Here is a 66,151-nt window from a genome sequence, read left to right on the forward strand (position 1 = left end):
AATGCAGGGCTTGAACTCACCAACCACGAGATCATGACCTGAGCCAAAGCTGGACACTTAACCAACTGAGCCACCCAGGTGCCCGTTTCTGGGTTCTTAAACTCTCCTACTGACCTTTATTTGTTGTTAAAAAAAAAATTCCTATAGCAATATCCTACTTTAAAAAACGTAGGGGCTCTTGGGTGGCTCAGTCAGCTAAGCGGCCAACTTCAGCTCAGGTCATGATCTCACAGTTTGTGGGTTCAAGCCCCATGTTGGGCTCTGTGCTGACAGCTCAGAACCTGGAGCCTGTTTCGGATTCTGTGTCTCCCTCTCTCTCTGACCTTCCCCTGCTCATACTCTGTGTGTGTGTCTCTCTCTCAAAAATAAACATTAAAAAAAAAAGTTGTAGAAAATTTCAAACACAGGAGTGCCTGGGTGGCTCAGTTGGTTAAGCATCTAACTCTTGATTTGGGCTCAGGTTATGATCTCACAGTTCGTGAGATCAAACCCCACATCAGGCTCTGCCCACTGACAGCACAGAGCCTGCTTAAGAGTCTCTCTCTGTCCCTCTTCTGCTTGCACACTGTCTCTTTCAAAATAAATAAACTTAAAAAACCCTTCAAACACATATATTTATATGAACATATGTATGTACACGATCCTGTCATTCAGCTTCAACGCTCATCAATTTGTGGCTAATCTTTCTTTTTAAAAATTTTTAACATTTTATTTACTTCTAGGAGAGAGAGAGAGAGAGAGAGAGAGAGACAGCGTGAGCAGGGGAGGGTCAGAGAGAGAGGGAGTCACAGACTCCGAAACAGGCTCCAGGCTCTGAGCTGGCAGTCAGCACAGAGCCCGACCCGGGGCTCGAACCCACGAACCGCGCAATCATGACCTAAGCGAAAGTCGGACGCTTAACCGACTGAGCCGCCCAGGTGCCCCAATTTGTGGCTAATCTTGTTTAATCTATACTCCTACCTACATTCCTCCCTTGCATGCTCCCAATGATTTTGAAGCAAAATAATCGGGTCATTTCACCCTTACCCTTTCTATATGTATCCCTAAAAATAAGGAGTACAAAAACAAAACCACCCTTGCAATTTATGTTTTGAAGAAAGGACATTTTTGTCCAGTAGAGTTTTCCTGCCTGGATTCTGCCAATTGTAACCCCATGGAGTCAAACAACCATACTTTAAAAATTACTATAATTTAAAAATACGTTAATATTCATGAGAGCTAGTATGGCAATCCCCCTCCCATTAATTTTCAAAATTCAGATGCCACTTCCTGTGCTTTCCTATTCTACATGAATTTTAGAATCAACTTGACAAGTTCCGTGACAGAAATGTTTTATATTGGGAATTTCATTGGAATTGGCTTGAACCCTTCATAAGGAAAATTAGCAGCTTTACAATATTGGATCTCCCCATCCACTAACAAAGCATATAACTTTTACCTATTTTTATAGTAATTCAACCAAGTTTTAGAGGTTGTAATTTTCAGATAAAGATCTTAGGCTTATTTTCTTAAGTGTTGTAGGTTTTTAAAAAAATTTTTTTTAATGTTTTATTTATTTCTGAGAGAGAGAAGCAGCGTGAGCAAGGACGGTCAGAGCAAGAGGGAGACACAGAATCCGAGGCAGGCTCCAGGCTCTGAACTAGCTGTCAGCACAGAGCCCGATGTGGCGCTCGAACCCACGAACCGTGAGATCATGACCTGAGCTGAAGTCGGACGCTTAACCGACTAAGCCACCCAAGCGCCTCATTAAATGCTGTAGTTTTTATTACAGCGATCTTTCCTCCCTCGCCGCTGCTATTATTTTCTAACGGATGATTGATGATGTTTAGGACCAGACTTCCTTAATTCAAATTCCACCTCCTCCATTTATTGATTTTAGACACATTCAACTTCTCCGAGCCTTTGTCTTCTCTTTTGTAATAACAGGATGACAAAGCAAGGGACGTAAATGGAATTAAAAGGGAAGGACCAAGCAATCATCAACCGCGGGTTTAAGCCAGTAACATCAGGTCACCAGTTTAATAAAGACTTTGAAAGACTCCTTCTCTCCTTGTCAGAGAAGCTGAGGGAGAGCCTATGTGGTATACAGGGGACTCTATGTTAGAACCAAGAGAATTTCTATGAACATTCAAGGCACCATGCGCTACTATAGGGAGAATATTAAATAGTTTTCTTCGGTTAAAGTTTTGGGGAGGTCCAGGTGAGCGCTGTTCCGTTACCTGAAGCGACTCCTCCTCTCCTCAGTTGGTACCACCTCTCCCGAACAATTTGGAGTCGAGCATTCTGGGCTTTGTAGTAATTCCCTTTTTAGAGTTGTTCCACAGGACTCACGCAATTGCTCGAGACTACATTTCCCAGGAGCCTCCCGGGCCGGTTGTTTGCTTGTTCCTCATAGTGACTTCCGGCGTCCCTGCGCTCCTCTGGGCCAATCGGGAGGCTAGGACTGCCCATTCCTGGCGCTCTGATTGGTGCATTCGACTAGAGAGCCTGGGTTCAAATTTTCAACGGTACTGAATGAGTCCCGCGGCGGGTGTTCCGGGCGCTCGGTTGTCAGAGCCGAGGTGAGGTGAGCTTTGGGGAGAAATGGGGAGCGGCTGTGGGTGCGGAGAGGCTTTCTCCCCGATTCTCGAACGGCTGGAGCTCGCTTCTAAGCCCGTAGTGCGGCCCGCGCCTCTTGGCTCGGGCTTTTGAGGCGGTGGTGGTGTGTGTGGACGCCGCCTTGGCCAGGCCGAGAGGGAGCTGGTCCTCGGACCACCACTCTTTTGGGGTCAGGATTTTCCCGTGAAGTGTGTCCGGACCGAGGCCGGCGGGCTATGTCTGGAGGTAGAGACGGAGGCCGGCCGTGGGAAATAGGAGGGTTGGTAGGCTAATAACGGTAACGACCATTGTTACCACGAAGGGATGAAATAAGCATTCACTGGGCTAAGCACTCTGCGTGTGTTTTCTCACTTAATTTTCGCACCAAGCCAATGAAGCAGCTGTTCTTAACCCCACTTTATAGAGGAGGAAACTGAGGCCCACAGTGTAGATTTCAAGAAATGGGTGAAACAATAGCCCCGCCCTCGAGAGTGTGGCTTTGGTGGAGGGAAACAGATGGCGTCGCAGGCAACTACATTTAAAATCTATTGTGTAAGAAGGAAAGGAAGGAAAGGTAATCATATGATGTGAAGATATAATTGCGGGGCAGTTTAATTCCAATTGGAGTTGTCTTTCTGTTTGAGATTTAAAATTACTCCTGTTTTATCTGTATCTCCTTAGCCCTCCCCCTATGTAACGAACAACTAGGTATTCTTTCTAATGCTCTGTCCTAGAACATTTATAGATTGGAGGGAAAAGTGCGAGCCAGACTATAATATGGAAGGATTGTTTTGCCCCCTCTCCGGGTTTTTTTTGATGTATGGTTTCTTTGTCTCTCACACAGTTTTCCAGTAGTTAAGTACCCAGGACTTTCCACTATCAGTACTGCTTAGGACCAGACAGCGCCCAGGGCTCTGCTGATTTTGCCCTGAGGGCATGGCTTTATGTACTCCTGGGTTCATTCCGTTTTACCTTGTCTTGACATCCTGTGGCCTTGCTTTGTATTTTCTCACTCATCGGATGTCGGAATTTGAACTATTTACTGTAATAAGGATATTCTTCTGTTGTGTCTCAGTGTGTCATATCCCCTGTCCAGCTACCCCTAGATCAGCCTCTGTTGTTTGGAGGAGCCCTGTTGGGTGTGGTGTATTAGCTCAGTATTAATTGACTTTTGAGGGTGAACTGTGTGCTGAGATCTGCGTTGGGTACTGTGAGTATTCAGATGTATGATGTTCTCATGGGTTTTCTGGGATGCGTGAAGACAAAAGACTTCTTCAGACCAACAAGTGACAATCTGAACGAGACATGACCGAATGGGAGTCCTCTAGCGTCATGTAGGCGCCCTGGCTGTGTAGAGGTGAGGGAGATTAGCGAGGTTTAAGACAGGCCAGGTGTGTCTTTGTGGAGCAGGGGGGACACAGACTGGCTCTTCATACACCAAATGTGGTTAGTCAAGAACTAGAACGGCCGTGGTGCACAGAAGTTGACCACTTAGTATCTGTTGTGTTGGATCGGCAGGAAGGCATTAATTACCTAAATTGACTACAAAACTGCAGGTATGAAAAACTGGATGACTTCAACTAGGTTGGTCAATTTGTTTAAACTTTAAAATTATTTAAATAATGCTTAAGTCTTCGTATTCCAAGCTTAATTGCAAATGCAGGATAAATTAACTTTATTAAGCTTTCTCCAGGAGACAAGATTATGTGGGAAAGTCCTTTGGTTTTTGTTGTGGTGCCAGGAGATGTTGAATTCTTCTGTGTCCCCTAATGTATTTTTATCCTTCAGCCTTTCCTGGGTCTTTCCCCTAATCCTTTTTGAGTTGCTGGGGAAGGAGGAAGAGGAGAGACCTAAATTCCCTATGGCAAACTGAATTGTCTTTGCGATGAGTAAAGTTAGGAAACAGAATTGACTACTGGGAGACTGAACAGCCCCTACAATTCTGTGAATAGATCTATATTTGAGACAGAGACATAGAGATCAAAGGTTTAAGGTACTTGATGCAAAAAGTATAGATAACTGGGAGGGGTTCTGCGCTTGCTTGTTTGCTTAGAGAAACTTGATTGGGGAGCAATTAAAGATTAGTGAGAAAGGAGCTTACTTTGGAAGTGCATAAAAATATAATTTCCACTTTTTTAAAGAGAAAAAGGTAGTAAAAGTTTTTTTATTTCCCATATTATAAGTGTGCCTACTATTTGTCCTGACGTTTGAATAGAATGGCAGCGCACCCTATGACCCCTTGGTGTCAGTGTTCCTAAATTGCAAGATATGGAAAGGTAGTTTTAAATGTCAAAGACACCATGAGATAGCAAATGTATACTAAAAAAATTTAAGCTGAAGTGACAGGTAAGAAGTTTGGCATTTGGGGGCGCCTGGATGGCCCAGTCGGTTGAGCATCCGACTTCAGTTCAGGTCATCATCTCACAGTTCGTGAGTTCGAGCCCCACATTGGGCTCTGTGCTGACAGCTCAGAGTCTGGAGCCTGTTTCAGATTCTGTGTCTCCCTCTTTCTCTACCCCTCCCCTGCTCACACTCTGTCGCTCTCTCTCAAAAATAAACAAACATTAAAAAATTTTTTTAAGTAGAAAGAAAGAAAGAAAGAAAGAAAGAAAGAAAAGAAAGTAAGTTTGTCATTTGGGGTAGATTTATGCTATTTAGACCTTAGCTCTCAGAAGCACTCTTTGGTTTGAGAGTGGCTGGTTATCCCTAGTGTTACGCAGTCCTTTCCTATTCTCTGTTAACCATCTTTACTATAGAGAACATGAAACTGTTATGTCACCTTTGTTTCTTCCAGGTTCTCAATAACAAGGACTTGCTAGACTTCAGGATTTCAGAGGAGAGGTGAAAGAGTGTATTGCAACTCAAGTCTGTAGGCAGGTGGACTGACTGATGGATTAAACCACAAGTAAAGCTGAGTCTACAAGTGAGTTAAATTTAAAATAAACGAGTAAGAAGAACATTAATATATTAGCATCAAAAGTGTTTACCTTTGGGGGTGTCTGGGTGGCTCAGTGTTTAAGCATCTGACTTCAGCTCAGGTCATGATCTCATAGTTCTTGCCCCGCGTTAGGCTCTGTGTTGACAGCTTAGAGCCTGGAGCCTGCTTCGGATTCTGTGTCTCCATCCCTCTCTGCCTCTCTCCCACTTATGTTCTGTCTCTCTACAAAAACAAATACTAAAAAAAATATTTTTTTAAAGTGTTTAACTTTAGGGGTGTCTGGGTGGCTTGGTTAAGTGTCTGATTTTGGCTGCACTCATGATCTCATGGTTCATGGCTTCGAGCCCTATGTCGAGCTCTGTGCTGACAGCTGAGAGCCTGGAGCCTGCTTCAGATTCTGTCTTCCCCTCTCTCTCTGCCCCTCCCTTGCTCAGTCTCTCTCTCAAAAATGAATAAACATTTAAAAAAAAATGTTTAATGTATCTTAAAAAGTAATATATTTTGGGAAAAATTGTTTTTTCTAAGTTTATAAGTTTATTTTGAGAGAACAAGTGCAAGTTAGGGAGGGGTAGAAAGAAGAAAGAGGGAGAGAGAGAATCCCAGGCAGGCTTCCACACTGTCAGTGCAGAGCCCCACCCAGGACTTGAGCCCACAAACCATGAGATCACGATCTGAGCTGAAATCTAAGAATCGGATGCTTAACTGACTGAGCCACCCAGGCACCCCAGAAAGTTTATTTAATATGGAAAAGCAAAAGAAGTAAATGTCATTCACTATCCTACCTCTCAGATAAACTATTGCTAACATTTTGATAGATTTCTTTACAGTTTTTTTTCTGTGCCTATATTTGGTTTTAAAAAATCATACATTAAAACTTTAATTATTTTTTTCTTTCTTTAAAAAAAAATTTTTTTTTAATGTTTTATTTATTTCTAGGAGAGAGAGAGGCAGTGTGAACAGGGGAGGATCAGAGAGAAGGGGAGTCACAGACTCTGAAACAGGCTCCAGGCTCTGAGCCGGCAGTCAGCACAGAGCCCGATGCGGGACTCGAACCCACGAACCGCGAGATCATGACCTAAGCGAAAGTCGGACGCTTAACCGACTAAGCCACCCAGGCGCCCCGATTATTTTTTTTTTTTCAATTTAATTAGGCTATGAACATTTTTTCATGTCAAAAATTTGCTACAACATAACTTTAATGGCTATGTGGTAGTCCATTAGATGGTTCTACCATTGTATTTTATACAGTGAAATCATTGGTCAAAAGAATGCATATTTTCAAGCCTTTGGTACATAATACCAAATTGCCTCATAGGAAAATTGTGCTGATATACTTTCTCACTTAGTGGTGTATATTCACACAGGCACAGATTTATATTTTTAAAATATGTAATAAAACATTCACATGGTACACAAATAAAAATAATATAATAAGATTTATAGTTAAAAATCTTCTGTCACCGTCTGCCTCACTTCCTGGCATCTAGTAGGTAATCACTTTTTGAGGTTCTTGGGTACATGTGCATCTGCATCCCAAGAAGGATACCCTTTGAAGGATGTAAATCTTTACAAGACTGAGTGATTGAGATTTGACTAGGATTGTAACCCCTTGCAGCCCCACTGTCAACCCTTACAAACTCTTTCAGCTTCTAGCTGTTGGAACAGCAGAATACTTGGATATTCTACAAAGATTTCCTTTTAGTATTCTATAGAGATCTGTGTTATTATTTGGCCTGAAGGTAAATGGCATCATTGATTTCTATCCAGGTCCTATTAGTTGTAGGAGAGTGGATTAGGGTTTATAGAGTTCAATGGATAAATGAAATAAAGCAGAACTGAGTTTGTAATCCATAACTCATAAGTTTGGGAGACAGATGATAAAAAAATATGTTTGCTTGAGGTTTCTGGACAGTGATGAATTACAACAAGTGTCCATGTGTCCTGTGCTGACTTCTGAGTGCTTGGACAGTGAGGGATTGTCATTGGATTTTAAATTGACCCAATTTTGGAAGCTTCGTGGATCTGTTTCTGTAAACAGATCCAATTTCAGCGTAGAAGTTAGCAAACATAAATGTGGAAACACAAAGTCCATTAACTTCCTTCAGACTTAGTGACTTTGATTAACAGTTAAAATTGCATGCTGGATTATGTTGCCATTTACTGACTCCTGCTAATCCCTTACGTACAAAAAAAAATGTAGGTAAGATGAAAATAACTCAACTCTATTTAACTTGCGGTACTGTAACAGGATCCCTTTTCCCTTGTGAAAGTAGGAGAGGGTGTCCCTGGAGGAATGGCACCATTTGGGATGGGACCATTTACTAATTTACTCACTACACTTCTAATGAAGTCTTGACTTACTATGTTTACTATGTTACCAGTTGTTTAAGTCATGATTTTTCTTCCAATAGCAAATGGTTAAGATGCAGCTCCCAAACTGGATAGTGAAGTGCTTGAGAGCATCTGTCACACCAAAGTCTTTGTTTTGTCTAGGAGCTGCTGGTCCACCGTTTCAGCTTTCCTTAGAACTTACCCTTTTGCAGTTTTCCCCCACCTCCCCTGAACCTGTGCTTTTTGGTTTATAGAGCTTGTCAAGGCTAGTTATTTTTGGTTTGAGTGAAGAGGGACAGGACATGATCGAGGTTAATTTCAGGCGAATGTGGAAACAAATGACTTTGCTTCTTTTGCCATCTTCCTCAGTTGTGTGCTTTCCGCTCATTTGTTTGCCTTTTCATTTATCTCTTCCCTTAAAAAGAGTCAGTGCTCGGGGTGCCTGGGTGGCTCAGTCGGTTAAGCATCTGACTTCAGCTCAGGTCACGATCTCACAGTTGGTAGGTTCGAGCCCTGCATCAGGCTCTGTGCTGAACGTGTGCTTGCAACCTGGAGCCTGCTTTGGATTCTATGTCTTCTCTCTCTGCCCCTCCCCTGCTCACGCTGTGTCTCACCCTGTCTCTCAAAAATAAATAAATGTAAAAAAAAAATTAAGAAAAAGTCAGTACTCATCCTTAACTTGTACAACTCTGTAGGTCTGTCTGTATTTTGTTATCTTGTTGTTGCTGTTGTTTGTGCATTTCTTCTTTTTTTTTAGTTTTGATTTGAGTATAGTTGACACAGCATGCTACATCAGTTTCAGGTGTACGACATAGTGATTCAGCATCTCTGTAGGTTATGCTGTGCTCATGACTTTCACCAGGGACCCTTCTCTGACCCTCCTGTTCCCCTTCTCTGCACTTCATAGTAGTGCCTTTGGTTTTTCCTCTGTTAGATCAAGGATCACTCTGTATCACAATTGGCTATATTCTCCACTCAGATGTGAGTTTCTTTCTCTCTCTCTTTTTTTTTTTTAATTTCTGAGAGAGAGAGAGACAGCGGGAGCAGGGGAGGGTCAGAGAGAGAGAGAGATACAGAATCTGAAACAGGCTCCAGGCTCTGAGCTAGCTGTCAGCACAGAGCCTGTTGTGGGCCCCAACCCATGAACCGTAAGATCATGACCTGAGCCGAAGTTGGACACTTAACCGACTGAGCCACCCAGGTGCCCCTTAAATGTGAGTTTCTTAAAGGAAGAGATTATATATATGCTTTTAGTCTTTGTTTTTTGGGGAAAAAAATGAGCTCTATGATATGATGATGGCACTTAATAGGCGGTTCTAAAAGGAAGCTAAGTAGTTTATAATATTGGAGAGGCGTTGTAGGATTATCGGTGTGAAAGAGCTGTTTCTTCACTCAGACTGTTTCTACTTTTGCAGGAGTATAGAGCTGTGGTGGATTCAGATGATTTTGAAATGTGAAGCTGACTCTCCTCTTCCTTGGCAGTCTGATTTGTTTGGGAGATTGTGGTTGACGCATGTGCCTTTTTTCTTCCTTTCTTTTTTTTTTTTTTCTTCAGTGAGACCTGTTGACAGAAATTCAATCTTGATAAAGGGGTGCAGGAAGGCATCCAGTTCCCATCATGCCTGGGTCTCTCTCATTTAAACAGTTGGCCCAGGCCTTGGCCCATTCCATTCCCCACTAGGCCTGTGCTTTTTAATTTTTGAAGGTTTCACATCTTAATTTAATTACTTGTGGGAGAAGCAGTGTGGTGAAACCGATATAACGGAGTAGTTACTCTTGGTTTTGTTCATGTATTTGTGCTATCACCTTTTATTGAAGGCTGTCAGACTTCTCAATGGATTTTTTTTTAAATTTATTTATCTTGACAGAGAGCGCGCATGCACAAATGGGAGGGGCAGAGAGAGAGGAAGAGAGGAAATCCTAAGCAGGCTTCCCCTGTTGTGGGATTCATGTGGGTCTCAGCTTGATCTGAAATGAGATCATGAGTTGGATGGTTAACCGATTGAGCCACCCAGGTACCCCAAAAAGCTTTTTAAAAAAGTGGTCATGTTAGGGGCGCCTGGGTGGCTTAGTCGGTTAAGCGTCCGACTTTCGCTTAGGTCATGATCTCGCGGTTCGTGGGTTCAAGCCCCGCGTCGGGCTCTGTGTTGACTGCCGGCTCGGAGCCTGGAGCCTGTTTCAGTCTGTGACTCCCTCTCACTCTGACCCTCCCCTGCTCACGCTGTCTCTCTCTCTCTCTCTCTCCTAGAAATAAATAAAACATAAAAAAAAAAAAAAATTTTANCTCTCTCTGACCCTCCCCTGCTCACGCTGTCTCTCTCTCTCTCTCTCTCCTAGAAATAAATAAAACATAAAAAAAAAAAAAAATTTTAAAAAAGTGGTCATGTTAGAAAACCAATATTTTGGTTTAAAAATTTCACCTAAATAAAGATTAGGCATATTTAGGTTTGAGCCCCTTGCCTTTTGACCCCCATCAATCAAATGCACTCCTAGACCTCAGAAAGCATTCTTCTGATGTTTAAATACTCTCTTCATGGTCTCTTTTACTCTATAATATCCGCTGAGAGGTTCAGACTAACTTCCATCTTATAAACAGAAAAAACTTTATATGCAAGAGTACAAACTAATAAAAGAGAAATTAAGAGGTGGTGATTTACTTTATGGGATGATTTAGCTCAGAGCTTTCCCAGTGTATGTATGTATGCATTTTATTTATTTATAATTTTTTTAATGTTTATTTTTGAGAGCGGGAGAGTGGACAAGCACACAGGCAGGGGAAGGGCAGAGAGAGGGAGAGACACAGGATCCAAAGCAGGCTTCAGGCTCTGAGTTGTCAGCATTGAGCCTGACATTGGCCATGAACCCATGAACGACAAGATCATGACCTGAGCCAAAGTCAGACAATTAACCAACTGAGCCACCCAGACCGCTGCCCCCCGCCCCCCAGTGTATTTAGGATAGGGTTATCAAGGATGCTTAGTTTTGTGGGAAGCAAAGTTAATTTTTACATTTGACTGCAGGTTAGTATGATTTGGTTATCTACCTCATCTTTGAAGGAATATTTATAGGAAACACTTGTACATGATAGTGACCTGAGATTTGGAATCCCACAGACCTGGTCTTAAAAATTAACACTGCTACGTACTAGTTGGTGATCTTGGAGCAGCTTAATTACTATGGACCTGTTTCCTTTTTTGTAAAATGGTGATGAGGATATCTACCTTGCACATTGTTAATGCACTTAAATGAGATGGCTTTTTAAATTTTAAAAATGTGTTTATTTTTAAAATTTTATTAAAAAGTTTTTTTTTAACGTTTTATTTATTTCTGAGAGAGAGGGACAGCGTGAGCAGGGGAGGGTCAGAGAGAGAGGGGGAGACACAGAATCTGAAGCAGGCTCCAGGCTCCGAGCAGTCAGCGCAGAGCCCGATGCAGGGCTCGAATTCACAAACCATGAGATCATGACCTGAGCCGAAGTCAGCCGCCCAACCGACTGAGCCACCCAAACGCCCCTAAAATTTTATTTATTTAAGTAATCTATACACCCCCTGTAGGGCTCGAATTCATGACCCTGAGATCAAAAGTCATGTGTTCCTCCTCCTAAGCCAGCCAGGTGCCCCAAATGAGATGATTTATGTAAAGTGCCTAGTGAAGTGGTTGGCCTGTAGTAAACAGTATTTGGAAGTTATTATCTATAACTGGTTTTATCCTTTGTTCCTTGACATTTCACACTGATCTACATAAATCTCTATTTTTTAAAATAAACATGAAAGGACATAAATAAATAAAAATATGTACTCACGCACACACACACACAAAGAGGCACCTGTCTGGCTCAATTGGTAGAGCACAAAACTCTTGATCTTGGGTTCGTGAGTTCAAGTCCCACATTGGGCATAGAGATTACTGGAAAAAAAATTAATAGGAGAGGTAGTGGATAAGGACACATCCTTTAGGGCCTACTTGAATTCATATGCTGGCTCTGCTATTTCTTAGCTGTGTGATCATGAACAAATAGTAAATCTTTCCTTGCCTCATCTATAAAATGAAGATAATAACAGTATCTACTTCACAGGATTTTTGTGAGGATTTACTGAGTTAATACATGTAAAACATTGCCAGGAGTATCTGGCATGTTATAAGTACTCAGTAATTAATAGCTATTATTATTTTAAGTTTATTTTGAGAGGGGGGGAGGCATGAGCAATAGAGGGAGAGAGAAAGAGAGAGAGACAGAATCAATCTTACTTAAGTAGGCTCCATTCTCAGTCCAGGGCCTAGACACGGCTTGATCCCATGACTGAGATCATGACCTGAGCTGAAATCAAGAGTCAGATGCTCAATGGACTGAGCTTCTCAGGTGCCCCATTAGCTATTATTTTTAACATTTTTTTTCAAGCTTGTATACTTAAAAAAAATTTTTTTAAACAGAGCACGAGCAGGGAGGGGCAGAGAGAGAGAGAGACAATCCGAAGCAGCTCCAGGCTCTGAGCTGTCAGCACAGTGCTCCTGACACTGGGCTTGAACTCGTGAACCTCAAGATAATGCATGACCTGAGTCGAAGTTGGAAGCTTAACCGACTGAGCCACCCAGGTGTCCCACAAGTTTATATATAATTTTTATTAAGTCAACACCCAAGAGCATTTTGTTTTTATAAAGAAACATTAAAAAAATAATGTGTAACATTTGGGTAAGTGAAGTTAGTGGCCAATTTCAAACTGTGTAAATGGGAAACTTCATTTCTAGAAATCAATAGATTTAACAATTATTGCTGGATTGCCAAAAGTACTTAAAAACACCAATTTGGGGGAAATAAATACTATGTATCCAGTTCTTTAAACTGAAAAGATACTCCTTTATATAATAAAACATTTAAAGAGTTCATGTAGTGAGAAGTCTTCCCCTGACCCAGAACTCCTAGCTCTCTTCCCAGACCCAAATGCTGTTAACACTTCTGTGTCTCCTTCTAGAATGGTCTATGTATGTATAAAAGTATACATGAGTATATATATTACCCCTTTCCTTCTTTTTAACATGAATGGGAGTATGCACTTCTACATTTTACTTTTCTCACCTAATGTAGGCCCTTGGAACTCATTGCGTACATATTATCACATATGCACAGTTACCTAATATTAAAGTTCCTTAATATGTTATTTTACGATTGTGCCATAGTTTATTCAACCAGTCTTCTATTGGTGGCATTTTTGTTTTTAGTTTTTTGGCTTTTATCAAAAATGCTATAGTGCGCTTTCTTATACTTAAACATGCATAAGTTCATATCTGTAAGATAAAGCTTTACATCTGGCAAGAGCTATCAAAAAGAAACATGCAGTTGCCCTCCAACGAGGGTAGGCATGTAGCTCCATAATTAATAAAAGAAAAAAGAATGTGAAGGGTTAAATTTGAATACTTTCCAGGTGGTTTTCAGTGGCATGCTTTGGTGGAATCATGATTTTTAGGAAGCTAAGTGGGGTTGTTGCATATTACATTCCTGCCTCTTCCCTCCCCCGGCTTTAGTTGTCTTCATTACATTCCTGCCTGGGAAGTGTTCCCAGTGACCTGGGTTAGGCATTAAGATCATGGGAATCCAAGATTTTCCCATGTCTTCCAGCATGTTTGTTCACAAGAACAGGAAAACTTCCTTGTAGCAGGGGAATTTTAACCACTGTCAGTCACTTGGGAATCATTCGGTGAGAGTCCTTTGAATACAGATGGTCAAGGAGAGGAGAGGCAGTGATAATATCTTAACAGTAGTGCATTTTATAGTACTCGAGATGCCTTTTCATGTTTATGGGAAGGAAGTAGACAGAAAGATACAGTGATTTGCCTGTTGTCCTATACATCTAGTAAATGCCAGAGACAGGTCTAGAATTCTGAACTTCTGGGTTTGTTGGGATTGTTTTGGGCTATAAGTGGCAGAAAAATGTGACTATAATGGCTTATTCAAAAAGAGTATCATCTGGAGGTTGATGGTTGCTGATATTTGCTCAATGGTCAGTAGCTCAGCAATGTCAGGGCCAGTGTTACTTTTTTGGCCGTCCCCTTGTGTGCGTGATAGCTGCTATATCTCAACCATTACATTTGCCTTTAAGGCAAGAAGAAGGGTTGAAGGGAAAGGGCGAGAACAAGGGCTGTGGCTGTATCAGGAAAGTAAGTTTTCCTGTGAATCCCCCAGCAGATGCCTACTTCCGTTCTCATTGGCCAGAACTGTTCATGGCTCCACTAAACTTAAAAGGTGGTGATCAGGGTGGTGACTTCTGTTACAGTGTACTTCCTACTATTTTGATGCTGTTCAGTGAAACATATTTAGTCAGTTTGACTTAAATGATATTAATTTCTAATTCTCTGTATATTTAGAGTTTATACTATATAATTTAAATATTGTATACTATCTTATTTTTTGAGTGTGCCAGAACCTTAGCTCCTATCTAGATTTTAAATTCCTTTGTGTTTAAGACTAGATCTTCTACCTTTTTAAAAAAAATATTTATATATATTTTTAGTGTTTACTTTTTAAATGTTTTTATTTATTTCTGAAAGAGAGAGAGAGACAGCGTGAGCAGGGAAGGGTCAGAGAGAGAGGGAGATACAGAATCTGAAACAGGCTCCAGGCTATGAGCTAGCTGTCAGCACAGAGCCCGACGCAGGGCTCGAACCCATGAACCAAGAGATCATGACCTGAGCCAAAGTCAGATGCTTAACTGACTGAGCCACCCATGCGCCCCAGTGTTTGTTTATTTTTGACAGAGAGACATAGTGCAGGCAGGGGAGGGGCAGAGAGAAGGAGACACAGAATCCAAAGCAGGCTCCAGGCTCCGAGCTGTCAGCACAGAGCCCAACGCGGGGCTCGAATGCACAGACTGTGAGATCACGACCTGTGGTGAAGTCCAACGCTCCACAACTGTGCCACCCACGTGCCCCTAGATCTTCTACTTTTTGTATGAGACATAGCCTCAATCTTGAGTATTAATGAGAAAGGAGCTCCAGTATCAGGAAGCCCACATCTTAAGGTCCCTAGTGAGTTCATAGTAAGAGTGGACTGCTAACAAGCAACTTATTGAGTTAAATTGAATAATTAAAGTAGAGAAAAGTAAAAACTTTAGAATGAGAATAATAAAGACTCCTCTATTGAGGGCAAGAGACTATGGAGAATGGATTTACTTGGAATGCAGTACTGTTTTCTACGCAAATAGAGGCCGTAACTATGTTAATATGTTTCTTTAATTCATAGGGTGAGAGGGCAGAACGATGTGGGAAGAACATTGTATTGAAGTTAGGAGCTCAGCTCTAGATCTAATTCTGACTTTACGTAACTGTGATATTAGGCAAGCCATTCTCCAGCTTCCTCTTCTAGAACAGGAATAATAATTGCTGCTTTACAGGATTGTTGGAGAGTATATGCAATAGTATGTATTTACTACTTCATGGTACCTGGCCATGAGTACCTGGCCAGAAGTATCTTTGGTAACTTTTTACTATGATCGTTAGTATTGTGTTGATCTTGGAAGAGCCTTTTTTTGCTGTAATTAATACTTATCTATAAAATGCAAAAGATAGGTATTATTTAAGATTCCTCCTGATTCCAAAATAATCACATTTCTACAGTAAGTACCTCAAGTGGAGCATTGTTACAAAGGTATCTGTGGAGTTCTGGCTGCACTGAGTTCATAGGAGAGACCATGGTGTATGGATTGATGTCACTATGTCAGCCAAATAATTATTAGAACAAAAGTTTGTTGGGCACTCAAGTACCTTCTGAATTACCCCCAGTGCACTGAAATAAGCTAATGAAATACTGGCCAAACCACTGAGCAATGAAGTTGGGTATAACTAATCTCATGATTTATTTTAGAATATAGGTATAGTTGTATAATATAAAGACAATGAGTGCTGAGGGTTATTAGTGCCCAGAATTGGTGACAGTTTGGGGAACTGGCATATCTCCTTGGTAAATGTAAGTGGATATTGATCTTTTGAGGACCAGTTTCACAGTTTGTATCAAGAGCCAGCAATTCCATTTTTAAGAATTTATCTTAAGGATATAGTTAAGGATGTGTACAGAAATTGAACTAAAGGATATTCTTCTACTAATATCTTTAAAGTGAAAATATTGGAAAATGCCTAAATAGGGGATAAGTAAATTATGATATTGCCATCAGTTGATGAAATATTTATATATATTGACATGGAAAATGCTGATAATATGTGAAGCAGATTTCAAATATATGTAAGTATGTATAGAAAAAATGAGAGAGACAGACAAACTGGAATAGTGTGGTATTGTAGATTATTATTTTTTATAAGAGCTTTTTTGTAATTAATTTCTTTCACGAACATGAATTTTTATAATAAAGGCTTAAAGAAAGGTACTTAATTTAATAAATGTATATGCAAGTGATTACTGGTATCTACTTCTCTTCCAAGATACAGAATACTTTTTAAGTACATGCTGTTCCCTGGATGAAGACAAATGGCTCATTGGGTTTCATAGGGAAATTATTTGCCAGTGAGTGTGTCCTTCAGACTGTTTTTCAGACTACTTCCAGATACTTTCTTAACCATAAATGGCTAGAGTGGGGCTGACTTTAAGCCTACACAGGTTTCTATGGGACAGTGTAGAACTTTGTATACGAGTAGGGATGGGCCCATATCTTTGACTTGTTCCTTTGACCTAATTTTCATGTTTTGCCTTTTTATCTATTTTTTTAAAATTTATTTTTAGCAATCTCTATACCCAATGTAGGGCTCAAACCTACAGCCCTGAGATCAAGAGTGGCATGCTCTAATGACTGAGCCAGCCAGATGCCTCCTCTTATGTATTTTTCTTTTAATTTTTTAATGTTTATTTTTGAGACAGAGACAGAGTGTGAGTGGGGGAGTTGCAGAGAGAAAGGGAGACAGAATCTGAAGCAGGCTGCAGGCTTTGAGCTGTCAGCACAGAGCCTGACTCAGGGCTCAAACTCACAAACCTAAGCTGAAGTCGGATGCTTAACTGACTGAGCTACCCAGGAGCCTATGAAAATATTTCTAAGGAAATATTTACAGGAAAACCTGTAGTTGGCAAAATGTATTAAGCTTTTACTAGGTATAAGACAACTGTTCTAAGTACCTTGATGGATGAGTCCTTGTCTTCAGGAATTTACAGTCTGCTAGGAGAGACATTTGCATAGTTAACTAATATAAAATTGAATGGTAAACAAAGCACTATGGGCCTTGGAGAGGCAACAGTTAGTATGATAGATGGAAATTGGGAAAGAGTTTGTAGAGAATTGAATTGGACTTTGAATGATGAGTAAGATTTTAGTTAGTAGGTGTAAAATTTAATGCCGTATTTTAGAAATGGGGTTATTTGGGGCAGAGAGAGAGTAGTAAATTGGATGTGGGAGAGGCTAGAAATGAGAAAATGGTAGGTTGAGGGAAAATAAAATAATGAATCTAAAACACCTAGTACAGTGCTTGCCTGGCATGTTGTAGGTACTCATCAAACTTCACCTCTTTCTAATTCCAACATATTTATCTTCAGGAGTATCTTTGAGTTACCAAAAAAGAAAAGTTAACTTTGGGGCACCTGGCTGGCTTAGTCGGTAGAGCGTGAAACTCTTGGTTTTGGAGTTGTGAGTTTGAGCCTTATGTTGAGTGTAGAGATTACCTTAAAAAAAAAAATCTTTAAAAAAGAAAAAGAAAAATTAAATTTTAGTTTTTAGTTTGGTTTGAAAAATAACGCATCTTGTCTAGGTCATTTTCAGAATTGCAAATGCGATAGTAAAATCAAAGTAATTGCTGTGGAATCAGTACCTTAGATCAAGGCACAACCAAGTTTCTTACCCATTTCTTTCATTAGAAGGAGATCTGTTGAGAAGAGTGAATACTGGGAAAAACTTGCTCTTCTGTGTCAAGGAAGGGGACAATGTCACAAGTTAAAACATCTTATTCCTATGATGCTCCCATGGACTTCATCAATTTTACCTCTTTGGATGATGAGGAAGATACCCAAAACATAGATTCTTGGTTTGGTAAGTATCTGCTTTCTTTGGCCATTTTAAGGGTTTGTGGCTCACTTTGTTCCGAGTACCTTTAAAAAAAAAATAGTAGGAATTGCAAGAAAATACCTAAAATATACATTTTTTTCTACACCAAGATACTTTATTATCTATGATACAATAGAAATAATTGAAATGCCCAGTGCTTTAGGAGGGAGCTATCAGTGTTATTTTGCAGTTAGGAATAGTAAATATTTAAGCTTTAGTGATATATGGAAAAATCCAGATGAAACAAAGTTGAGTGAAACTCTGAGACTCGCAGCATGTCTACAGTGATAGTAGCCACATAAAAACTTGCTCTACTTTCACTGGGCACAGAATCTAGTATTAGAGTTAGGATACTGACATTGGTACAATCCACCCATCTTACTTAGATTTCCCCAGTTTCATTTGTATTCATATTCATTTCTGTAGTAAGTTCTTTGCAGTTTCATCACTTCTGTAGGTTTGTGTATCTACTCCCACTGTCAAGGCATCGAGCAGTTCTAACATCATAGGCATTCTTGTGTTGCCTTTTTTTTTTTTTTTAATTTTTTTTTTTTTTTTTTTAATTTCTAGGAGAGAGAGAGAGACAGCGTGAGCAGGGGAGGGTCAGAGAGAGAGGGAGTCACAGACTGAAACAGGCTCCAGGCTCTGAGCTGGCAGTCAGCACAGAGCTCGACGCGGGGCTCGAACCCACGAACCGCGAGATCATGACCCAAGCGAAAGTCGGACGCTTAACCGACTAAGCCACCCAGGCGCCCCTTGTGTTGCTTTTTTATAACTACAGTTACCTCCCTTTTGCTTCCCCTCACCAATTCCTTTTTAGCTGGAGGGATTATGCTACTCAGAACTCAATTCCCAAACAAATGGGATTGCCTGATGTTGAGTCCTATGATTTGACACAAACCCTGACACCGGGCCAATAATAAATAAGGATGTGGTTGTGTTTTTATATTACTTTGGAATAATATGGGGAGACAAGTGATATTTTAGGCTAGTAGTTGCTAGGGTCCCTTTATTTTATTCTCTCTCATATACTTATCCTCTGTATAAAAAAAAATGTGATGGGAGAATAAATGAGTCCTCTGCAGCTGTACTTATCGCCTACAATGCAGTGTCCCAATGTGGTGGCACATACCCTTCTCTCGCAAAAGGCCTTTAATGGTGTCCATTGGAGGAAGGGTTTGTTGGCAGTGGTGTAGAGGAAGGGTGAAGAGGACCAGCTGCCCTAGAAGGGTCTCCCCCATGTCCCTGCATTACTGAAACCCCGAGGAAGAGTCTGGGTTGTCTATCTCTTTTTCTAAGTTTCTTTAGAAACAGAATACGGAATATTAGTACAATGATACTGGTAAATACAATGTGGAAGAAAAAAATTAATCCCACTATTCTTTCAGAACCACCTAAGTTCTAATATATTATTTTCAAATTCTCTTGCAAGTTATCATATCTTTTTACACAGTTGCAGTCAGATTGTGCATGCACAGTCTTATTGCTGGGGCTCACCACATTCCTGAAGCCTCTATTTGTTGGTAGGCAGTTGGTAGATTAGATGTTTCACTACTTTGCCCTCACTTTTGGGCACAGGAGAATCCAGGGTAAATTTCCTTGGGAGAGCCTCACTCTGTTCCATCCTCACACCCCCACTTCTTACCACCCCAGTCGAAGGAGAACCTCAATTCAAATAGACCGTAAGACGTCCCTTGTAAGCCCTGCAGATCTTAATGGCTACAGTTCTCTTTAAGAGAAACATGGTGTATTTAGATGGTAGATTAGGGCAGTTCTTGCTTGTATGGTCCTAAATGTGTATCAAACAAAGATAAGTAGCTACTCACAATGCAGAGTCTGCACTTCTCCTTCTCTGTAATACATTGTTAAGTGTTGCCAGTGTTATAGTGATAGTTTTTACAGCCTCTGTCTCTGACGTATGATGTGTACTCACTTCATTTTGATCACAGGAGCTTTGTTTGTACTTGCCAAATGAGTTAGAGACGTGCTAGTAGGGGGCTTTAGTCCCCATTTACGTGCATTGGACTGATTTATTTTACTTTCTTGCTGATTGTTTAAATGATGATGCTCTTTTTTTCACAGAAGAGAAGGCCAATTTGGAGAATAAGTTTCCTGGGAAGAATGGCATAGGAGGGCTTTTTCAGGGCAAAACCCCTCTGAGGAAGCCTAATCCTCAACAAGCTATCGTCACACCTTTGAGATTAGGTAAGAAAGAACATTTTAGGAAAAAGCTCTTTGGTAGCCTGGTGGAACAGAGAGTTAGGGGCCTGAGGGATCTGGGGGAATTACCTACATGCTGTAGTCTTTGGTTTATTATTGGTGAAATGGGGCAATTTTATTTCATGTAAATGTGACGCTAATGATGCACTACATTCTTTTTTTTTTAATCTCTTGGAACTTAAACTAAAATAGACTTTTATTGCCACATATATAACTCTTTTCTTTTTGTGACAAGTTTTAACATAACCTAACCCGAGTCTGGCTGGGAAACAAAGCAGTAGGAGAGAAGAATGTGCTGCTTGCCACTGCATAAGAATTCTTTGAGTCATGTATCTGATTTTAAAAGACAATTGACATTTAAACTGGTGGTTACTAAGGTCGCAGAATATTTTCTATTTGATCAAAGCAAAAGTATTTTTTAAGAGATACTAAATCCTTGGGGCGCCTGGGTGGCTCAGTCGGTTAAGCGTCCGACTTCAGCTCAGGTCATGTTCTCACGGTTCGTGGGTTCGAGCCCTGCATTGGGCTCTGTGCTGACAGCTAGCTCAGAGCCTGGAGCCTGTTTCAGATTCTGTATCCCCCTCTCTCTCTGAACCTCCCCTGCTCACATTGTCTCTCTCTCTCTCTCTCTCTCAGAAATAAAACTTTAAAAAAAAATCAAAGAGATGCTAAATCCTTAAAAATGATTCTTTTTTTGAAGTAACAGCCATATTTAGATACGATTCATATGTACAAATGACCTAAAGTGGACATTTCAGTTTAAAAACAATTTTTTTTAACATTTTATTTTTTGAGAGAGAGAAACAGAGCGCAAGCAGAGGAGGGCCAGAGAGAGAGAGGGAGACACAGAATCCGAAGCAGGCCCCAGGCTCCGAGCCGTCAGCATGGAGCCTGATGCGGGGGCTCAAATCCACAAATGAGAGGTCATGACTTGAGTCAAAAGTTAGATATTCAAACGACTGAGCCCCTCAGGCTCCCCATCAGTGTTTTTTTTATAGTACAGTCATAGAGTAGTTGTACAGCCAATACCACGATCAATTTAGAGCATTTGAAAATTACTCTTAACAGGTAAATCTGAAACTGGCTTCGATTAGACCATTAACTAGAGGAGCCATACCAGGAAATAGCTGTATTTTTAGCAAACTTTAGTTTACAAAGTCTAAAATGCTGGGATGACTTTCAAATAATTAACTCATGAGGACAGATTATACCTGTTGAGTTTGGGATTAGGGCAAGGACCCTGTGCTTTTGCATCTGTCCTCTTTCTTGCAGAAGGGGTTATAACTGTATGGCATGTTTCACTTGCTATGCTTGGAATGCCTGTGGCCGGAGTGCTGTATCTTCTGGCGTTATGGTAGCTCATTAGGCATGACAGGTTTGCTGCTGCCCTGGTGGTCTTTGTGCTCTTCTTGAATTGAAAGAGTATGTAACATTACCTAATTTGTCTGGACCATTTTCAGTTCAAGGCTGTTTCGTTGACAGTGTGCCCCAAAGCCAGAGACTTCTGCTGAGTCTGTCATGTGGCAAAACCATGCACGTTGCTTCTGTGCATGCCTCTTCGGCCCCTCAGAGTCTGTGGTCTTTCACATTACGTATTTTCATCTGCCTTATTTCGTGTTGCTCTCTCTGCCTCCTAATGTAATTGAAAAGTTCCTACTCATCATTCAAGGTCCAGCTCCAATACCCTTTTTCCTCTGATTCCTCCTGTTTGTGTTCTCAAAGCACTTTCCATACCTCGATTTCAGTTTTCTTTTGTGTTGCTAATACAAAGAATTTTTACATATTAATCTTTTATCCTGCGACCTTCTAAACTCACTAGTTTTAGTAGTTTTTTTAAATAGATTCCATCAGATTTTTGCATAGATGATCATATCTTCTGCAAATACACCTTTTATTTCTTTTTCTTGCATTTCGTATGGGCTAGAACCTTTAGTAGGATGTCGGGTAGGTGTGGAAAAGAGTGCATGTTTAGTAGACATGCTTGTCTTATTTCTGTTGTTGCATTCAGGCTTTCACCATTAAGTATGATGTTAACTGTAGTTTCTTCATAAATACCCTTAATCTGGCTGAGGAAATTCCCATCTATTCCTATTTTGTTGATAGTTTTTATTTGGAATGGATGTGAGATTTTGTCAATTGCCTTTTCTGCTTATATTGAGATGATTACATGATATTTTTCTTTTTTTCTTTTTTGTTTTTTTTGTCTGTTAATATGTTGAATTACACAGATTTTCAAATGTTAAGCCAACCTTGCTTTTCTGGGATGAGCCCCAATTGGTCATGATGGTATTTTTTCTTTTTATGCATTTTTAGGTTCAGTTTGCTACATTTTTGTTGAGAATTTCTGTATATAAGTTTCATGAGGGATATTAGTCTGTATTTTCTTTGTGATACCTTTGCTTGTTTTGATAAATACCTTACTCTAAATATTCCCTTCTCTTCCTTTTTTTTTTTTGTTTTTTTGAGAAATTTGTATAGAATTGATATTAGGTTTTACCTAAATGTTTGGTAGAATTCACCATTGAAGCCATCTGGGTCTGGAGTTTTCTTTGTAGAAAGGTTTTTAACTACAAGTAGTTTGTATTTCAAATAATTTGTCCGTTTCATCTAAGTTGTTGAATGTATAGAAGTTGTTCATCATGTTTCCTTATTATCCTTTAAATATTTATAGATTCTCGGGGCGCCTGGGTGGCTTAGTCGGTTAAGCGTCCGACTTTCGCTTAGGTCATGATCTCGCGGTTCGTGGGTTCGAGCCCCGCGTCAGGCCCTGTGCTGACTGCCAGCTCGGAGCCTGGAGCCTGTTTCAGTCTGTGACTCCCTCTCTCTCTGACCCTCCCCTGCTCACGCTGTCTCTCTCTCCTAGAAATAAATAAAACATTAAAAAAAAAAATTTAAATATTTATAGATTCTCTATGATAACACCTCTTTCATTCCTGATCTTGGTAATTTGTGTTGTCTGTTTTCCTAACCAGCCTGGCTAGAGATTTATTAGTGCTTCTGATTTTCTGAAAGAACCAACTTTTGGTTTCATTTTTTTTCCCCCATTGCTTTTTCTATTTCATTGATTTTCATTCTGATCTTTACCACCTCCCTTCTTCTACTTACTTTGAGTTCAATATGCTCTTTTCTTTCTTCTTTTTTAGTTTCTTAGATGGCAGCTGAAGTCATTGATTTGAAATCTTTCTTCTTTTTTAACATGTTGACTGCTATAAATTTCCTCCCAAGTACTGCTTTAATGTCATCCCACAATTTTGGTGTGCTCTGTATTCATTTTCATTCCATTCAAATACTTTAAATTTCCTTATTGATATCTTCTTGATCCATGTGTTCTTGTTTTAAATTGAGGTATACTGGATATACAACATTATGTAAGTTTAAGGTGTTGATTTGAGACATTTATATATTGCAATGTGATTGACACCTCTATCATATCACAGAATTATTTCTTTTCTCTCATTGTGAGAACAATAAGGATCTTGTCTCTTAGCACCTTTGAAGTTTATAATACAGTATTGTTGACTATAATCTCTATGACTATTATTGTTGACTGTAATCTCCAGGATTTATCTACTAGTTCCAAGTTACCTAAGTGTCCTTTAGAAGGGTGTTACTTAAATTTCCAAATACACAGGGTGGGGAGTGGCAGTTCAGAAATCTTTCTTATTGATTTCTTGAGGGATTTTATTCCATTTGGTTAAGGAACATACTTGTGTGATTTGATTTGTTTGTATTGAGACTTGTCTCATGTCCCAGAACATGGTCTGTCTTGGTAAATGTTCTGTGTGCACTTCAAAAGAATGTGTATTCGGCTGTCATTGGGTGGAGAGTTACATAAATGTCAATTGGGTCAAGTTGGTTGATGTTGTTGCTCGAGTCTTCTATTTTCTTATTGATCTTCTAAGTGTACTATCTGTTATTGAAAATGGATATTGAAATCATCAACTATTATTGTTGAATTATCTATTTTTCCCTTTAATTTTATCAGTTTTTCCTTCATATATTTGGGGCTTTGTCGCCATGTGTGTATGTGTGTATCCGTACATATGCACATACCATGTATGTATGTATGTTTGTAACTATTACATTGTCTTGTTGAGTTTACTGCAACATATTTTTGTTAATCAAGTTTTATTGGAATACAGCCGTGCACATTTGTTCCTATATTATTTGTGACTACTATATTCTAACCAATTTTTCTGTCAACTTCTTCCATAAATTAGAGAGATTGAAATTTCAGACTATATTTATGGATTTGCTTATTTCCCCTTGTACTTTTTGCTTTGTGTATTTTGAAACTCTGTTTTTAGGTACGTAAATATTTCAGTTGTTACAGCATCTTGAGGAATTGACCATTTTATCATTTTGAAATGATTGTCCTTATCTCTGGTGATAGTCCTTGCTCTGAAATCTGCTTTTTCTGATATTAATATAGCCATTCCAGCTTTCTTTTGATTAGTGTTAGCATGGTGTGTCTTTATATTTAAGAGCATTTATTGTAGGCAGAATATAAATTGTGTTTTTTTTTAAGATTTTATTTTTAAGTAATCTCTACACTCAACATGGGACTCAAACCTACAACTTTGAGATGAAGAATCACATGCTGTACCTACTCAGCCAGCCAGGCACCCCTATAAAATTTTTATATTAAATTTTTTTAAATTTAATCATCTCTGCTTTTAAATGGGGTAGGTGCCTCTATTGTAGCCTTGACATAATGCATTATCATTTTTTTGTTTGTTTTCCTCCCCTCCAGGAAAAAATTTCTTTAGGCAATGAGCCAAATGATTGTTCTCTAGAATAAATAATGCATGAAGTATGTTTTCATAGCCTGACTTTTCTTCCCTGTTACCTGGTTGAATTTTTTGTCTTTTGTCAAGGCTCAGTTCAGAAGTTCATAAGCTCTACCAGAAAATGCTATTTCTTCCATGAAGCCATTATTTGACTGTTCTTTTCTCCGTATTCTTATAGTACTTTTTTGTTTCTGTTTCATCATGGCCATGGTAACATCAGAATACTTTACGATAAAATAGCTTCTTCCCCTTTCCACCCTTACGTTCCCTTTTCCCAAATGCTGTATTTTTTAACTCTTACTGTTTTTAATTTGTGGAGGGGAGAATAACCAGAGGTTATACCCATAATGCCTGATAATATGATTATATCGGCATTAAAGGCAGAAATGCTTTTCTCTGAGGTGGTGATTTAGGCTGGCAGACAGGCCCTGGATACTTTGTTTCTGCTTCAACTAAAGTAGATTTGAGAAATGGGTCTTCTGTATAAGATTTCACTGGAACTAAAGGTTCCACACACACACAGTTTTTAATCTAGAATTCTATGTTGTCATACACACACGTACACATACTCTCAGATCCAGCTTTCTTCCTTGGAATTTGAGTACTGACTGGTTTTTGTTTTTCCACAGTTGACAACACATACTACAAAGAGGCAGAAAAAGAAAATTTGGTGGAACAGTCCATTCCATCAAATGCTGGTTCTTCCCTGGAAGTCAAGGGAAATACCTCAAAAAATACTCCAGCACAGCCACAGAGGTAAGACTGTTTGAGGGCTCCAAAGTGGTATTTATATTATTAATGTTCAAAGAATAGTTACTATAAGGTTACCCACTATGTGTCTCATACTATATTAGGCTCTTTATTTTACCTCATTTAATCTTCATAACATTTATGAATTGTAGGTAATATGCTTAATTTATTGATAAGGACTTAGAGGTACTAAGGTTGCTTAAAGTTTATTTCAGAGCCAAAATTCAGACTGATTACTTTGGTTCCAGAGTCCTTGATATTTGCACTATCGATATGGATTGCACTTTATTTGTGTGGATATATGACAGATTCCCACCCCCGTTTATATATTGTAAGTTAACTTCCTAAGGGCAAGCGGTATGTAGCCTTACTGTGCCTTACAGTGTCTGGCAGGAGCAGAAACTGAATATTTACATGCTTGATGAATAAATAGATGGAATAGCTTCAGTCTTGGCACTGGTGAACTTAAAACAGTTAATGTTTTTGAATGTTGTATTTGCATCAGTATCCTTTTTTTGATAGCAAAAATACCATGTTTGGGAGCTGTCTGTCTTAGTATTAGTTGCCTTCAGATGGCATTAATCAAAAGAATATCTATTCAGGTTAGATATTTTTAAACTTTCAACAGCTAATAATTAGCACCCACACATAACTTAAGTTTAAATTGTAAGACTGTTGCTTTATACTTTGATATTACCTAGAATATCCTCAAGGAAGAGGAATGACAGATAATATTATTTATATACAGATAATAATATTTACAACATTATTATTCAGAAGTGACAAAACTACCATTTGCAAAGCCTCATACTGGCATAAAGGTATTACCTTTTGAGATTGGTATCATACAAGAGTATACTAAATGTTTTTGGTAAAGAAGCCCATTTTAATAAAAGAATTCTATGAAATGTCAACGAGCTAGGCATATATCACAAGAGTCTTAAGAGATTGCTACTGGTTGATTCTGTGGTTTTTGTTCCATGTTTAGACTGTAACGTGAGGCCTACAGAAAAGGGACCCAGTGTCCTATAAATACCTTCGGAATTCTGGAGACTGTTAGTGTCTTCACTTCTTTGTTCTGTACATGTGTATGATTGCTAAAACTGTCTTTCATCCTGACTGAATTCTGAATGCCTTTTGGAAGTGATGGTGTGACAGAAAGCCAGCTACTCTCAGAGACCTGAATGGTTTTTTGTTTTATTTTTAAGGCAGGTACCTCTACCACTCAAAACCTCGGTTTACTGAGAATAACCATATCCTTCAGGCTCCTTGTAAGAAAGGGCCAAATAAGATGGCATGTGACAGTACTTTGGAAGTGATACTGCATTATGAAAATGCATTATAAGATGTAAAACATTAGTGCCATTAATCTCAGATCTCAGATTCATATGAGTCCAGAGTTTCCTAATCTAGAAAGGAATGGCAGATTGAATAGGAAGGTGTAGATAATCTTACAAATTCCCTACTATTTTATTTTCGCATGGTTTCAATGGATAGGCTAAAAGATGTCCAAAACTTCTTTGACACAGAATAGTTAAGCGTCAATAAGGTCTTAGTGTGTAACACTAATTTTTCCATGGAGGTGTTGCTTTACCATAAATACACGGTTTAATTTTTGGTATCTTATCCGCTAATCATTTCTCCCTAAAGACACCCAACAATTCTTCTCTTGACTTCATAACATCATTGTTGAATTTAAATAATGGTCCAAAATGGTCATGTGTTCATGTGTTTTGCCTTCTTCCTTTGTAATTTGTATGATTCCCAGTCCCATTTTAAAAAATTAACTAGTTCAGGGGTGCCTAGGTGGCTCAGTCTGTTAAGCATCTGACTTCAGCTCAGGTCATGATCTCAAAAGATAAAAGTGAACTAGTTTTATTGGGTGATAGTTTGCATATAATAAAATGTTCAGATCTTGGGTATATGGTCTGATTAGTTTTGACAAATACATACCACCATACAGCCATCACACCACAATCAAAATATATAGGACATTTTCGTTATCTCAGAAAGTTCTCTCATCCTAACCCTTTATAGTTAATTCTTACTGCTTTTTCTACCTTCTCCCTCTCTCACCTCCTACCCAGAGGCAAAACTGCTTTAATTCCTGTCGCTGTAGATTAATTTTTCCTGTTCTAGATATTTTTATATGGAATTTATGGTACTCTTTTATATCTGACTTCTTTCAGTTAGTATGTGCTTTTAAGGTTCATCCATGTAATTGCATGTTAGTTCCTTTTTTTTTCTTTTTTAATTTTTTTATTTACTTTTGAGAGAGAGAGAGACAGAGAGTGAATGGGGGAAGATCAGAGAGGGAGGGGGGCACAGAACCCAAAGCAGGCTCCAGGCTCCAGGCTCCAAGCTGTTAGCACAGAGCCTGATGTGGGGCTCAAATCCATGAACTGTGAGGTCATGACCTGAGCTGAAGTCAGATGCTTAACTGACTGAGCCACCCAGGCGCCCCAGTAGTTTGTTCCTTTTTATTGCTGATAATAAGTTCTATTGAATGGATATGCCACAATTTATTTATCCATTCACCAGATGATGGGCATTGAGTTGTTTCCATTTTGCAGCTATATAGAGCTGCTCTGAGTAGTTTTGAGGACGTATGTTTCTCTTGAGTACTTAGGAGTGCAATTGCTGGGCCATAATGTTAAATGTATGTTTATAAGAAATAGCCAGAAGGTTTTCCAAAGTGACTGTACCATTTACATTTCTACTAGCAGTGTATGAGAGTTTCAGTTGCTTCGTATCCTAGCCAATGCTTGGTATTATAGGTCTTTTTAATGATATTTCATTGTTTTTAATTTGCATTTTTCTGATGACTAATAATGTTGATCCATATTTTCATGTGATTATTGGCCATTCATATATTTGCATACATAGCTGCTGCATTTTTAGTCTGGTTCGCTGCAGTCTCCCCTGGGCCTACAAAGGTTAGAAGTCTGCCAAGACTTTGAGTAGAGTTTATTTATACTCAGGTTTAAGTGTTCATCCTTTCTGTGGTTCTCTTGTTTCTGAGGTTTTGTCTCCAAGTTTCTGCCAGCTCGTGTTTGTCTGTTGACACCTCAAGCAAGTAAGATGTTAGCTTTGAGCCATCTTACTAGATGCACGGTGGAGAATATACACTTACAAAAAAAAAGCAGCAAACTCACCAGTCTTATGTGGTGTGGTTTTTTAAGGATGGACACCTGACCAGCTTCTGCTTGCCTTTTTGCTGGGCTCCCTGGGTGTCCTCTAAACATACATGGTTTAGCAGTCAGGCAGGAATTTGTCCCGGGTTTTTGCTCAGATTTTGAGTGACATTTTTTCTGTAGCTCTTTCACTGTCAGGATTTTCCTCTAAATTTCCAGGTGTTCTACTGGCCTTGAATTCTATCTTCTGTTATCTCGAGCCAGTGAGACTAGAATTTTCTGCTGTGAGAGCTGCTACATTTGGGGAGTACCTCAGGCAAAAAAATAAAAAAGCTACCAATTCCTAATTCTCTCCCTTTACAGTTGTTGTTTTCGTGGATAAAAGTGCCTCTGTTTTCTGCCTACTTTTGGTCACTTTCCGGTGCCTTTAAATAGTTGTATTTTTGTATTTTGTCTACATTTTATAATATACACTTTTCATTACTCATTCAGTACATTCATTTCTTCATTCCTTAATTCAATAAACTTGTTCTTCATTACTCCATGTAATTTTTTATGAGAACTTTCTTTTAGAGATTAATATGAAATATTTGTAGATGAAAGGTAGACATTTAGTTAGGATTTGCTTCAAAATCCAATGGAATGGATGGAAGGAAAATTGATGCATGATTGGCTGTGAGTTGATAATTTGTGAAACTGAATGAGTACTTACTCTAGTTCATTTTCTTATTCTCATTTTTATTTTTTTAGTATTTATTTATTTTGAGAGAGAGAAATAAAGCATGTGTGCATGGGGGAAGGGCAGAGAGAGGGGGAGAGAGAGAATCCCAAGCAGGCTCCACACTTTCAGTGCAGAGCCCGACATGGGGCTCAATCCCATGAACTGTGAGATCATGATCTGAGCTGAAATCAAGAGTTGGACACTTAACCAACTAAGCCATCCAGGCATCCTTCTCCTAATTTTAAAAATATGCTTTAGGGGCACCTGGGTGGCTCAGTCGGTTAAGCATCCGTCTTCAGCCTGGGTCATGATCTCACTGTTCTCAAGTTCGAGCCCTGCGTTGGGCTGTATGCTGACAGCTCAGAGACTGGAGCGTGTTTCAGATTCTGTGTCTCCTTCTGTCTCTCTCTTTCCTTCCCCTACTCACACTCTGTCTCTCTCTCAAAAATAAACATTTTTTAAAAATGCTTCAAATTTTCTGTAGTAAAGATTTAAAAATTGGTACTCTATGCAGTAGCATGAAAGCCTGAAAATGTAATAATAAATCTTTAGAGTGTTTAGGACTTTTATAAAAAAAAAAGTGTTGAGAGAAATTAAACAAGATCTAAATAAAAGGCCGGACATAACATATTTATGGATTGGGAAATCAGTATTAAAAGGTATTAGTTCTCCCTAACTGATCTCTAGAGTCAATGCAATACTTGTTAAAATCCTAGTGGTTTTCACCGGGGACATTAATAAATTGATGCTAAAACTTGTTCAGAAATGGAATGGTCTAAGAATAGCCAGGTACTTTCAAAGTGCTAGTAGATAGCAAGGCATATTATTATGAAGCTGCAGTAACTCAAGCATTATGGTATTACCCAAGGATTAATGAGATCAGTGAAATCAAATAGAAATTCATACACCCATGTATGGACATGATATATGACAATGGTGTTACTGCAGACCTGTGGGGAAATAGTGCTCCCCTCCCCCTTTAATAAACAATGCTTGGCTAGTGGATATCCAGATAGCAAAGAATGAAACTTGGTCCTTACCCCTCTCCATATAAAACAGTCAATTCTTTTTTTCTTTTACGCAGTGTGGGGCCCGAACCCACAACCCCAAGATCAAGAGTCACATGCTTCTCTGACTGAGCCATTCAGGTGCCCCTAAAGCAGTCAATTCTGGGTGGAATTGTAGATATAAATGTGAAAGCTAAAGCTCATATAATGAAATATAATGAAAGGAGAATATCTTCATGACCTTGGAATAGGGAAGGATTTTTTTAATAGTATGTATTTAATGTATTTGATGTATTGATGTATTTGAGACGTTTATCTGATCTAATGATATCATAAAGAGTAAAAAGCCAACCCCCAAAGTGGGAAAAGATATTTGTGACACATAAAACCTACAAAGGGCTTATGTTCATAGTATATAAAGAATTTCTGCTAATCAATCAGGAAAGGATTGACAACCCAGTGGAAAACAAACAAGAGACTTGAACTAGTACTTTATCAAGAAGGATAACCAAATGGCCAGTGAACATGTGCAAAGTTGCTCAATCTCAGTGGGAATCAGAGAAAAGGAAATTAAAGCCACAACAAGGTTTTACTACATACTAGCTAAATTAAAACATCTGCCAAAACCAAGTGTTCAGGAGGGTGTAGAGCAATGCAGACTATAATATAAACCTACCAATGTAAGCATAGATTGGTACAGGCGCTTTGGAAAACAACTTTAATTGATATAACCAAAGTCCTATGACCATCGTGTGCACATGTGCAGTGGACTGGATAAATGGTGGTACCTTCCTACAGTGACTATTATACAGCATTAAAAATCAGTATATTAAAGCTACATGAATCAATGTGGTTGAAATATAATGTTGAGTGAAATAAGCTAGACAGAAAAAAAAATACTCGCAATAGTCTGATTATATTATCTTTTTTTTTTTTTTTTAATGTTTATTACTTTTGAGAGACTGAGTGCAAGCAGGGAAGAGGCAGAGAGAGGAAGACACAGAATGTGAAGCAGGCCTCAGGCTCAGAGCCTGTGTTAGCTGTGCTAACAGCTCAGAGCCTGATGCGGGGCTTGAATTCACAAGCTATGAGATCATGACCTGAGCTTAACTGACTTAGCCACCTAGGTGCCCCTCTAAAGGTTTTTTTTGATGTTCTTCGTGTTTTGTTTTCTTTCCAAACTAATGTACCATGTTTATGGAATGCATGTTTAAATGGCAAAATGATAAAAAGTAGTGATTACTATAAAACAAGTCAAGGTAGTAGCTGCTACCAGTGTTCTATTTCTTTCTTTTTTTCAGTTAAAAAAATTTTTTAATGTTTATTTTTGAGAGATAGCTTCAATTAAGTACCAACATTTATGATGAGATTTCAAAAGCTATCAGACAAAAAGTTTTTAGAATGGAAATAATAACACAAAGTCTTTGTAGCCATTGGCATACTTTGACATTTCTTGGGCACAATTGCATAGCTGTAGTAGATACGTTCATTTTGGATAAATGTTGTCAATTCTTGTACCGTAGAAGATCTGCTAGACTCTCTGCTCAAAAGGATTTGGAACAGAAAGAAAAACATCATGTAAAAATGAAAGCCAAGAGATGTGCCACGCCTCTAATCATCAATGAAATTCCACCCTCCAAAAAAATGAAAGTGTAAGTAGCCACGGCTTCTGTTGGTGGGCATAGGTTTTACTCTTGTTTGCTCCTCTGGTTAATGGCAAGCAGAGTATATGGTGCTTGTTCTTTTGTTAGGAATGAATTTTGCTGTAAGCAATAGCCTATTCAGCTAGTGTGGTTTAAAGAATAGTGATTTATTTGCTTCACAGAAGTTTGCTGTTGGCTTTGGTTCTGTGACCGAACAGTGCCAGGGCAGCATCTCTGTGTTAGCTTTTTCTTTTTTTCCATACTTGTTACTTAAGATGACAGCTCTGTGTTTCTTAGCTTCTTCCCTATGCTTATTGCCTCACTGTCACAAGATAGCTGCTATATATCTAGGTATCATATCCATGTTCAAGGGCAGAAGAAGGAGAGTATGACAAAGGAAGAGGGGCAGCACCCATATCACAAAAGTGAAAAATTTCCAGAAACTTTGGTTTTACCTCAGTTGTGCTGCTGTGTCACTTGAATTCTCCCTAGTGCAAGAGAAGCTGTCAAAACAAGTACAGCTTTTGTATGTTGCCACTCCAAACAAAATTGGAGTTCTATTAATAAGAAAGAACATGAAATAGTAATGGGAAGGCAGCTAGCTATCTGCCATTTGTGCATTTGATGATGAGCAGTTGGAATCTCTCCCCACCCTTCTGAACCATCATTAACAACTTTCACCTTGACTTCCATTGGCGTTCTCAGAGTTTACCCATTTTAAAACATTGGTACATACGATCTAATGATACTATTGAAAGAATCTTGCGATTGGGACGTGCTTGTTGTCCTAATGAAAGAGAAAATTTAAGCCATATGTGATAGATTTGGGGCGGAGAGTACAGCAGTGTATGCTTTAGGGAATTGAGAATTTTTTTTTTATCCTTTTGAACTGAAGTTCTAACAAAAAAAAGAAGCCAGAGGAAGAGGAAGAAAGCAATGCCCATCAAGATACTTCTGAAAAACATGAGGCATCCCCAGAGAAAGCCAAGGGCAGACATACTGTGTCTTGTATACCACCTGCGAGGTATGCTTCTTTCCTGAATTTAAACTTTAGAGTCAATAGAGTAAAATTAGAAGTGGGTGCATCTGTAATCCGGAGCACATGGAGCTTGGGAAACTAATAAAGTTATAAGTATGATGAGGTGAATTGTTTTATGTCTTCGGGGATGCTCAAGCCTTAAACATTGAGAAAAATATACTGTTAAAGCAAATTAAAAGAAATAAAAAAGGAAAATGTTAGTAAAAAGTTTCTTACTACCTGAATTGAACAGTTTATATTTTGCCAAGCTCCCTTCGGGTCTTTAAGCAAGTAAAAAATGTATTTTCGCCATCAGTGTATAGGCAACCTTTCGGTTTTGTTATTTGCCACAAGACTATTTCATTTTTTTCCCTGTACTACTATAAAATCTTCCCATTTATCTTTTTTTAATAGTTAATACTCAAATACATTTACCATTTCCTGTTGAAAATGTAGTTACCAGTTTTTCACTCTTACAAATAATCAGCGAACATCTTTATTGGTAGGGACTTTTCTTTGAGTAGTTTCTTCAGGCTGCGGAAAGAGAAATTCCTTAATCAAGGGGCATGATTAGTTTTATGGCTATTAATATTTATCGCCAATATTATTTCTGAAATAAATGTATGAATTTACAGTGCCATCAGCCTTGAATGAATATTTTTATTTCCATGTACTCTCAACATTGAATTTGTTTTTTTTTTTTTACATTTAAAATTGTTTATTTTTATTTATTTTTTTTCTGAGAGAGAGAGAGAGAGAGAGACAGTGTGAGCAGGGGAGGGTCAGAGAGAGAAGGAGACACAGAATCTGAAGCAGGCTCCAGGCTCTGAGCTAACCATCAGCACAGAGCCCGATGCGGGGCTCGAACCCATGACCCATGAGATCATGACCTGACCCAAAGTCGGACGCTCAACCGACTGAGCCACCCAGGCGCCTCCATTTAAAATTGTTTAAATTTCTTTGATAAAATGTTGATGGCATCAACTTACTCTGATTTTTATTTGGTTGCCGATAGGATTATATTGCTGTTGCTGTGAACATCTTTTCCATATTTCCTCTTGGGTGAATTGTCTATTTCCTTTTCTATTTATCTGTACGTGGTATTAGTGATAGTCTCATTGCTAAGAATGATTACTCTAAATTGAACTTTGACTATGTGTCAGGTACTTTGGAAACATCTGATTTAATAGTCACCAAATATTCTGTGAGGATGAATATATTCCTCATTTTACAGTAGAGAAAACTGAGGCTCAGAGGGATTAAATATTTTTCTCAAGAGTACATAGGTTGAAAATGAAATGACATGGTTGGGATTTGAACTCTAGTTGGTTTCACTCCTAGGTCTCTCCTTTCTATCACAGTGTATATTTCATGTATGTTAGTCTTTTGTCATATTTCTTGCAAATATTTTCCCCATCCTACTGGTATTTTAATTCTACTTTTTCTTGTGGCCTAAAAGCTAATCGTCGTATAGTCAAATTTATAAGTCTTTTGTAATATTTTCTATAGCTAATTTTAGCTGTCTTTGAAACTCTTTCAATATTTTGGTATAACTTGTGCATCTTGGAATTTTTTCTCCATAGTGTTACCTAATTAAGTCAATATCGATTTATCAGATAATCCTTTTTGGCTCTAATGGTTATTTTATCACAGGTTAAAAATCTTGTCTATGTAATACCTTTAGACTGTTTTGAATCATGAGCCTCTTCTCTCCTCTCTTACCTGATTTGCCCTTTAGGCAGAAGATTCTAAAAAGTACTGAGGAGCAAGAGTTGGAGAAGAGAATGAAAATGCAACAGGAAGTGGTGGAGATGCGGAAAAAGAATGAAGAATTCAAGAAGCTTGCTCTTGCAGGAATAGGTCAGCTTGGCTCTGGTTGAGTCTGATTTATGAGGGGTGCTTTTCATAATCTTGGTAGGGTTTTTGAAATCTCTAAAGGATAAAAGGCTTTCTTGGTTAGTAGCTAGTAGAAAATATGTGTTTGTTAGAAAGCTGGACATGGATACTCTTTATATCCCAATGACTGTTCCCTAGAACGTTTTATATACACCAGACTGGGGTACCTGGCCAGCTCAGTTGATAGAGCATGTGACTCTTGGTCTCAGGATTGTGATTTCAAGCCCCCATGTTGGGCATAGAGGTCACTTAAGAAAAAAAAAAAGTATTATATATACCAGACCTTTCTTAGAGTGCACTGTTGCTCTCTGCCTCTAACTGTAGAACTCATACCCGTCTTTTGAGGCCTTTTTCCATGAAAACTTCCCTCGTTTCTTCAAGGATCATTGATTCCTCTCTCCCATTTCTGTCTAATTCTTTTTCTTTGTATTAGAAAAAGAAGGAATAATGATTGAGACAGAAGATGAAGCCATTGGGCATGCCAGTTTTTCATTGTCTTCCCATTTACTCCTAGACAGAGGGAAAGAAAGTAGGACTGAGGGAGCGAAAGGGTCAGAGTTCTGCTTTGCTCTGGCATAGAGTTATAACTGGTGGAGTCAAAGCTATAAGGCCCTGAATACTGGGCTGTAAAAGCACCCCCTGCAGTTTATAGGGTTTCCCTCTTAGACATGTTAAGTATGCTGTTTAAGTCAATTCATAGCTTTTCCTATCAAAAGTATTCCAGTTACTATGTGTCTCCAGAGCTATGACTATACCTGGGAGATGGGATTCTTCTCCTCTGTTCTGCCTCTTTGCAGTTTGCATTTGACCAAAGGTCCTCAAACCAATAGTACTCAGTGACTAAGGCACGTATAATAGTGTCCTTGAGGACCGATTCAAATTGTGGGCTATGTGTGGAGAATGAACAATGTTAAGATCCATGGTGATAGAAATACCAAGAGCACTGGATAAAGGAGATTTACTGATAATCTCTATTCTTAGTGTTACCTGTGTGTTTTACTCTGCTTCTTACTCAGGGCAACCTGTCAAGAAATCAGTGAGCCAGGTAACCAAATCAGTTGACTTCCACTTCCGCACAGATGAGCGAATCAAACAACATCCTAAGAACCAGGAGGAATATAAGGAAGTGAATTTTACATCTGAACTGCGAAAGCATCCTCCATCTCCTGTAAGTTGATGGGCTAAATGGATATTCTTGTTACTAATCCAGGGAGGATTTCAGGTATAGTAGTTGTGGTCACTATAATTGAGAGAAACATCTTTTTGAGTTAAGATAGCTCTAAATCCTCACTTTGCCACATTAGCTATATGATCTTGGAGAAGTCATTTGGTCTCTCTGGGAAGCATCTTAATGAAGTTGCTGTGAAAACTGAATTAAGGATGTACACATGGAGCTCCTGGTGGCTCAGTTGGTTAAGCATCCAACTCTTGATCTTGGATCAGGTGATGATCTCACCTTTGTGAGACTGAGCCCCTCAACAGGCTCTGCGCTGACAGCGTGGAACCTGCTTGGGATTCTTTCTCTCCCTCTCTGTCTGCCCTTCCCCCACTTGTGCACACACGCACTCTCCCTCCCTCCCTCTCTGTCTCTTAAAATAATTAAATAAACTTATCAAAAAAAAAAAAAAAAGAAAGCGGGGTTCCTGGGTGGCTCAGTTGGTTAAGCGTCCTACTTCAGCTCAGGTCATGATCTCAGGGTTTGTGAGTTTAAGCCCTGCTTCAGGCTCTGTGCTGACAGCTCAGAGCCAGGAACCTGTTTCAAATTCTGGGTCTCCCTCTTTCTGCCCCTCCCCTGCTCATGCTCTGTGATTCTCTCAAAAATAAACATTAAAAAAAGACTAAAAAAAAAAAAAAGAATGTACATTAAGCACTTAGAATTACGTGTGGCAGATTGTAGGTACCAGCTTGCTACAGCCTGTGCTATTACAAAATTCTTTAAAAAACCTTGTGTCTACAAAGTTTTGTGCTATTTATGACAGGGCTTATGGAAGAAATGGGATTGGGGCAGACCACTCAAATCGAACAAAAGTGATAAGAATCCTACTTAAAAATTCTAAAAAGTATTTTTTTTTAAAGTTTTATTTAGTTGAGAGAGAGAGGGCACACAGGCAGGGGAGGGCAAAGAGAAGAAGAGACAGAATCCCAAGCAGGCTCTGCACCATCAGTACAAAACCTGATGTGGGGATGTGGGGCTCGAACTCATGAACTATGAGATCATGACCTGAGCTAAGATCAAGAGTCAGACACTTAACTGACTGCACCCACCCCACCCCCCCAGCATCCCTAAAAAATACTAAGAATTTCTTCGTGCATTTGCGGGAAGCATCATTACTTGTTGAAGTCAGCCCTTTGCAGTCTTAAACCCTGGGGTTGTGCTTCTTCCTTTGAGATGTAGGCCCTTCCAGAGTTTTGTTTCCAATCAGAGACTAATTTTATGAAAGTTAATCATCCGAGGACTAGGCTCCTTAATCCCTCAGTTTTGGGAAGGATGTCTGTAGAGATTTTGATTCAGGCAGTGGCCTGACCTGATCCAGACCTAGAACCCAAATCCATTTTTTCTTCATGGGATTAAGGGTGAGGGGAATACCTTTGCAGCTTTCTTTTCCTTCTAATTCTCTGAAAACTTTTCTTGCTGGCTTCAAAACATTGACATGCTTGGGGAAAAAAATTACGTTATTAACTATTGCAGAACAGATAATTAGTTAAGTCCTAGATTCTTTCTCCCCTTTTTTTATATATTTATTTTTGAGAGAGAGAGAGAGAGAGAGCGAGCACACACAGGCAGGTAAGCAGAAGAGGGGACGAAAAAGAGGGAGACAGAGAATCCCAAGCAGGCTCATGCTGTCAGCACAGAACCCGACACGGGGCTCAAACCCACAAACCATGAGATCATGACCTGAGCTGAAATCAAGAGGTGGACACTTAACCAGCTAAGCTACTTAGGTGCCACCCGCCTTTCTCCCTTTTTTAATTAATTAATTAATTTATTTTTTAATTTTTTTTTTTTTTTTTTACAAATAGTTTATTGTCAAATTAGTTTCCACATAACACTCAGTGCTCATCCCTTTCTCCCTTTTTTAAAAGGTGAGAATAGACTAGTTTTAATCTTTGCTCAAAGACTGACAAATTCAGGAATAATCTGGGCTTTACCAGAGGCCTTTTTTCTTTTGATCCTCTGTGTTGTATGTGGCTTATGATAGATCTGAGCTCTTCCATAACACTTCATTTGGGGAACAACTTTCTTTACAGGCTCGAGTGAGTAAGGGGTGCACCATTATTAAGCCGTTCAACCTGTCCCAAGGAAAGAAAAGAACATTTGATGAAACAATTTCTACGTACGTGCCCCTTGCACAGCAGGTTGAAGCCTTTCATAAACGAACTCCTAACAGATACCATTTGAGGAGCAAGAAGGATGATCGTAAGTTCCATACCAATATTATAGCGGGTTGGAACCTCCCCTGGGATTCTGTTTGCTACGCAAATTTGCCTTTGGTTGAAATCCTAGCTTTTGAAGTAAACCATGGGATGTGCCTCCATGCAGACAAGTGCACAGTTGAGCATCTTTGTACTCCCCCTTCCGGTTACCTGTCAACTTATATTCATCAACCACCTTGATCCTCCTGGCTAACAACTGGCCAGGAATTAAACTTTTGCCACTTGTCAGGGTGTCATGGTGCAGCTACTTAACTATAGAAAGTGAAAGCATTCCATTCATTCAGGGTTGTGTGCTTTTTGTTCAGCCGTTCAACAAACTTTACCGCTGTAAGCCAGGTATAGCAGAGTAGGGGGTATAGCAGTGAACAAAAGGGACTTGGTGCTGCTCAACATCAAGTTTCTAATTCAGTGAGAGAAACAGATCACTACAAATTATGGTAAGTGCAACGAATGTAGAGGGACACCTAAGTGTCAAGAGATGTGGGAGGTAGGTAGAGCATGTCTGTTTGCTGAGAAGTCCCTGGCAGTGACAAAGGTTGAAGATCCAGAGCAGAAAGGAGATAACCAGTGATGGACTCCCACGCGGGCGGGTGGAGGAAGGGTACTTAGCTTAGGTGGAGTGCTTGTGGAAGGCACGGTGGAAGAGAGAGGAATGGGTGCAAATCCCAGCAGATTTGTGGGTTTGGGATGAACACATCAGAGGATTCTAATCTCCTAGCTTTTGTCTTTATGAAAATAATTACTGCAAGAAGGAAAGTCGAAAAGTTTGAGAAATGAAAGTAGTATAAAATAGTTGTCTAGACTATAGGACTAGCGTTCTGGATAAAGCACAATTTGGTTGTTTCGCCTTTGAAGGTCTCCATGTTTTCTGGTATTGTTTAGTGCGGCCAGGCAAGCTTCTTTGAGTACAGCATTTCTTACTGTTGTTACTATATACTTGAAGGCTGGCCTGTTTCTAAAATTAATAGATTTGGTTTGTATCTCCTGCTGTTATGTGCCCAGACAGATCTAAATTAGAGGATTCATTCTGTGTAATTACAAAAATTGACAAGGCTGCCCCTGGTCAGGTAGATCTACACTGTCTATGAATGGTAGTGACGCTCTTAAGATTGATGCTTTAACGATATTTTTTACTTTCTCTCTTTGACTTTCTATGACAGTTCTTGATGTTTTGATGTAGATGCTTTTAGGGAATTCACAAAATTGGGAGTTATTACTTGATCTTTAGAAAGACCTTATTTTAAAGCTGGGATAAGCAAAAATCTTGTGTCAGCAATAAGCAAAACGGTTGGCGCTGTCAGTAGAAAGGCAGAACATGCCTGTGCAGCGATAAGGAATCTCCCAATTCCAAAGATGCTAGCAGAGTTTACCCAGGAAAGAGTGACACAGAAGAAGGGGCTGCGTGCTTGTCAGGTTGACTGACCTGAGCTGAACTGAGTGTGCTGCCTGGCTGAGTCAGCACCTATCGGGTACTGGGAGTCACGGGAGCTAGGTGAACCTCTGTGATCTCGGTTTACAGCGCTGTTACCCTCCAAGTCTGCTGTGGTCAAGATATCCAGAGACCCACAGACTCCTGTGCTGCAAACCAAACAGCGCACGAGGCCAGTGACCTGCAAAAGCGCAGCGGATCTGGAGGCAGAGGAGCTTGAGAAACTGCAACAGTAAGTCCCACTGGCAGTATTTGAGGAAGAGGTCTAGGAATCTGCCTGCTTTCTTTTCACACACAAGTACACACACACACTCATTTTTGGGGGGTTTATTTATTTATTTTGAGCGAGAGAGGAGAGAGAGTGCAAGCAGGGGAGGGCCAGAGAGAGAGGGAGATAGACAATCCCAGGCAGGCTCTGTGCTGTCAGCGCAGACCCTGATATGGAGCTTGAATACATGAACTGTGAAATCATGACCTGAGCCAAGACCAAGAGTCAGACGCTTAACTGATTGAGCCACCCAGGTGCCCTTGCCTGCTTTCTTTTCTGTTCTATAATGGGGATAGTTGCTCTTTTTTCTTGCCATGGGAATTTATGGCATTTGAGTTACAGGCTCTATAGTTTGTGCCCCTGCCTCTATGATTAAAAAATTAGAAGGGGGACCGGGGGGGGATAGTGCCTGGCTGGCTTAGTTGGTAGAGCATATGACTCTTGATCTCAGGGTTGTGAATATGAGCCCCACACTGGATATAGAGGTTGCTTAAAAATAAAATCTTTAAAAAAAAAAGAGAGAAAAGTGGGAATATGGAGATATCCTAGAATATAAACTGGTAAAAACAAATGCAGATGTTGGAGTAGGCGAACTTACTTAGGATGCCAACTAAGGAGTGTCCTCTGAACTTAGTTGAGGTGGATCCCGCCCTTTATGGCTACCCGAGGGCTCATTACAGCTATTATTGGTAGAGGAAACTGGAACATAGTGTAGTTAGCACTGGAGTTGGTCCCCTGTATCCTTCTTTTGTTTTTTTTGTACTTCTTTTGAGGAGGGGCAGCTTCCTCTGGGAAGAGAAACCCCAATCCTTGAAGTGGTGGGAATGTTAGGACTGGCTCCTTTATTCTTTGTTCTGGAGGTAGAGACAATGGCTATGGAGAGAGTCGAAATTTTGCTGTGCTTGGGTAATCGTAATAATTATTATTTTTCTGTTTTAGACTTGTTCTGTTGTTTGTGTAATTTTTATTTTATTAAAAATTTTTTTGTGGTGTCATTTAAACTCTTATCTTACAGATACAAATTCAAAGCACGAGAACTTGATCCCAGAATTCTCGAAGGTGGGCCCATCTTGCCCAAGAAACCACCTGTGAAGCCCCCCACTCAGCCTATTGGCTTTGATTTGGAAATTGAGAAAAGAATCCAGGAGCGGGAGTTAAAGAAGAAATCCGAGGATGAACACTTTGAATTTCATTCCAGACCCTGCCCCACTAAAATCCTGGAAGATGTTGTGGTAAGAATGGTTGAGGGCCTGCATGCTGCCAGAAACATCCTGCTCATGACCCAGTGTCCCCTGTTCACAGATGTTGGGTAGATCCCATGATCAGGGCACTGTATTAGGAGCTGTAGGTGATACAAGAGACAAGTCAGAGGTGGATTTTGCTCTCAGGAAACTTAGAGTCGAGTAAGGGAGACCACATATGTGTAAATAATATAAAATTTAGAAGTATTCTGAGAGAGGTGACAGTGAATAGTACTGTAGGAACTCAAAGGAGATCATGATTTCTTCCAGACAGAAGGTTCAGGGAATGCTTTGTGGAGGTCGGAGCATATGACCTGAGCCTTTACATCGTCATCATCATGTGTTGTCACTGTAGTAATAGCTGACACTTTCACTATGTGCTGGACACTCCTCTAAGCCCCTTTTGTGTATTAATCCATTCATTTTAACCACAATGCCTTCAGGTGATTTATTGTAATTATCACTGGTTTCAGATGAGGCAGTTGAGGCAGAGAGAGGCATTCCTAGGCCATTCAGCTAGTGAATGGCGGAGCAAGTGTAAGAACTCAGGCACTCTGCTCCAGAGTTCATGATCTTAATTCTTCATTATATTGCCTGTCCACTATATGGTAGACTTCGGACTTGGTAAAAATGCAAGTGGAATGGACTGGCAGCGCATTCCAGGCAGTGGAAGTAACGTGAAAGCCTGAAGGTGGGAAACACAGGGGAACTACTAGGAAGCAGGTGGGTGGCTCAATGAAGCTAGAGAAAAGAAGTACAGCATATCAAGAGGAGCAACTGGAAACAAGATTAGAGAAGTGGGTTGTAATGTGATGGTGGGCGTGTAGTCAGAGATTTAGGGAAAACCTAGAAAGAGATGCTGCAAAGAATCAGTAATAGGGTTCATCTACATAAGTGCAGAGATGGTTTTTAGAACTATTTCTGTACAGGTAGGAAAACACCCTCTTCCTGCATTGGACTGACTTATATCCAGGTTCTAGGAACTCTCTGTTTTCTTTGTTTTTGCTTGCCTTTTTGAGTCACCATGGTTTTAGGTGAAACTGCACCAAAATATATTATTACCTTGGTCTGTGTACTTAGATTTTTTTTTTTTTTTTAAGATTTTATTTCTTAATAATCTCTATACCCATCATAGGGCTCAAACTCACAACCCGAAGATCAAGAGTCGCATGTTCCACCAACTGAGCCGGCGTGCCTGTTTACTCTTTTTTCTTAGCACTAAGTCAGAGGCAATCCAAAGTTATATTTTCCAGGCTTTAAGAAAGCATGATCATGCTTAGAAATAGTTCTTCCCCTCCTCCCACCCCTTACAGCTTACTGCATATGAGATCTCTTTCCTATTCACAATGTTTTTTCCTTTTCGTTTTTTTTGTTGTTGTTGTTTCTTTTCTTTCCTTGATGCACAAGTACTTTAGGCCAAATTCTGTTACACAGGCTTCTAAGAAACCTCTTCCCACACAAGTGATCATTCTCCAAGTCCTATGCTGTCATTTGTCCTTTGTCATTACCCACTGAGGAAAATGTTCTGAATGTAACAAGGGAAAAGTAGGTTATATGCAAACTTCAAAATCCTAGAGCAGAAGGGCTCAATGTTTTCATTTCCACACTAGAAAATCAAGGCCCAGAGAAGAGAAGTTACTTCTTCAAGGCTTCTGTACCATGCATTTGGCATCTTGCTTTTAGTAACATCTTTTTCTCTAAGCTCCTTGCTTACCCACCCCAGCCCCGCTACAAATTTTTGGTTTTTATTGAATTCACTTCTATTCTTTTGATTTTTTTTCTATATCCTGTATCTTATATACCAATATTGACTTTATATATTCTTTTTTTTTTTTTTAATATTTTTATTTATTTCTAGGAGAGAGAGAGAGAGAGAGAGAGAGATAGCGTGAGCAGGGGAGGGTCAGAGAAAGAGGGAGACACAAACTCCGAAATAGGGTCCAGGCTCTGAGCTGGCAGTCAGCACAGAGCCCGACGCGGGGCTCGAACCCACGATCCGTGAGATCATGACCTAAGCGAAAGTCGGACACTCAACCGACTAAGCCACCCAGGCACCCCTGACTTTATATATTCTTAAAATTGACTCATTTTGAAAGTAATTTTATTTTTTCAATGTTTATTTGTTTGAGAGAGAGAAAATCCCAAGCAGGCTCTGTGCTTGTCAGTGGGATCAACCAGGGTTCGATCTCATAGACCATGAGATCATGACCTGAGCTGAAATCAAGAGTCAGATGCTTAACCAACTGAGCTACCCAGGCGCCCCTAAAGTAATTTTAAAGGGAGCATATGAATCACTGGGTAAATCACTGTGTAAAAAGACTTTTTGCCATGAATAACAACGCTAATAGCTAATACATGAAGCTTATTATGTGCCAAGTTCTAAGCTCTTCAATATATATAATAACTTACTTAATTTTCCTAATAACCCTATGAAGTAAACACTTTAGGTCCTATTATCAATCCATTTTACAGTTAGGAAACAGCAGTTAAATAACTTTCCCAAGATCACATACAAGCCAGTGGCAGAGCTGGATATATTCTAGGCATATGGTTGCAGGGTCTGTACTCTTGTATTAAAATAGAAGGTACCTTTTTAAATAGAAAGGTCTTAGGAAATATGTGACTACTTAAAAAAGTCTGTATCCTACGTAACACCCTCTTCCATAATATGTGCCTCACCTGAACTTTAAAATGCTGATTTAGGAAATCAGGCTGGCAGTTTGTTGTACTTTGGACGTGCTAGGATGAACTGGTATGTGGGGAAGGGTGCCTACAGTTCAGTAAGATTTAGTTAAGTGAGACCTTAGGGTAGCCTTGTTCTAGTTGATGCCGTGTTGAAAATTCTGGATAAACATATCAGCAAAGCACTAGGTAAGTAAGATGCAGCTGAATTGATGTGGCATGCTCCAGGGAAGTGTTTGCCAAACCCAGCTGGTTCTCAGAATCCTCTGGGGATCTTATTACATAAACAGATTCCTGGACCCCACCCCTGGAGTTGTGATTTGTTATGTGCAGCATAGATTAGAGAGAGCCCCAGTGAGAACTTAGTGTCTGACACACAGTAAGCAGTTATGTTGTTAATAGTAATAACTGTCATTTTCTTGCATGCTTTCCTCATGCCAAGTGTTTTATGTAGATTATTGTACTTCCTTCTTGCAACAGTTCTTAAGAGGTAGGTTTTATCTTTATTCCTGTTTTTCAGATGAGGACAATAGGAGATGTCTAGTAGGCAGAGCCAGGACTTGAACCCACCGTCTCCTTGAACACTTTATTATTCTACCCCACAGTGCTAACTTACCATCATTTATTTTAGCAAACTCAGTTTTTGAGTTTGACACTGGCCATTTGCAGCTCTCCGTTCTAAAATTTCCAGTGATTGCACTTCAACTCTTGGTTTCTAGAGAAGCAAAGCATAGGAGAAATTAGGTATATTCTTTTACCCTCTTCAGTTTTTAGAAAGGGAGGCTTTGAAAGGGGAATGTGGGTTGCCCATAGGACTGTTTTTAAAAGTTGCTGGTAGAATTGAGATTAGGTCCCTTACCTTCTAGTTCTGGACTCTCATAGCAGAACAGAAGAGCCTGCTTCCCAGAGCCAAATTCGTCTTGTCTGTTTGCCACTGTTGTTCTTCATCCTTGCCCATCTGGTGCTGAAGCTCTTTTTGTGTGTCCTTCTGGTGTTTCTTGTGCTCTTAAACTTGTGGTTGATAGGTGGCAAGGAGACAGTGGGGCTGATGAGAGATGGGCTTGGGCAGCAGTGGGCCATGAGGCAGAGATGAAATGAGGGCTCTTGGGGCAGAGGTGGAGTGATGAAAACCTTGAGCTCAAGGGTGTGAAATGTGAACTTGGTGCCGACATCTAGTGGGGAGCCGGGGCACCACAGAGGTGGATGTGGTGTCTGTGAGGCCAAGGAGTAATTTTAGCAGCGATATTTTAGGGATGACTTGGGGAGACCAGCAGGCTTTTTTTTTTTTTTTTTTTCCCATACTCCCTGAGATACTATTGCTTCATAGTAATTTCCTAACTGCTCTTGTTGCAGGGCATTTGGGGGCATATCCTGCCAGAGGGAGAAGAGCTCACCCCTAACATCTGCTCCCCTATCCTGGGCTGCTTTTCCTAAATACACCTTCTGCCCACTCACAGTGCCCACTTCTAACACACATCACTTTATAGTACCTTCCCAGAGCTTCCTATTAGGAGCTTCCCCCTGTTATCCTCTAGCTCCACATTCTGCAAGGTTTCCTCAGAGCACTTGTGAAAATCAGGGAATACCTGATTTGTTACTTTTTCATTGTCTCTTTCCTCCACGAGAATGTGAGCTCCCTGAGAACAGGGACCACGTATATCTGTCTTGTTTGCTTTTGTATCCCCTGCACGTAGCATCGATGTTGGATAACTGAGTGAGTGAGAGCACAAGCTGAAATGCACCAGCATATGTTTTAGGCTGTGTTAGACACTGGGGATTCAAAGATGGGATAGAACACAACACACATCCTCAGAGCCTTCACAGTTCAATCAGCGTATGTTCACTGAACAATTATTACTTCTTATAGGTTCTGTGGAGAATGCAAAGGAATATAAATAAGGACATCTCTGCCTTCAAGGAGCTTGCAGCTAGGAAAACTTAAAATAGTAAAGCAAGGGGCACCTGGGTGGTCCAGTTGTTAAGCCTCTGACTCTTGATTTTGGCTCGGGTCATTATCTCATGCTTTGTGAGTTTGAGCCCTGCATCGGGCTCTGTGCTGACAGAGCGGAGCCTGCTTGGGATTCTCTCTCTCCCTATCTCTCTGCCCCTCCCGTGCTCACACACGTGCTCTCGCTCCCTCTCTCTCTAAATAAGCGTTAAAGGGGCGCCTGGGTGGCTTAGTTGGCTAAGCGTCCGACTTTCGCTTAGGTCATGATCTCACGGATCGTGGGTTCGAGCCCCGCGTCGGGCTCTGTGCTGACTGCCAGTTCAGAGCCTGGAGCCTGTTTCAGTCTGTGACTCCCTCTCTCTCTGACCCTCCCCCTGCTCACGCTGTCTCTCTCTCTCTCTCCTAAAAATAAATAAAACACTTAAAAAATAAATAAATAAATAAGCGTTAAAAACAATTTTTTTTAAATAGCAAAATAAGACTATTGCTTTTAGAAACTCCGTGTCTGTTTATCTCTGATGGAGCCCCCAGTTGGCATTGATTGCAGTGGAGATGGGTGTGGGTGGGTAGTTGCTGCAAAGTTGATCTCCATAAATCATCTTTTCTTCTCCCCCAATTAGGATTGAGCCCACTCATAAATATCTCTTTCGAGGCTTATTTGTTGGAGATTTCCATTGTTCTTCTTTTAAAATGCACATCTCTGCTGAGTGGGGGGAGGAGAAGGATTATTTTAGAACTATATGAATTCTCAGGTATTTATTTCTATTACTTTATTTTATGAAAAGGAAAAACAACAACAACAACTCAAGGCCTAGAAGACTATCTCATGTGCCCCAGGTTATGCACATTGGAATCAGAGCTGGGTTCGAACCAACCTCTGGCTCCTTGCTCCACGTTCTTCCTGCTCCCACATACCGTGGGTGTGCTTACGTGAGAGAGGCTGGTGGCTGCCTGTCCAGGGCAGTATAGAACAAGCTTTTGCTGTTGTGTTTCGGTAAACATTATTTGAAAACCCATTTCACAGACTTTTGTCACTGTGGTTCTGCTAAATGAGATTCACTGTGCTAGCGATCCCAGCTTTCTTTAGAAAACAGAACTTCCATAGCAGAACAAGCATTCTCTTCACAGTGGTCCCCTTGGCAGTATATTGGTTCTTTCCAGTGATCGATGCCGTACAAAGCGTTTTTGTCTTGAAGCTTGTGCCTCACAGTCTTTTGGAGCTCTTCAGCAATGGCAGATGTTCATATTTTAAGAAGTAATTTGCTTTTGGGAGCTTAGGAAATAATTTGGAACTAAAACTAAATAGTCCAAGATAATAGAGCTGGAAAGTTTTCCTTAAAAGATTGAGTGAATACCTCGCATTGCCAAAAAACTGGCTGTGAAGGCCTCTCCAAGAAAGACATTCCAAACGTGGTTGCAGCAGTTACAGCCTTGCTGGGATTAAGGAGAAGTCTCTTTCCCAAGTTATAAATTAAAGTCCCACAGTCTTGGAGTCCACGGCATAAATTCTGCCTTCATTTTTACTGTATTTATTCAGCAAGCATTTACTGAGTGCCTTATACTTGCCATGATCTTTGTTAGGTACTAGGGATTGATGGAATAACAATCCCTACTCTCAAAGGCTAGCAGATGAACATCTGAACACAAGTGGTGTGAAGTTTTGTACGTATTGTCATAGAGTCACCTACAGGGAAAGAGAGAGGTCAGTTCGTAGGTTCTGGGTGTGGAGAGGATCAGTGGAAAGCCTTTGTAAAAGAGGGGGTGCTTCAGTGGAACCTTGAAAAGAAAGCTAAGGTGCTTCCAAGCAGCTGGGGCGTTTCAGGGAGAACACACACACGGGCTGAGAGAACCAGCATTAACGATTTGGCAATGGCCTGTGGTTCTGGTGGTTGGAGCACAATCTGTAGGGATGGGCACGAGATAGGGCTGGTGAGTCAGGCAGGGCACCATGTCGTGAAGCGCCCTGTACTTCAGGGCAAGGAGCTTGTTCTAGGTAACGTTGGACCCATTAAAGAACCGTAAGTCAGGAGGTTATGTGATCCAATGTGTCTTGGACAAATAATTCTGACCGTATATAGAAGATGGGTTAGAGGAGTGAGATGAGAAGGTGAAAGACTTCCAGGGCGAGTGGGATGGCACAGGCAGTAGGTGGTGTGGTCGGTGATGAGGAAGCAGAGTAGAGGGCGGGCAGCATGCGCATGTGAGTGTAACAAGGAGTGATTGAGGATGGCTTAGGGTTGCGACTTCTTTTAATTTTATTTTTTCATCATGATAAGTATACTTTTTAGCCCCCATTCCCCTACCTTCCTCCTCTCTGGGAACTGTCACTATGTTCTCTATAAAGTCTTTTTCTGGGTTTGTCCCTCTCTCTCTCTCTCTCCTCCTTTGCTTGTTTGTTTTATTTTTTAAATTCCACATATGAGTGAAATCGTATGGTATTTGTCTTTCTTTGATTGATTTATTTCATTTAGCATTATACTCTCTAGCGCCATCCATGTTGTTACAAATGGCAAAATTTCATTCTTTTTTATGGCTGAGTAATAATATTTGTGTGTGCGTGTGTGTGCGCGCCACGTCTTTTTTATTCATTTATCTACCAATAGACACTTGGGCTGCTTTCATGGTTTAGCTGTTGAAATGCTTCAGTTTTGATTTCTTTTTTTAAAAGAGCATTGTTTTCCTTTTTCTTTTTGTTAAAGTTTATTTTGAGAGAGAGAGAGAGTGCAGGCACATGGGCACATGTAAGCGGCCGGGTGGGGGGGAGGGGCCAGAGAGAGAGACGGAGGGAGGGGGGAGAGAGAGACAGAGAGAGAGGGAGGGAGGGAGGGAGGAGGGAGGGAGAGAATCCCAGGCAGGCTCCATGCTTAGTGCAAAGCCTAACATGGAACTCAGTCCCACAACCACGAGATCATGACCTGAGCCGAAATCAAAAGTCAGACACTTAACCAACTGAGCTACCTAGGTGCCCCTTGATTATTGTTTAAATTGATCCAGTTACTTACTGCCCGTGTGTGAAGGCCCAGCGTTGCGTGCTGCCGAGTCCCCCACGCCTTTGTCTCACCTGGTAGGACCGCAGCATACCGACGCGCTAGCCGTTGTTTGATTCCTGGTCTGTGAATTCCCCTGTAAGAGAGGGATTTAATGTTCTCATACAGCCGAGTAGAGATTGTTCTGGAATGTCTAACTGAATTGCCTCCTCCTTGCAGGGTGTTCCTGAAAAGAAAGTACTTCCAATCACGGTCCCCAAGTCACCAGCCTTTGCATTGAAGAACAGGATCCGCATGCCCACCAAAGAAGATGAGGTGACGCCCGGGAGGGAGGGTTTTTCTTCTTTCTGCATCATCAACCTAAGCATTCCTCTTTCTTAAACTTAACAGAATTCAAAGGCAGTCACTCTTACCTGGAGTTGTCTTTCACAGTGGGTATGAACATTTGATCATCTTTTGTGCTCCCCTCTAGGGCAAAGCAGCTGGTTAAGGGTATGACTCTTCTTACTTTTAGTAGTAACTGGTTGCAACTTACTTGAGGCTTGTCCGTGTCTATAGAATTGAAAATCAGCCTGTTGTAACTTGGATCAAAGTTGCCATGCCTTGTATTTTATTTTGCTTGAGCTATTGTCACCATTCAGTGAGGGGCTTTTAAAATTCACACTAAGCAGCTACATCCACCCTATCCTATCCACCAACCCAGGGGTTGCTAAGGTTACTTACTGTGTGGTGATGGTTCGTGAAATTGGAATACATAAACTGTCATTGATCAGGCTAGTTTCTTGTTACATCTCCCATTTTATCTATAAATATCCAGAGTTAGGGTAATTTTATAGCAGATCTCAAGCATAAGCCTTTTTATAGGTTCATTTGAAACTAAAATACACGGTAATCTTATGTTACCGGCTTGAACCCAAACAACGTACGTGGTCCTATTCTGGGTTTGGCAACCATTAACTCCCAGTCACATGTTTTAGTGGAGTCTGGAGGCTGGGTCAAAGAAGAGGCCAAGGTATATGCTTGGTTAGTGCCTCTCTTCTGTTCTTCGTTTTGTTCATACTGTCTGATCGCATTTCGGTTTTACAACCTTCCTTTGAAAAACGTGAGATCCTTTACGAGTAATTGTGTTAGTCCTTCATCAGATGTTTCCACACTGGTCTCACCCCTGTGAAGTGGTAGGCAACCTAGGTATTATCCCTCTTTGATAGAAAAGGAAGCGAAGAAACCTAGGAGGCTGAGTGACTTGCCTTAATTAATGCCTTCTTTCATACAATGTCTTCTGAGTCTGTATTCTGAGATGAGAGAGAGCTTGTGTCTAAACTGGTTTTTTCCTTAGGAAGAGGAGGAGCCGGTAGTGATAAGAGCCCAGCCTGTGCCACATTATGGGGTGCCTTTTAAGCCCCAGATCCCAGAAGCAAGAACTGTGGAAGTATGTCCTTTCTCTTTTGATTCTCGAGACAAAGAACGTCAGTTACAGAAGGAGAAGAAAATAAAAGAACTGCAGAAAGGAGAGGTAGGTGTTTCCATTTCTGCAACTAACATAATACTCCTCTTTCACCTGTCAAAGATTATCTTTTATGTTGCACTTTTAACTATAAAATCACTGACTTTCTCTGATCCCCTCTAAGAACCTTATGAAGTATAAATGGGGCAAGTTGTTAATAACCCTTCTGCCGCAAGGAGATTAAGTGACTTGCCCACGATCATGCTACCAGCTATTGGCAATATTGGGAGAATAACCTTGATTTTCTTTTGAGCCCATCACTCTTTCTGCTGTTCGTACCATGCTGCTTTGAAAACTGGCCTTTCCTGTGTTTCAGATTCATCCAAATACTCTGGAGGAACTCTTGCTTTCTAGCTAGAGAGACCTTAGGATTTTAAATCTTATGTTTTCTTTTCTATTAGGTACCCAAGTTCAAGGCACTTCCTCTGCCTCATTTTGACACTGTTAACCTGCCAGAGAAGAAGGTGAAGAGCACAACTCAGATTGAGCCTTTCTGCTTGGAGACTGACAGAAGAGGTGCCCTGAAGGCACAGACTTGGAAGCACCAGGTGGGGGATGGGGAGAGCAGCCAAAATGCTCATTGCTTCATTATTGGTTGGTTAGACTAGGTAGACCCACGGCATTGAAATTCATCTGGGAGCTAACATCCTGGATTATTTCAGGGGTTCTCTAAATCGGGTCAGTAGTCTTTTTCTATAAAAGACCAGATAGTAAATACTTTATTATTATTATTATTATTATTATTTTTAATATTTTTATTTATTTCTAGGAGAGAGAGAGAGAGACAGCGTGAGCAGGGGAGGGTCAGAGAGAGAGGGAGACACAGACTCTGAAACAGGCTCCAGGCTTTGAGCTGGCAGTCAGCACAGAGCCCGACGCGGGGCTCGAACCCACGAACCGCGAGATCATGACCTAAGCGAAAGCCGGACGCTTAACCGACTAAGCCACCCAGGCGCCCCTATTATTATTATTTTTTTAATGCTTATTTATATTTGAGAGTGAGAGAGAGACAGAGTGTGACAGGCAAAGGGGCAGAAAGAGAGGGAGAAACAGAATCTGAAGCAGGCTCCAGGCTCTGAGCTGTCAGCACAGAGTCTGATGCTGGGTTTAAACCCACGAACTACGAGATCATGACCTGAGCTGAAGTTGGACGTTTAACCAGCTCAGCTACCCAAGTGCCCCAAATTTGGATAGTAAATATTTAAAAAAAAATTTTTTTTTTAATGTTTTATTTATTTCTAGGAGAGAGAGAGAGACAGCGTGAGCAGGGGAGGGTCAGAGAGAGAGGGAGTCACAGACTGAAACAGGCTCCAGACTCTGAGCTGGCAGTCAGCACAGAGCCCGACGCGGGGCTCGAACCCACGAACCGCGAGATCATGACCTAAGCGAAAGTCGGACGCTTAACCGACTAAGCCACCCAGGCGCCCCTGGATAGTAAATATTTTAGATTTTGTAGGTTGCATATGGTGTGTGTGTGTGTGTGTGTGTGTGTGTATGTGTATTTCAACCCTTTGAAAATGTACAAACCAGTCTTAGCTCAAGGGCTGTACAAAAAGAAGTCGCAAGCTAGATTTGGCCTGCAGGCTGATTGTGCTGATCTCTGCTCCAAGTGATCATCTGAGGAATGTGAGAATCGTCAGGCTTTTCTTGCATTAGGAGTTTAAGATCTCATCTCCTCCATCTATTAGATGTGTTCATTACATGTTCACTCCCTTCTGTGGGTAACAGTATGGAGAGAATAAATAGATCTTTATTATGGTATGCTGTTTTCTCAACATAGTGTGCTCTTTGCTCTTTGTAGATGACAGGTGATTAAAAACAATTGATTGTCGGTTGTTTTAATTGGGATCTAATTCTGCCCCGTTTGGAAAATAATACCCCTGAATCCCTAAGTTTGTCAGTGTTTTTTATATCATCACTTATCCTGGACTCTGTCCAAGAGGAGCTCTGGGCTAATCTTTTTAGGAACTCATCCCTCTTTAAAAAAATTTTTTTTGAATGTTTTATTTATTTCTAAGAGAAAGAGAGAGACAGCGTGAGCAGGGGAGGGTCAGAGAGAGAAGGAGATACAGAATCCGAAACAGGCTCCAGGCTCTGAGCTGGCTATCAGCACAGAGCCTGATGTGGGGCTCAAACCCATGAACCGTGATCACGACCTGAGCTGAAGTCGGAAGCTTAACCGACTGAGCCACCCAGGTGCCCCGGAAGTCACCCCTCTTGAAGCTCAAGAGATGTGATTGCTTAGATGATTACACATAGGTCCCTTGTTGGTGTTGTTCCCTTGGAAAACTTAGGACTGTTGTTTTGGAAGTAGTAGTGAATCTTTTTCAAGGATCAGGACACAAAATGTCTGTGGGGTATTTACTATAATAAAAAACATTTTTTTAAGTTTTTCAAATCTACACAAAAGTAGAGAAAATAGTATAATGATCTTTAGTGAACCTGACGTGTACCTGTTTTGCTACACTGGGTATTTCTACCAACAAAGGATTACTTTTGAAGCCAATTTTAGGTCTCACCTCATTTCATTCACAAATAGCAAGTAAATATACTTCAGTGTGTATCTTTACAAAAAAAAAAGAGTAACAGTAATCCCTTATAGTGACAAATAGTGTTCTTATAACCCCAAATCTCTCATAATTGGTTTAGATAGTTGAATTGTTCAATTAAGGTCTACATATTGCATTTGTTTGATGTGTCTCTAAATCCCTTTTTCTCTGTAGGCTCCTCTACCTACATATTACTTGCCAAATAAACTGGTTTGTCCTGTAAGTTTTCCACAATCCAGATTTTGGTCATTGCATTCCCATTGAATTTAATATGTTCCTGTATCTTCTGTATTTCCTTTTGTTTGTTTATTTGTTTATGTTGTGGGGTGGAGTAGGGGCAGAGAGACAGGGAGAGAGAATCCCAAGTAGGCTTCTTGCTGTCAGTGCAAAGCCTGACTCAGGGCTCGATCCCACGAACTGTGAAATCATGACCTGAACTGATATCAAGAGCCAGATACTCAACTGACTGAGCCACACAAGTGCCCCTCTTCTGTATTTCCTATAAATGAGTAGTTAGAGCTAGAGGCTTGATTAAATTCTAGTTAGATTCTTTTGGGGGTTGGAAGGGAGAATACTTTATAGGTGATCACATCCAAGGGTATATAATATCCACATGTTTATTTTTGTGATGTTCAGATAGGCCTTAAAAGTACCTTAAAGATACTTTCAGTTTTCCTTGGATTTGGAAGTTGTTAGTCTGATCTACTCATTGTAAAGGGTTGTTTTTTGTTTTTAAAGTTTATTTTTTTATTTTGAGAGGAAGAGAGAGAATCCTAAACAGGCTCCACATTGCCAGCACAGAACCCAACACGGGGCTTGCTCTCACAAACTGTGAGATCATGACCTGAGCCAAAATCAACAGTTAGGTGCCCAACCAACTGAGCCACCCTGGCACCCCTGTAAAGGGGCTTTTAACTGGGGTTTAGAGGAAGTCATCTGCTGTCTTTATTTAGATGAAGCAGTTTAGAAACATTAATGCCTGAATCATTGAGGTGGTAGTCGTGGAGATTTGTGTCGTTGTTTCTCTAACAGGCTCTCTCTCTCTCTCTCTCTCTCTCTCTCTCTCATAGCTGGAGGAAGAACTGAAACAGCAGAGAGAAGCAGCATGCTTCAAGGCTCGTCCTAACACCGTCATCTCCCAGGAGCCCTTTGTCCCCAAGAAAGAGAAGAAATCCGTTGCTGGTAGTATTATATGTACTCTCAGGGGATCGGGGTAGAACTGTCAGACTTCCCAGGGAGGATGCTGGGATTCAGTTATGTCAGTATCAGCTGTGTCAACCAGAAGCATTTGCCTTTAGAGTATCTAGTTGTTCTCCTTTTAGAGTAGGTTTTTGTGTCTTTGTTGAACCCAGCAGCTGTGTTGAGTTTGCAGAATGTGTTGGGGCCAGAGTCGTGGAACAAGAGCCTGGGAAGACACAGTTGGCACTTTCAACCGCAGTTACAGGCTTTACTCACCCTAAGAGTAGTAAGTGAGGGAGGAAGGGCTAGGATTTCTTTCTGGAGTTCCGTGAAGCAAGCCTTAGATATAAAACATTTAATTCCTTTGCACTGGGTAGAGTGTCAAAAGATGGGATTCTTCTCCTGCATCTGTCTCAGAATCACTATGTAGTTCCGAGCAAGCTATTTCATCTGTGTCGGTCATGCTTGTCTCCTAATCAGATGGTTTCCAGGAGCTCTTCCAGCTGGTAAAATTCTAGGACTTTTTATAGGTGGTTTACTCCACCTTTCTGCTACCAGGGCTTCCCTAGAGCTTAGCCGTTCAGTTGCCATGCATGTCAGTACCTACCGCTCGCTGCATCTTTGCAGGCTAAGTTTATGCAGATTCTGCTCGTGCACCAATATTCTCTCTGTTTCTGTACTCAGAGGGCCTTTCTGGTTCTCTAGTTCAGGAACCTTTTCAGCTGGCCACCGAGAAGAGAGCCAAGGAGCGGCAGGAGCTGGAGAGGAGAATGGCTGAGGTAGAAGCTCAGAAGGTCCAGCAGCTGGAGGAGGCCAGGCACCAGGAGGAGGAGCAGCAGAGGGAGGAGCTGGCCAGGCTACGGAAAGAGCTGGTAACTGGGCAGCACGAGCCCTCACTAACCCACAGTTGTCTCTGTTTTGTTTTATCTGTACTTTGCCTTGTTCCAGAAAGAATCTAGGGTGGCCTACAAGGACCACCTAAAAGCAGAGTGGAAGCAGGAAATGACACAAACCAAGAATGCTGACTAAGTTATGATGTGAACAGTGCTAACGGTGTGCACATTGTCATCCATGCTTCAAGTTTGAGCCATAATTTTGGTCCCTTTTTAGGAAGCAGCTTGTTGGTTACAAAACTCACAGTGTTCACGAGCTGTGATCTGCTAGTTGTTAAAAACAAAACAAAACAAAACATTTATTCCTGATACCGAATTCAGATAGAATTTCCTCCAGGGGTCTTCGTAAGGAGGCTCTCATGTGATATAACATGCACAATGATGCATTGCTAGGACTTTTACTTAACTTATTTTTATTATTTCCTTTGGACTTAAGAATACCAATGTGGTTTTACACTTAGACAAGAATACATAGGTAGGGAAGGGTGTGGGAATAGTGTGGCAACTGTGTTTTCATTTTCCCCTTAGTACTGGACTCAAGTTCCTTGGGGTTATAGCACTTGTTGGTCCGTGTGCCCCCCCCCCCGCCATGCTCACGCTAACATAATGATTATCCAGAAGGAAAACTTAGTTCTCAGTCAGGACTTTTTAGCTCGGTGGGGCAGCAAGCCGCATTTAAGGGCATTAATGAGGAAGAGGACAGCTGCAGGTGGAGCTTCATATGATTTATAAAAGGAAGAATATAGAAATATAGAAGTTGTTGAGGTTTTGCCTAAAAATGCTAGGCCAGCTGCTGATACAGCTGTTGGCAGAGAGGACTGTGGCTGCAGGAAGGGTCTTGGGACAAATTATTAACGGGACTAGCTCCTTGGCAAAACCAAGCAGCCATTTGCTGATTGGATGAAAGTACAGTCCCTGCTCTAGAAATACTCATGAAACCATTTTTTTTTCCAGTTCTTTGATTTTTTTTTTTTTCAACACTTGGTACTGCCTCTTGTGTTTGTGCCTATCATAGAGGTGTTACAGCAATTCTCCATGTGGGCCGATGTCAGCCTCCTAAAGCACCGTTCAGTCAATGTTCTCTTGACTAACCTGACTTAACACAGGACTGATTTTAGACTATCCAGAAGCATAGGCGGCCTTCTCCCTGCAACCCTTCTTGGTTATTGGTTTGTTTGGTTTTTGTCCATGGTTTGGGTGAATATTAAGACTCAGCTTAAGATTGTGCCCTGGCAGATTCTTAACATGTGTCTCTTCTGTGCTGCAATTGGGTACAGCTCTGTTACATCCAAGTAATAGACAACCACGCTGGACATAGGCTTGACGTTCTGTGGTGCAAGCTGAGGGACCCAGCAGGACCTGAATGGAGACTCACTTGGGCTCCAGAGCACATGTGCTTTTCTGTTATGCTGTGTTGCCTTTTTCTGCCCCTCTTTGACTTGTATCTGTAAGATTATACAAACATTTTCTCAAGAAGGAAAAATAAAAACAACCCTAAGTATAGTTCCCTAACATCCTCATCACTGGTAACTTTATTTTTCCTTTCTCTGCAGGTGCACAAGGCAAATCCAATACGCAAGTACCAGGGTGTGGAAGTCAAGTCAAGTGACCAGCCTCTGACTGTGCCCATTTCTCCCAAGTTCTCCACTCGATTCCACTGCTAACCTCAGCTGTGAGCTGCAGGTACCACCTGGGAACAGAGGCTGCTCTTTTCATCAAACCAGGAGCCTTCTTTCCTTGTCACAGGGCATGAAGAGAATCCATTTCTCCAGACTTTTAGCTGCCTACGCCCAACGGAGCATACCTGACAAGTGTGGACTCCAATTTTGTTGAGAATTTTTTCCCCTACGTTATTGAAGCTAATAATGAGACGCAACTCATGTATGTCTCGCTCTGACTTCCTGTAGTTATTTCCTTTGAACCATCAGTAGACCTTTAATATGAGTCTTAACTCTTATTAGACTTTAAAGTCTCTGTATCAGCACAGTATAACTTCTATTGCTTCTTTGCCTCCTTCCTCCTTTTTTTTCCTATTTTAATCAGAAAATAAAGATAGTTAAATACCAAGGTAGGATTTAAGTCATGGCTTACCAGAGGGCAAGTCTATCAGATTTTTTCCTCTTCTCTGCACAAAATGGAATTACTGTTAGGGAACCCGTCCCTATGAGGGTAGAAGCCTTGTTCACACAACCATGAAGAAGACCGCATGGACCGACAAGGAGCCTCGCAGCAGCCATCGGCGCACTTTGGGACAGAGCTGCTGCCAGGGCACGTTCTCCCCTCGTCAGTGCCGATGGTAACAGGGAATGCCACACAGTACACATTTGAAGTCCTCCAATAAACTGGAGTAGAATAAATGTGTTTGTCTTCCCCTCCCTGATGTTGTTACTTGACGTTTTTAATTCTGTCAAGTCCCTCTGGAGGTCACACCTTATTGGGGAAATGGATACCTTAAGAGGAAGAAGGTCCAGGACCTTTGGAACTTTTAAAAGCACAGGCTCTGTTCTTAGAGGGAAATGCTTTGTAACTTTTTTCTGTCCTTCCGTATTGTGTTAACTCCCTTCCAGGAGCCACTCTGGAAGGCACTCCTGTGTGTTATGCCTGCAGACAGTCCTGTGCCCTCTTCCCTAAATGTGCTTTTTCTCACCTGGTAAACTTCTGATAAGAGTCAAGTAAAATCTTCAAAAACCCTTCCTTGACCACCTGAGCTCCTCAGGTAAGGATAATCACCCCCTTCTGTGTGCCTCCCAAATGCTTCTTGTATATATAGATTTCTAGTAGAACCCTCACACCACTGAGTTTCTTGTACTTGTTCACAAACTAGTAGAGACCCAGATACCTAAAATTTTCCTAAAAGTTCTTGAAGACAAAAATGATCTTAGTCATCTCTGTATTTTTCGTAGCTGGCACAGACTTCCCTAGGTCCACGGTAGGTAGTGTATTTTCTTTTAGACTCGACATTATTTATGAACTCTACTTTCTACTAGTTATCTACTCTTGTGCTAGGGAATATAAAAGCATTCATATTCTGCCCCAGGCCAGTCCTAGGCACCATAAAGAGAGTAAACCTATTTTATATTCATGTTTATTCATTCAGTGAGCATTATGAACAGGCCACTGTGGATTCAGTGACGGATGAATGGATGACAAAGCCCAGACATGACTTGCAGATCCCTAAGCCTCCTGAAGGCAAAATACAGTTCTTCTCTTCATTTCCTAGAAGTCTAGTATGCAGGTCCATAACGACTTATGTAATTCATTTAACAAAGATTTATTTGGTGCTAGCTGTACATACCTTGGGACTGCTTAGCCTCTGGGAATACAGCATTGAACAGAAATAGAAGAACTTGCCTTTCATGGAGCTTACCTCTTAGGAAGGAAGACAGACCAGAAGCAAGTAGCTGTCTCTTATTCTATCACATGGTAAATGTTTCTCTGCTATATGAAAAGTAAACTGGATGGGATGGGGGGCATGTGAAGTTGGAAACAAGAAGGCGAAAGTTAGTAGAAGGTTGAGCTAGGGTGGTGACAGTGGAGGCGGGGAGAAATGGTTGGGTTCTGAGTGTATCTTGGAAGTTGTAACTGGCAAGACTTGCTGACAGACTGGACATGGGATGAGAGAAAGAGGGTTGTTAAGGAGGGCACCCAGGTATCGGCCCTGGAGATCAAGTTCTCCATCCTTTGTCCTGTGAGAGATACAGTTCTACTGTAGTCCTCATATCTCTTGTGGGTTCCTTGGAGGGCTTTCATTTTTTCTGGTCACCTCTCGCTTTGGTATTTTTCCTTCTGTTCATCTCTTGGTCCCCTCTGTGTCTGTCTGTCCTCTGTGCCCCCCCCACCCCCCCATGTATCAGCAGTTTTTTGACAGTTCACTGTCATTCATATATTTCTATTTGGTATCAGTTTTTTAATATGTTTTGCCCAGTTTTTGTTTTTGGTTTTTTCAGGTAGGAGAATAAATCCAGCCCTCAAGTTGAGGGTTCTGAAAAGAGGGTTATTGAGAATTATGGACCTTAGGGGAGTCTTTTACCCCGTATGCTCCACTCTGGATGATCCCGCCCAGACACACCCATTTTGGGCTAGTAATGGGTCTGTAGAGACAACAGGCTTCAGAGCAAATTGCTTAAAGTTGAGGCATAGACATTGCCTCCCGCTTCTCAGAATTCCTCAGTTTTCCTGGTGGCTGTCTACTCCTCAACAGCCTGCCAAATGTTGAGTTCTCTCGGGACCCCCTCACATGACCTTCATTTCTAATACAGCCTCCCGTTTCCTCCAAAGCTCAAAATCTCAACTTCTGTCTTACAGAGAAAGTCTGGTTCTTTATCCCTTCAGTCCATATTCTAGAGGGAGCTTCTCTTTCAACATTCAGAGGACATTCTGAGATTTGCCTAAACAAAGGACATGTTCTCTGATAGGAATTTACTGAGTTTTACTGAGGAATCTGGCTGTCACACTTGGCTTGGCAGTTTTGCAAATGTCCTAGCTCCTGCACACAGGCAGACGGTTAGAATTCCCACCGTTTCTGGGAAGGACTCTGTTTTCAATGTTGTTTTGACTTGGACGTGGATTCCTATCGCTAACAGTCCTGTGCTCGTGAACATTCTTGTAAGATTACTGCTCACTCTTCGCTTGGTCGTGTTGTCCTTGTGTGATGGCTGTGTTGCCGCCGTGACTGCTGTTTTGTTCCTTACCGGTTCTTTTCCGTAGAGTTTTGTCCCTGGAAAGTGGAGCTTGAGAGGTAGACCAGCTGCAGTTGCAGCTGCCCCAGAGTTTAATGGAGATGAGACCCATGTACCAGGCTTTGTAACACAAGATCACGTGAGACACAAAAAGTACTGGGGCAGTGTAGATGCCCCTTTTGGAGGTGAGATTGCAGTTCTTAAACATGTTTCTTTTTTTTTTCTTTTTCTTTTTAAAAATTTTCTTTTTAATGTTTTATTTATTTTTGAGAGACATAGCGTAAGCAGGGGAGGGCTAGAGAGAGAGGAATCCGAAGACAGGCTCCAGGCTCTGAGCTAGGTGTCAACACAGAGCCCAATGCGGGGCTTGAACCCATGAACCGTGAGATCATGACCTGAGCCAAAGTCGGATGCCCAACCAACTGAGCCACCCAGGCGCCCCTCTTTTTTTTTAAGTAAAAATTGCCCCAAGTCGTATGTCTTTTGGAAACAATTAAAATAATACAAACCATATAAAATAAACCACGCAAGTCCCCTTATTTCCCTACTCCCACTGCCCAGGAGTACCCCAGTAATAACAGTTGCGTATTCTTCCAGAATGTTGTTTATGTACTCACACAGATTTCTAGAGCATTTTTCTTTTTTTTAATAACAAGAAGATCATAGCACTCTGCATTTGTTCTTAATTGTAATGTGTCCTTTGAAACGTTTTACATTTGCATGGTTCAAAATTCCAAAGCTACCAAGGTAAAGTTCTCCACCTTTCCCCCCAGCTGCTTAGTTCCCTCAGAGAGAGAGAGAGAGAGTGCCGGCAGGCGTGCTCCTTTGCAGAGATCGCACCACCATACACATATTTCTATCTCTTCTCTCCTTTTATTTTTATACAAACAGTGTCATGCTTTTCTACACCCTGTACCTTGCTCTCTTCATTTGTGTTCTGGATCGAATGATGTGGTTCAGGTGCTAACGTGGGCTTGTCCTCCTGGCTTCCTCCCGGACTGGAGTATGAAGCCTCCTAGGAGAATCTAGTGACATGGAGGCTAGTGACATGGAGGCACGATACCGTAGGCTAGCGACCTGAGGTCCCAAGGACTTGAGGACAGGTCAGCAACACCTGGTCTTTTACCTCCTTCTGGCTTGGTTAGCTGAGCCTTGGGGGGCTTCTTGGCTTGAGTATCTGGTTAAACCTGCATGTCTCCTTTGAGAAATCTGGACATTGCTTCCTTTTCAGTTCCCTTCTGAGTTTGGTGTGCTGGGGCAGTTCCTCATTGCTGAGAGTAGCAGTTAAAAAAGCTGTTAGCCACATGGCGGGGCTCCTATTTCTGCACAGGCAGGCTGAGTTACAGCGTGGTGGTGTGGATCCAGGTAGGAATCAGTCCGCGTTCTGAGTCCTGAGCTGCCATCCGCCTTGCAGCCTGCTGGGATGCTCAGTTTAGACGACATATAAAGTTTCCTGGACATGGGACAGACCCAGGCCTATGGAAAGAGCAGGAAGGTTAAAGCATGTGGTGCTTTGAGTGGTGACGAAGGTGTAACCAGGGAGCTGACATGTTTGCACCGATGCCAAGAATTCCAGGACAATTTGTTATCCAGCTGAAGCCAGTGTAGTTGCTACAAAAGAGAAGCCTGGGGACAAAACATACTTTTCCCTTGTTCCTTTGTCTTCTTGCATACCCACTCTACTTTCTAGTGCTTGTAGAGGTTACCGACATTGAAAATGTCTCATGGTATTTGTTATTTTCTTTCTTGCAAGAGCATAAGACACGGGGCTCAGGTCAAAGCAGGGCTCTTATGTGCTGAGGGTATCAGCTTCCTGAAAGGGTTTTGGCAGATGCTGACTTTTCACCCAGAGAAGCCATCGTCGGAGGTGTAGGGAAAAAGGCTTAGAAAACACTGGGTTTTATCAGGAAATATTTCACCAGCCTAACCTTGACCTGAAGGTGTCAATTACTCTCTCCCTTTCCCTTAAAATTTTATTAGCTAGCGGGGCGCCTGGGTGGCTTAGTCGGTTAAGCGTCCGACTTTAGCTTAGGTCATGATCTCGCGGTTCGTGGGTTCGAGCCCCGCGTCGGGCTCTGTGCTGACTGCCAGCTCAGAGCCCGGAGCCTGTTTCAGAGTCTGTGGCTCCCTCTCTCTCTGACCCTCCCCTGCTCACGCTGTCTCTCTCTCTCTCCTAGAAATAAATAAAACATTAAAAAAAAAAATTTTATTAGCTAGAAAGGAAAAAACCCTGGCCTGTCTGATGTGCTGAGCTCCATGTAGGTGCGGGACCAGTACCCCAGAACATCCAAGCCAGCGTGTGAATGTGCTAAGGATCCTAGTAGCCAAGTGCCGTTGCTCAGCTCGTTTTGGCACCAAAGCTATTAGTAGGTTTTCTTTCGGGAGCAGCGGTGGGAGATCAAGTGGGTCAGGGTACAAGGTCGAGTCATTGGTCCTAAATTGTAGTATGAAAAGCAGTTTGGGGCAGCATGTTCAAGCTTGCTTGGTGGTAAGAAGAGTTGAAAAGTCTCTAGCCTGACACCGACACGCTCCCCCTCTGGCGCACGCGCACATGCACATGCACACACACGCACGGGCACATGCGTACATACACCCACGCGCACGCACACCAGTGTCCTAGAGATAACCTATTCCATGACTACAGAGGGACTGAATTTGCTCTATGCGAAAACCTTGAGTGAGTTTTACAATTATTCTTTCAGTTTTTAAGGTGGGGATTATTATTAATTATATTCCATTCAGAAAATACCTGGTAATAGGAAGAAAGAAATAAGTATCACCCACTTTGAGCACTGGTGCTTCTTTGTATAATTTTTTTTTTATATAAAACTTTAGCCTGTTTGTCCATATTGAAGGGTATATATATGTATATATCACTTAGCATAGTAGTAACTCAAATATATTTCCATATTACTGCATACTTTGTAAATGCCAATTTTAACAGCTACTCACTGTTCAATTGTTTTGAGTTTGCTTCTCCCCATTGAAAATGCTTGTTTTGCAAAGGATCTTTCTAGACTCTATTTATAGGACAGATTTGTTTGTGCCTCCAGTGTATCATGTCTGTCTCTAAACTTGAAATGGCTGTTTCAAACCGTTTTCGAGCTGTGTAATTAAAATATTAAAAGGAAACATAAACCCCTCCCCAAAGCATAGTTAGTGACATTATTCTGGCATCCACATTTGCAAAATGGAAAGCTTTTTTTGGCTGAGGTGATGTCAATGTTACTGGCACTCATGCCCAGAGAAAAAGTTTACTGGTCTTTGGCAAAGCGTTTCTGGAGACAACTCTCATTATGTTATTTTAAAGTCTTAAAACTTGACATTTGCAGACAGACTTACAAGGTTGATTGTTCTCTCTAACCCTGCAAGATCAGATTTGAAAGGAGAATACCCTTTGTCCTTCTTAACTCTACCTGGGGCTGTGATGTGCCTTTGGGGGAAGAGTAGGAACAGGGAATATAATCTCACTTCTGTCGTTGACATGCTGGGTGACTTGTAACAGGTCACTCTCCTTTTCTGGACTTCGGTGTTCCACATCTGTCGAACAAGGAGACTGAATTGGAAAGGTCAGTAAGGCTCTTTCAGCTTGAGTATTTTCAGAATTTTTAACTGGCTGTTTGTCCTAACCACACCAGGCCTACTTCCGTATTTATATTTTCCTATAGCCACCTGCTCCATCGCTGCAAAAGGGCACCTCTAGTGAGCTCTCCTGCCCCTGGATTGCCATTTGAACTTCAGTGAAGTATGTTGGAGACCTGTGTGCTGTCTTGTTGAGGACTTTCCAAGGGCAGTTCTGGAAGCGGAAATCTAGCCCAGATCACTCCAGGGGACTAATCCCTGAATAATGTCCTCTGACACACACACATATTTTCTGATGTTTCTCTTGACCTTGGAACTGGTTAAAGACTGCACAGAATGTTCACTGAATTCTTACAGACTGCGGCAAGGAAGTCCCTCCCATCCTTTTGGCTTTTCCAAGATGTGAGGATATCCAGTAGTGGTTTTTCTGTTGTTGGAGGCACTTTAAGGACATCACAGTAAAACCGATTATCTTGCCTTGCTGCTCTTCTGTCTCTCTCCACCGTAGTTCAGTTTTTACAGTGCTCGTGGTCAAAGGGACTTGGGCTGTTTGGGGATAATTGTCACAGGGTTCAGGAAGAACACAAATTTATTTAGTGGGAAAAGCCCTAGATTAGGACTTGGGAGAGTGGCTTCTGGCTTTCTGACCTTGAGCATGTCATTTGAATTCTCTAGGCTCATTCTCCTCATCATAGAAGTGAGAATGATGTTTCTAGAAAGGGCTTTCCTCCAGCTTCCCAGATGACAGTTTGCTTCCAGCTTTAACGGGACCCAAAGGCACTCAGAGCAGCAATGGTGACTGTCACATTGGACACTTCTTCGTCCCTGTTGGCCAGTGTGACTCAGTGTGACCATGCTGGAGTCATATGCTCAGTATTAATTGTCAGTGGGTGTGTGTCACCAGGGGTTGCTAGAAGCCCCTGCTGTTTACCCAGAGCTAACGACCTGACAGGCCAGGGCTGGCAGCTGCTAGGTAAGGAGCAGGGAGACATCTCTCAGAGGGAGCCTCCATGGGACTCTGTGTAGGCAAGAAAGGAGAGGGCTTGAGCTGGGCCTGTAGGAAGTCACCCTTACTTGCTCATTAGTCCTTTTTCTCTCACAGTCATCTGCTACCGCAGCAAGAGCAAACCCGGCACAAGCCGTCTGCCGGGAGTGGCAAGGGGCCGCCGGGACCCACTGCCCCTCGCTAAACAGCTTCACCTTCTGTGCAGCGCCCTCCCCTTGCAACATTAGCCGCACTGACAACTGGCTCTGAGTGCCTCCGTGTTTTCCTCACGCACAGAAAGGACGCTTCTCTTACTCAGAGGCCTCATGAAAACAGGTCAGAATTAGGTCAGAAGCTCGGCAACTTGGGCTGGAGGACTTTTCCCTGGGACAGTGGTCCTCAGGGCGTGGTCTGTGGACCAGCAGACCAGCCACATCAGGACTAGGCATGTCAATTCTCTGAGCCCTTCTGCAGACCTCCTGAGTCAGGTGCTCTGGACGCGGGGCCCTTGGGGGGACTGAGGCACTCCCAGGCGTGAGGACCGCTGAGCTAGGAGGGAGACCTGTAGGTCCTGATAGACGACAGGCTTCCCAACTCAAAGGTCCCTGTGGGCCAAGGAGCAGCAGCCATTCTCTTCATGACCCTCAGTGCCCAGGCCAGACGGGATCTGGAAGCAAGAAGAGTCTCCCCCCACCCCCTGGAGCTCCTTGGGGCGTCATCTTTGTGCAATCTGTTCATGTGACACAAGAGAGCTGCTGAGTTTGTTGAGTAGGTATTTATCTTCTTAGCCGAGACTCCATTACCAGAATACAGGAGAGCAGAAGGCTTGTCCGTACAGCCTTCCAAGGCCCTTCATTTGACAGATGAAGAAACTGAGGCTCCAAGTTACTGTCCCCAAAGTCACCCTGCTAGTAGGTGGCAGTGTGGACCCAGGTCTGGGTGCCCCCGAGTGCCCTCTGCGCCACCCCAGTTGCGTCCCTTGAGTAGACCCAGCAGTAGGGGATGGGCATTCTCAGGAGCTCCTGGCTCTTTTTGGAATTGGGTGACACTTGATCAGAACCCCTGGGTGAAGAAGGGATTGTTTCTGTCACCCTCCAGGGCCAGCAACTTAACTTAGGACCTGGGAGCAAGTGTTTTGTGAAGGTTGCAGCTCGGGCCGGAGCCCTCACTCAGCTCTTGCACTTGCTGCGGGAACCTCCAGCTAAGCGTCCCAGCGGCGGGGAGGCGGACGCCCCCTCCTCGGTCTCACCCAGCAGGCCTCTTCTCAGGCCGTTCTGGATGCCTGGGTTCCCGTCCGGGAGGCGGCGGCTGCCAGTCAATTGAGTCACAAGCCTTGGCAGGACGGAATGGTGGCCAGGGTGGTCAGACTGCCAAGTGACCGCTGCCGGGAGGTGCTTTGCCCCGGCCCACTCCCCTTTGTTTGGGCGCCCCTCACCATCCCAGGCAGGGCCCTCTTCCCACAGCGGCCACTCAGGGCTTGCCCAGCACCTCCTGGTTCTTATGGGAACCCAGTTTAGCAAATGGACCTCGAGTTTTATAAATAGCACAATGGGGTAGGCCGGGAAGCCATCCTGTGCAAGGGGACAGAACACACATCCCCCACTTTTTGAGCCATTTCCTGGGATCGTGTGGTGGGAGTGGCTTCCTGTGCAAAGTTGAATTCCTTTCAACTCCCAGGTCTGTCCTCCGTACTTGAGTCTCGCTTCTACTCTTTTACGTGTCTGCATTTGTCCC

The 66,151-nt window shown here is 41.4% G+C and overlaps 1 protein-coding gene across 7 annotated transcripts; it reads left to right on the forward strand.

Moving 5' to 3' along the window:
* Positions 1-2,494: 2,494 nt before the first annotated feature.
* TPX2 (TPX2 microtubule nucleation factor) lies at positions 2,495-57,546 on the forward strand. Of its 7 annotated transcripts, none has more exons than XM_039237683.1 (18): positions 2,495-2,566; positions 5,372-5,500; positions 17,691-17,862; positions 19,960-20,082; positions 25,517-25,643; positions 32,023-32,151; positions 33,038-33,166; positions 34,899-35,020; positions 36,073-36,224; positions 38,306-38,474; positions 40,011-40,152; positions 41,204-41,420; positions 49,266-49,361; positions 50,383-50,559; positions 50,952-51,098; positions 54,170-54,281; positions 54,963-55,150; positions 56,725-57,546. In XM_039237683.1, the coding sequence occupies exons 3-18, from the start codon at positions 17,757-17,759 to the stop codon at positions 56,833-56,835; spliced, it is 2,247 nt and encodes a 748-aa protein (XP_039093614.1). In that variant the 5' UTR covers positions 2,495-2,566; positions 5,372-5,500; positions 17,691-17,756; the 3' UTR covers positions 56,836-57,546. The 7 variants fall into 7 exon arrangements, with proteins under 7 accessions (XP_039093614.1, XP_039093620.1, XP_039093617.1 ...); XM_039237689.1 differs by having other exon boundaries at positions 54,984-55,150; XM_039237686.1 differs by having other exon boundaries at positions 17,694-17,862.
* Positions 57,547-66,151: the final 8,605 nt, after the last annotated feature.

Source organism: Hyaena hyaena, unplaced genomic scaffold, assembly GCF_003009895.1.
Source record: "Hyaena hyaena isolate Hyena2069 unplaced genomic scaffold, ASM300989v1 scaffold_131, whole genome shotgun sequence".
In the NCBI taxonomy this organism is placed as follows: Eukaryota; Metazoa; Chordata; class Mammalia; order Carnivora; family Hyaenidae; genus Hyaena; species Hyaena hyaena.

Bases quoted from the DNA above. Each gene is read 5' to 3' on its own strand.
- TPX2 (XM_039237683.1), top strand. From the start codon at position 17,757: ATGTCACAAGTTAAAACATCTTATTCCTATGATGCTCCCATGGACTTC. The intron at 25,644-32,022 runs GTAAGACTGTTT...CTTGTACCGTAG, and splicing joins ACTCCAGCACAGCCACAGAG to AAGATCTGCTAGACTCTCTG. The intron at 51,099-54,169 runs GTGGGGGATGGG...TCTCTCTCATAG, and splicing joins CACAGACTTGGAAGCACCAG to CTGGAGGAAGAACTGAAACA.